Source organism: Rutidosis leptorrhynchoides, chromosome 2 (genome assembly GCF_046630445.1).
Source record: "Rutidosis leptorrhynchoides isolate AG116_Rl617_1_P2 chromosome 2, CSIRO_AGI_Rlap_v1, whole genome shotgun sequence".
In the NCBI taxonomy this organism is placed as follows: domain Eukaryota; kingdom Viridiplantae; phylum Streptophyta; class Magnoliopsida; order Asterales; family Asteraceae; genus Rutidosis; species Rutidosis leptorrhynchoides.
The window spans coordinates 640,611,747-640,683,835 of record NC_092334.1 but is presented as its reverse complement, the minus strand read 5'-3'; the positions used below and the strand labels follow the sequence as shown (position 1 = coordinate 640,683,835).

Genomic DNA, 72,089 nt, shown 5'->3' with positions numbered 1-72,089 from the left:
GAAGAGCTTGTTCGGGAGTTTCATTGCGTGGAATTCGGCGAGGAGGCATTGTTCCTTCAAGAAACAAGAATATCGTTGATTAGTATTCTCAATAATACCAATCTTGATATGGAATAAAGATAGAAAATTTTCCATGACTCGCCTGTAAGACCCAAATATTTCATAGTATACTTGTGTGAATAAGTGATTTAAGTTGTGGGGTTTACGTTGTATATAATTAAAGGGTAAAAGAAGTTGAACTGGGCATTTGGCGCGCCGCGCCATTTCGGGCTGACAGATTCTTCCTTCTTTTTAAATTAGATATTTTGGGGGCAATTTGGTAAAATCACTTTGGGGTCTGACTTTAAGGCCCCAAATCAGTTGTTGGAGTCTCCTTTACTCCATTTCCATCTACCTTATCACTTTCCATTAAATCCTAGAGAGAGAAGAAGTTCTAGAGTGAGAGAGCTCCATTAAAGGAAGAAGGAAGTTGAATCGGGTCTTAGTGCGAGTTCTAAAGTCGTTCATCTAGTCGCTAGCTACGTGGTGATTGTGTTGGTAAGTTATAAAACCTAATTTTTTACTTTAATTGTATTAAGGGTTAGGGTTTGGGTAGTTACAAGTGGTATCAGAGCATGGTCTAAGGGATTTAGGCGACTTGAGATAGGTGCCTAGACTTAGACTTTATTGTGTGTACGTGTTATGCGGGACTTGTAGGACTTTGGGTCTAATCGGGAATTGTTAGTACTTTGGTTTATGTGAACTAACCTTGTGCTAATGGTTTTGTGTTGTGTTTAGCAATCATCAAGCGAGATGGATGTAGTACTAGGAAATTAATGCGACGTGCTCGCGTAACAATGATTAGCTACCGTTGTTACGGGTGCAAATCGTGTCAAACAAGTAATATACGACGATTGTCGAGCAAGATGGAGTAGTGTGGTGTATATGTATATACTTATGTGTTAAGTCCTTTCGTTTCGTTGTTTAAATCTTTTCCGTTTTATAGAATGAAGATGAGAAATGGACACGACACCAATGACGGAAGTACGAGTGAGGACGTTGAGTTCACGGCCAAAGTTGAGGCCATCTTTAAACGACAAAAGGCGGAGTTCCTCGAGGATGTTAAGAAAATGTTTCTAGATACGATTGACGAGCAATTAGTCAATGTAGTCAAGGAGCAAGTGAAGGTCGTTCTTCAAGGGGATAATGTGGGGAGACGGGACTTCTTCTATAAGAATTTCAAGGACTCTCAACCTCCTACCTTCGATGGTGAACGGGACCCACTTAAGAGTGCCTGTTGGATCTCCGATATGGAGGGGGCTTTTCGTACGTGTGAATGCCCTCTTGATAAAAAGACGAGATATGGTTGTAGCATGTTAAGAGGTGATGCTAAATTGTGGTGGGACGCGAAGATCCTACTTTATAGCGAAGAACAGTGCATGGAGTTCACATGGGATGAATTCAAGGTGGAGTTTTTCGATGAATACCGAACTTCGGCCGATCTTACAAGGCTTAAGGATGAACTACGTTGCTTGAGGCAAGGGTCGATGGATTTGAACACTCTCAAATCCGTGTTTTTGTCCAAGACCCAATTTTGCCCGGAGTATGTCGGGAATGATAAAATGTTGAAAGAAGATTTCTATCGAATCTTGAATGATAACTATCAAGAGAAAATTAGTGTGAACGTGGTGAAGAGCTTTGATGAATTGTTCAATATGGCAAAGGGTTTTGAAGCGCTTATGTTGAGAAAGAGTAGTTTTACTTTTGGAAAGAGGAAGTTCGAGAATTCGAGTCAATCGAGCTTTTCCCACAAAAAGAACAAGAAGGGGTCCGAAAGCGTCGGAAGTGTGAAGAAGGGTGGTTCAAATACTTTTGCGCCTACTTGTTATAGTTGCGGGAAGTCAGGTCATTACGCCCGTGATTGTTTGACCAAGTCGGTCACGTGTTTTAATTGTGGGAAGGAGGGGCACAAGAGGCCGGAATGTCCCGATTTGAATAATGATCATGTCAAGAAGTTAGAAAAGGCGGCGGGTACGGCTAGGGGTCGCAACTATTTGATGACCAATGATGAAGCTAAATAATCGAACGAAGTTGTCTCAGGTACTTTCATGGTTAATTCTAATCCGGCAAGGATTCTCTTTGATAGTGGTGCAAATTTGTCGTTTGTGTCTCCTAAATTTGTGCCTAAACTTAATAAACCGTTAGCTAAGTTAAGTCGTCCGGTAGAAGTCAAAATAGCGGACGGCAAGACAGTGCTAGTGGTCGATGTGTGCAAAAATTGTGATGTTGTGTTTGGTGCCGAAAACTTTAAGATAGATCTCATTCCAATAACTTTGGGTGATTTTGATATTGTTGTGGGTATGGATTGGCTCGATCATAATAGAGCCGATATTGCATGCCATGAAAAATTTATTCGTGTGAAGACACCAAGTGGGGGAGAGTTAATTATTCACTGTGATAAGCGTAGAAGACTTGTGCCGATATGCACTTTTGCACGGGCACGTCGTCTCCTCGATAGTGGTGGCATGGCTTTTCTTGCCCATGTTGTTGATACTCGTGATGAGTCACCACCCATTCGTGAAATTCCAGTGGTTAGTGATTTCGAAGACATTTTTCCGGACGAGTTACCGGGTGTTTCGATGGAAAGACAAGTTGAATTTCGCATTGAGTTGGTTCCGGGGGCTACCCCCATTGCTAAAACTCCTTATCGTTTAGCACCGAAAGAAATGCAAGAGTTGTTAAATCAAACCCAAGAGTTACTTGAGAAGGGTTTTATTCGACCGAGTGCTTCGCCATGGGGCGCTCCGGTTTTATTCGTGAAAAAGAAGGATGGTAGTATGCGGATGTGCATCGATTACCGGGAGTTGAATAAAGTGACGATCAAGAATCGTTATCCTTTGCCTAGGATTGACGATTTGTTTGACCAACTCCAAGGTGCAACGTATTTCTCTAAAATCGACCTACGGTCCGGCTATCACCAAATGCGGGTCCGTGAGGAAGATATCGAGAAAACTGCTTTTCGAACGCGTTATGGGCATTTTGAGTTTGTGGTTATGCCTTTTGGTCTTACGAATGCACCGGCGGCATTCATGGACCTTATGAACCGAGTGTGCCAACCTATGTTGGACAAGTCGGTGATTGTGTTCATTGACTACATACTAGTCTACTCGAAAAGTATGAACGAACATGAACGTCATTTGCGTGAAGTATTGAAGACGTTAAGAAAGGAGAAGTTGTATGCCAAGTTCTCCAAATGTGAATTTTGGCTAAGGGAGGTTCAATTCCTTGGCCACATTGTGAACAGAGACGGTATTCAAGTAGATCCGGGGAAGATTGAGACGGAGGTTCAATTCCTCGGATTGGCCGGTTATTATCGTCGGTTTATCCAAGACTTTTCTAAGATTGCTTTTTCGTTGACGAAATTGACAAGGAAGAATGCGAGGTTTGTTTGGGAGAACGAGCAAGAAATTGCTTTTCAATTGTTAAAAGAAAAGTTGTGCCAAGCTCCGGTGTTAGTTTTGTCGGAAGGGGTGGAAGACATGACGGTTTATTGTGATGCTTCGTTAAATGGGCTCGGGTGTGTTCTAATGCAAAGAGGTAAAGTCATCGCTTATGCCTCTCGACAATTAAAGGAACACGAAACGAGATAACCGACTCATGATCTTGAGTTGGCGGCGGTTGTGCATGCGTTGAAAATTTGGCGCCACTACTTGTATGGTGTCAAGAGTACGATATATTCGGATCATAAGAGTTTGAAACATCTCTTTAATCAACGAGATTTGAATTATCGTCAACGTAGGTGGATGGATGTGGTGAAAGATTATGATTGTGAAATACTTTATCATCCGGGCAAGGCAAATGTGGTCGCGGATGCGTTAAGTCGAAAGAGTCATCACCCGGCGTTGCGATTGGGATTGTTACGTATGATTATTACTAACGATTTTCTTGAAAAACTTGGTGTGATTCAAATAGAGGCTTACGTTCATAACAAGCATGCGGAACGAATTGTGGGACAATCGGAATTCATTACTATGGGTTCACGTGGTTTGTTGTCTTTTCAAGGAAGAGTGTGGGTGCCGAAGATGGGTGATTATCGACAAGTGCTACTTGATGAAGCACATAAGTCAAAGTATTCCATTCATCCGGGCGCGACGAAAATGTTTCTTGACTTAAAGAAAGACTATTGGTGGCCGGGCATGAAACGTGATGTTGTAAAGTACGTTGAGCAATGCGTCACGTGTTTGCAAGTTAAGGCCGAGCACCAAAAGCCGTATGGTAAGTTACAACCGTTAGAAATCCCGAAGTGGAAATGGGAGCACATTACCATGGATTTCATCACAAAGTTACCTAAAACGGCGAGAACCCAATTTGACTCGATTTGGGTGATAGTTGATCGATTGACGAAAAGTGCTTTGTTTCTTCCCATTCGGGAAGCGATATCGTCGGAGACTTTGGCTAAGTTGTTAATCAAGGAAGTCATCTCTCGACACGGTGTTCCTATATCTATTATTTCGGATCGAGATAACCGTTTTACATCTCGGTTTTGGGAAAAATTTCATGAAGATATGGGTACGCAATTAAAGCTGAGCACGGCGTATCATCCTCAAACGGACGGTCAAACCGAACGTACGAATCAAACTTTGGAAGATATGTTACGGGCGTGCATTATTGATTTCGGTGGTAGTTGGGATGAGCATTTGCCCTTGGTGGAATTCTCGTACAATAATAGTTATCACACTAGTATTGGGATGCCACCTTACGAGATGCTTTATGGGTGGAGGTGTCGAACTCCGATTTGTTGGGGTGAAGTGGGACAAAAGGAAATCGGGAGCACCAATTTGGTTTTGGAAACAAATAGTAAGATTGTTACGATTCGAGAGCATTTGAAAAAGGCTCAAGATAGACAAAAGTCGTATGCCGACAAGCGTAGACGAATGATCAAATTTCAAGAAGGCGACATGGTAATGCTTAAGGTTTCGCCATGGAAGGGTATCATTCGATTTCGAAAACGGGGAATGTTAGCTCCTCGGTTTATTGGGCCATTCAAGGTTTTAGCTCGTGTTGGTGAAGTTGCATATCGATTGGAATTACCCGAAGAGCTTGCGGGGATTCATAACACGTTTCATGTTTCCCATCTCCGTAAGTGCCTTGCGGATGATTCTTCATGGATGCCATTAGACGAAATCGAGCTGAATAATAAGTTGGAGTATGTTGAAGAGCCGATTGCTATACTTGATAAGAAAGTGAAAATGTTGCGTAACAAGGAGGTGAGAACTTTTAAGGTTCAATGGAGTCGGAGTAAAGGTTCTGAGTTTACTTGGGAACCCGAAGAATTCGTGTTGGTTTATCTTCCCTCTTGTCATGTGGCGTGGATCGCGAGGACGCGCTCCGAATTAAGTAGGGGAGAGTTGTAAGACCCAAATATTTCATAGTATACTTGTGTGAATAAGTGATTCAAGTTGTGGGGTTTACGTTGTATATAATTAAAGGGCAAAAGAAGCTGAACTAGGCATTTGGTGCGCCGCGCGGCCTTATGGCGCGCCGCGCCATTTCGGGCTGACAGATTCTTCCTTCTTTTTAAATTAGATATTTTGGGGGCAATTTGGTAAAATCACTTTGGGGTCCGACTTTAAGGCCCCAAATCAGTTGTTGGAGTCTCCTTTACTCCATTTCCATCTACCTTATCACTTTCCATTAAATCCTAGAGAGAGAGGAAGTTCTAGAGTGAGAGAGCTCCATTAAAGGAAGAAGGAAGTTGAATCGGGTCTTAGTGCGAGTTCTAAAGTCGTTCATCTAGTCGCTGGCTACGTGGTATTTGTGTTGGTAAGTTATAAAACCTAATTTCTTACTTTAATTGTATTAAGGGTTAGGGTTTGGGTCGTTACATCGCCCTAAATTCTTTATGTTATAATGTCAGAACGTCCATATGAGTTACCGTAATATAATCCCGGAAATTATATTACCCTAATTCATATGTGCATTCGACATTACCTCATAAAGTCAAGGTGGCGTGTCAATCAAATTAAACTACGTGAGATTAAGATGAAATAAGAGATAGATACGAATAGAAGAGTTCGAGTATAAATGCACAAGTAGTCAAGTAATTCCTACTCCAAGTCTATATGCCAATTGTAGTCTAGACTCACTAATGTACCCTATGACTCGGGGTTGACACCAATGAACTCTAAATCCCTACAACCAATGCCCTGATGTGATGACCCGGAAATTTCCGACCAAATTTAAACTTGATCTTATAATTAATTCGACACGATGAGCAAAGTATGTAATGTTGAGTCTTAAAAATTTTTGAACTGTTTAGATGGATTCATTTGACCTTTGACTGTCTCCGACGATTCACAAACTATTATTTGAAAATAGATATGTATATATAAATAAGAAGGTATAAATAATTAAATGTATATAAATATTAATAAACTAATGTACACAATAATATATTAATTAATATTTGAAATATATATATATATATATATATATATATATATATATATATATATATATATATATATATATATATACGATTTCTATACATAATCATTAATATAGGTATAATGTAGTATATATTAAAATGTATGAAAATTTAATACTCAAAATAGTTATTATATATAACTATTAAATATTACGGGAGTAATAAATTGTAGTACTAATATATTTATTTTATTACAAGATAAAATTTAAATGTTATATTAATATTATTATTATTATTACTTTCACTATTATTATGTATATTAATAATAATAGTAATATCAGTATACTATTATTTTAATATAATACATATACATAGAATTGATAAATTTAGTTTTTATATCATTATTATTATAATTAATAATAAAATTATAATTTTAGCTATTATTATTATTATTATTATTATTACTAAAAGTTATTATTTTATTTAAAATTATCATTATAATGATTTTATTACTTTTATCATTATTATTAATAATATTAATATTATTTTTATATTAATAATATTATTATTATTTTTACTAATAATACTAAAAGTATTATTATTAGTAATATATTTATTAATTAAAAACATTAAAGTCAAGAAAATAAAATACGAATCTGTTAATTTCACAATCAACAGTAAATGAAATTTGTTTCTGTCGGATTAGTATATGTCTATTTCAATCATCGTTACCAGACAAAACTCGTATATTATAAATGATCTCTGCATCTTAATTAAGGAATGAAAACAGAAAATAAATAAATAAAGAGAAGCTCGCTCCCTCTGTTATTGTATCATTTAATCAAAAGCTTGAAGTCGAAAGAATTTCAAAAATGTAATAATGCAGAGTTGTTAGCAATAATCCATTCAAACTACCTGAAAAATGAATCGGAGCCATGGTTAAGAGAGAGTTCGAATTAGCGAGAGGTCTTGAGTTCAAGTCTATTCCGGGGCATTTCTTTTTAGAAATACTTTTGGAAGGTTCGTGAATCCAAGGCCAACCCTGCATTGTTCAGTTGTTTAATGTCGTTATATGAATTTTTACTACAAAATACATTAGGTGAGTTTCATTACTCCCTTTTTAAATGCTTTTGCAATATATATTTTTGGGACTGAGAATGCATGCGCTTTTATAAATATTGTAAGAAATAGACACAAGTAATCAAAACTACATTATATGGTTGAATGATCGAAATTGAATATGCCCCTTTTTATTAAGTCTGGTAATCTAGGAATTAGGGAACAGACACCCTAATTGACGCGAACTCTAAAGATAGATCTATTGGGCCCAACAAGCCCCATCCAAAGTACCGGATGCTTTAGTACTTCGAAATTTATATCATGTCCGAAGGAGGATCCCGGAATGATGGGAATATTCTTATATGCATATTGTGAATGTCGGTTACCAGGTGTTCAATCCATATGAATGATATTTTTGTCTCTATGCGTGGGACGTATGTTTATGAGAAATGGAAATATGAAATCTTGTGGTCTATTAAACTTATGAAATGTTTATTTATTTTAAACTAATGAACTCACCAACCTTTTGGTTGACACTTGAAAGCATGTTTATTCTCAGGTACGAAAGAAATCTTCCGCTGTGCATTTGCTCATTTTATAGATATTACTTGGAGTCATTCATGGCATATTTCAAAAGACGTTGCATTCGAGTCGTCGAGTTCATCAAGATTATTATCAAGTCAATTATAGTTGGATATATTATGAAATGGTATGCATGCCTGTCAACTTTCGATGTAATGAAAGATTGTCTTTTCAAAAACGAATGCAATGTTTGTAAAATGTATCATATAGAGGTCAAGTACCTCGCGATGTAATCAACTGTTGTGAATCGTTTATAATCGATATGGACTTCGTTCGGATGGATTAGGACGGGTCTTTACAGTTGGTATTAGAGCGGTAGTCTTAGCGAACCATGTCTGCATTAGTGTGTCTAACTGATAAGTCGTTAGGATGCATTATTGAGTCTGGACTTCGACCGTATCTGCATATCAAAAGTTTTGCTTATCATTTTGTGTCAAAAATTACCTGCTTATCATTCTTAGAGAATCACTTACTTATCATTCTTAGTCTAGACACGTTTTACCGCATTGACTGCATGAATAGTGTATAGACAAAATTCATATCTTAGCGTATCTGCTACTTCATATCTTAGCGTATCGGTTACTGTAACTTTGCCTGAAAACTTCCGTAGATTCCTCCGTAACTTATGGGATTTTAGTATTATATATGCATATGTAAATTATGTATTGCAGGGTACTAATCTACATCCTATAATCTATTTCTTATTGAAAATCCTTCATCTGATCGTACGAGATGAATCCTGCAACCAGTTCGAGTCCCACAGATTCCGATAGCTATTCCGATAGTTATTTTGACAGCTATTCCAACATAGATGTTCACCTAAGCTCCGAAAACAGCGTCATCTGCATGAATCAACCAATCAGCCATTGTTAATTCATCTGATGGGTTCGTAGTTGACTTAACTAATGGAAATGCGCAGAAGGCAATCCCTTCCACCAACTGAATTCACCTCTTGACAATGAACCTGAAGCGTTTACCAGCGAACCTGTTCGAGACACCATTTTCATTCCCATTTCCAGGGTAACTCGACAAGATCATATTCTATCCACAATTCTGAACCTTATTCATCCACTCGTTCCGACCAACAATCATCATGGAGTAATAAGTCAACGAACTTCGCTCTTGAATAATCAATTCGGAGAATATGGTGCAAAATGTACCAGCTTCAGCAACATCACCGACACAAATAGTACAATCAATAACAACACCAGTACCATCAACAATCCATGCTTCAATATTATCATATGTACTTTGAGTATGACCTTCGTTATACGTATCGTTCTACCTCATTTATCTTCGTTCGACATGGCGAATATGTAATCTCTAAAGTTTTAGAGATTATTTATTCTAGTTCCAACCGAAAAGCAAATGAGTTTAATATCATATTAACTCATTAAATCCATGAATACATCTGAAGAAAATATATATGTATATATGTTTTCATAAAAATTGTAATTGAAAATTCTCTTGTACAAACTGTTAATGGTGATAAATTTTAACGGGTAGGTAATACCCGAGGACTATTTAAATTTCACATTAATTAGTTACATTGTACGTTCTTCGAATCTGTTTCAACAAGTCATATACTATCCTACTTACATCCACCGATATACAAATCCGTTCACCACAGAATAACCATATTCATCCAATTACATATTTGGATTTTGATCTATTAGAAACCATCAAGTGGCATAACGAAGAAATAATGGTCACAATAAAAATTGATTAGAAATAGATTAATAAATAATATGAAATTCTATTAAGAATCCACGCTAACAAAATCCTAGCTAACTGTTCCTAGCTAACTGTTAATTCCGTATTACCATTTAATTATCACAATTTATTTATCGCAGTTTATTTATCGCAATTTATATTCTCGCAATTTTATTTATCGTCATTTAATTTCTGTTATTTACTTTACGCACTTTATTATTCGTCATTTAAATTTCTGTTATTTATTTTTACGCACTTTAAATATCGGGACATGTATACAAGGTTTTGACATATCATATCGACACATCTATATATATTATTTGGAATAACCATAGACACTCTATATGCAGTAATGATCGAGTTCTCTATATAGGGTTGAGGTTGATTCTATAATAATATATATACTTTGAGTTGTGATCGAGTCTGAGACATGTACACGGGTCACAATACGTATTAATTAATTCGAATATTATATATTAAATTATATATGAATTATTGGACTGTTTACTGTGTACTATCGACTGTGGACTACCAACTTTGGATAATTAAAATGAATTAAAATACTGATAATAACATATGAAACTAAATAATTCTTCAAGTTTGCCACTTGATTTCATCCTAAACTTCATTTATATCTTGACGATTACGATCTGCGTTCAGCCCTTTCATGATTCTTGAAAAACACCTCAATCGAGAGGATGAACCAACCTCACTACACCTACGGAAGAAAAGATTGATACATATAGTTATGCACCTGAAAACACTCGGAACCTGAGTAAACGTTTAAACCGTATTTGTACTAGCTCTTTTGGCATTGTTATTACCAAAAATAACATTGCAATTCCTTTTCAAAGTAGCGAATTTTGTCACAGCTCCAGCAAGTCAACTTCGACTTTTCAGTTGGACAAGCCTTATTATAATCTTGATTTATAAGCTTGCCTTTCGTCATCGTTACCGGGGAACTGTTTATATTCCACCACATTAACAGAAATTTGTCAGCAACTTCATTACTCATCGACTTAAGTTCTCTGAAGAATCATTATATTTGTTCGTTAAAACCCTATCATATACTTATCCGCATCTTGTAATGAGAACTGCCATACCAGTTACCGAGAATCAGCAAACAGTACTTTGAAAACTCATAGCATATCTACATCAACAGTTATATGTATAACTTTTATTTCTTCGAATTAAGATCTTTCATTCTGAAATTCTGAAAAGCATCCAGTTTATGAAACAATACATTGAACTTTGAAAAAAAAAACTTAATGAAGCAACAGAAACTGTAGATAACCGTAAACGACCATAATCATCGAAAGTTTGATGCTAAAGATTAGTATGTTGGAAAAGCTCAGAAAAGTTGGAACTGGAAAGCGGATTGAGCTAACCATAAAAGAAACCAAGGAGAAATACAAGTAACATACCCTAAATTCATAGAACCCAGATAAATCTAGATCCGTTGAAATCTTTAGAGAATATCTTGCTCCGAAGTCATGTTAAAATCTTGCGGAAAATCTTTCTCCATCAACCATCGAACTTAGAAATTCTAAAATATCATCATCAATATCTTCGATATTTCTGAGGATATTTTCATAAATATTCTCGTCCGAAATTATATACCTCTTCGTGCTTCCTGTGTATCATTATATTGGAAACATTCAATAGAAAATTTAGTACCGAAAAGCAGATTATGCGAAACTATGAAGAACGTCGTGGACAAATTGCAAAGAATAAGTTTGACTTCAAAGAATCCAAATGATTCTGTTTCTGATGAAATCTTTAGCGAATACCTTGCTTCCGAATCTAAACCTTTACGGATAAATCTTCTTCATCATCCATCGATATTAGAAATTCCAAGATATCATCGTATCTTTCATTATAAATATCCTTCATATTTTTGAAGATATTTTCATAGCTATTCTTACTTGAAATCATTAATCTCTTCGTGCTATCAGTGTTACATCATATAGAAACTGTTAGTTTCTATATTCTGTAAACTTTTGAGCTTAAAATATGAATGTTATTGAAGTAATGTTGGGAACTGATGCATGAGTTAGTATAATATAATGACACTTGATCAACGTGATTATATTACAGTAAGTCATGCTGAGTTTCTAATGAAACGTGATGATGGTTCACAGTAGATCATACCATCATCATGTGTCATGTTACATAATTTTTTCATTCTACTTAACTCCTAAACATATCAAAAAAATGTATTCTTGATGGTTCTATCTTCCGTGATGTTGATAAATTTGAAAATCAAATCGTGCTATCACGTTCCTTCCTGCCTAGAACATTATAATCATTCGAAACTCTATATCTACAAATTCTGGACTATTATTCTCTTGATGTAGAATCAGGACGAGAAAACAAAAGCATGAAGCTCCGAAAGAGAAAGGGGGTATAAATCGCAGCAAATAAAAGAGAGCCTTAACTGTGAATGATGATGATTATAGAAGACGGAAGCAGGAACTCTAAAATATAAGAGAAAAATATAAAGCCCAATAACAACACGGAGGTTACGAACCATGGATATTAATACGAATAGCAATATAAAGACACGGTAGAATTAAGAATAGTATCCCCCCAGGGTAAAAGTAAAAGTAAAAAAAAAAAATCTGGTGAAAGATTGAGAAGAAGAATGACAGATGTGAAGGTTAGGAAAGTATCAAGGATTAGAACTGGATTAAGCATTTTCACGATCTTTTGGATGTATGAACTAAGAAAGAAAGTATAAGAATGGTGAGGATAGTGGAACGGAAGAGTTTAATTTATAGTGAAAATATCAAACAAAGTAATCGAGGCAGATCATTGTATTTAATTATAGAGATCTTAATTTTCATAAATCCCAAAGAATCAAATCTTTTAGATTTTGAAGATTTTCTTTAAATCCCTTGAATTCCGGAATTCAACCGAGACAACGTCAAAAGCTATGACGAATCTTTACTTCTTTATTTCGCTCTTTTGTGGTAACTTCACTCGTACTCTTCGAGTAATTGAATTATCTTATCCATATTACTCAACAGTAATAAACTCTATTTATCAACTCATATTAGTCATGAAAACATTTTTATTGTTAGCCATGACCACCTCACTCAAATTTCGGGACGAAATTTCTTTAACGGGTAGGTACTGTGATGACCCGGAAATTTCCGACCAAATTTAAACTTGATCTTATAATTAATTCGACATGATGAGCAAAGTATGTAATGTTGAGTCTTAAAAATTTTTGAACTGTTTAGATGGATTCATTTGACCTTTGACTGTCTCCGACGATTCACGAACTATTATTTGAAAGTAGATATGTATATATAAATAAGAAGGTATAAATAATTAAATGTATATAAATATTAATAAACTAATGTATACAATAATATATTAATTAATATTTGAAATATATATATATATATATATATATATATATATATATATATATATATATATATATATATATATATATATATATATATATATATATATATATATATATATATATATATATATATATATATATATATATATATACGATTTCTATACATAATCATTAATATAGGTATAATGTAGTATATATTAAAATGTATGAAAATTTAATACTCAAAATAGTTATTATATATAACTATTAAATATTACAGGAGTAATAAATTGTAGTACTAATATATTTATTTTATTACAAGATAAAATATAAATGTTATACTAATATTATTATTATTATTACTTTCACTATTATTATGTATATTAATAATAATAGTAATATCAGTATACTATTATTTTAATATAATACATATACATAGAATTGATAAATTTAGTTTTTATATCATTATTATTATAATTAATAATAAAATTATAATTTTAGCTATTATTATTATTATTATTAATATTACTAAAAGTTATTATTTTATTTAAAATTATCATTATAATGATTTTATTACTTTTATCATTATTATTAATAATATTAATATTATTTTTATATTAATAATATTATTATTATTTTTACTAATAATACTAAAAGTATTATTATTAGTAATATATTTATTAATTAAAAACATTAAAGTCAAGAAAATAAAATACGAATCTGTTAATTTCACAATCAACTGTAAATGAAATTTATTTCTGTCGGATTAGTATATGTCTATTTCAATCATCGTTACCAGACAAAACTCGTATATTATAAATGATCTCTGCATCTTAATTAAGGAATGAAAACAGAAAATAAATAAATAAAGAGAAGCTCGCTCCCTCTGTTATTGTATCATTTAATCAAAAGCTTGAAGTCGAAAGAATTTCAAAAATGTAATAATGCAGAGTTGTTAGCAATAATCCATTCAAACTACCTGAAAAATGAATCGGAGCCATGGTTAAGAGAGAGTTCGAATTAGCGAGAGGTCTTGAGTTCAAGTCTATTCCGGGGCATTTCTTTTTAGAAATACTTTTGGAAGGTTCGTGAATCCAAGGCCAACCCTGCATTGTTCAGTTGTTTAATGTCGTTATATGTATTTTTACTACAAAATACATTAGGTGAGTTTCATTACTCCCTTTTTAAATGCTTTTGCAATATATATTTTTGGGACTGAGAATGCATGCGCTTTTATAAATATTTTACGAAATAGACACAAGTAATCAAAACTACATTATATGGTTGAATGATCGAAATCGAATATGCCCCTTTTTATTAAGTCTGGTAATCTAGGAATTAGGGAACAGACACCCTAATTGACGCGAACTCTAAAGATAGATCTATTGGGCCCAACAAGCCCCATCCAAAGTACCGGATGCTTTAGTACTTCGAAATTTATATCATGTCCGAAGGAGGATCCCGGAATGATGGGAATATTCTTATATGCATATTGTGAATGTCGGTTACCAGGTGTTCAATCCATATGAATGATATTTTTGTCTCTATGCATGGGACGTATGTTTATGAGAAATGGAAATATGAAATCTTGTGGTCTATTAAACTTATGAAATGTTTATTTATTTTAAACTAATGAACTCACCAACCTTTTGGTTGACACTTGAAAGCATGTTTATTCTCAGGTACGAAAGAAATCTTCCGCTGTGCATTTGCTCATTTTATAGATATTACTTGGAGTCATTCATGGCATATTTCAAAAGACGTTGCATTCGAGTCGTCGAGTTCATCAAGATTATTATCAAGTCAATTATAGTTGGATATATTATGAAATGGTATGCATGCCTGTCAACTTTCGATGTAATGAAAGATTGTATTTTTAAAAACGAATGCAATGTTTGTAAAATGTATCATATAGAGGTCAAGTACCTCGCGATGTAATCAACTGTTGTGAATCGTTTATAATCGATATGGACTTCGTATGGATGGATTAGGACGGGTCTTTACACCTGATACCATCTGTAGCGACCCGACAAAATCGTCATTGACGGCGCCATCTACTTAGGTCCCGTCAGGTGGTCATAAGTCTTTAAAACAACGTTTGACCAAAATATGTCGCATTCATTTCAAAAGTAAGGATGTTTCAAAGTTTACAAAGTAGTTCCACGACTAAACATGTTACAACGTTTTGAGTACAATTGAAACCTATGCGACACAATTTAAGTTAAGTAAAAACACACTCCATGTATGCATGTATACTCGACATCCAAGCAAGTATCAAAATAGTGTGCGGAAGCATGTATCACTTAGCGTTTAAGGACCTGAGAAAAACATATAGAAAACTGTCAACGAAAAACGTCGGTGAAATCATAGGTGTATTAGTAAACGTATGTATTTGAACCACAAGATTTAGTATAAGTTGATTATCCAAATCGTTTGCATTCTAAAGATGTTGTTTGTATCACGAGCACCCAATTATCAAGGCTTAACTGAATGTTACCTCTAAATCCATAGTGTTAGAACATACACTATACCGATAAAATTATATTTCATTCGCTAACGGTAGCGAACCGTCCGAATGAGGGTTCATCAAACCCGTATGGCCACACAACATAATTACTCGCTTACACTCTACAAGTGTAACTAATGATAATTGAATTGAGGATTTTTGTTCTAACTCGTACGTGGAATGTTTGTTTTCATACTTGTGTTCAATGTATAAAAGTATAAATCGTTTATGTTTTATCATCCCAAGTATAAGTATAAAAGAGTAAAAGTGGGACTATGATCTCACCTTGAGTGCAGGCATATAAATGTACTTCACAAGTAAACGTGTGCAAGAAACGAATGCTAGTCTTGACCTAAACAAATAGGTTGTATCAATATCGGTAAACACAGTCGATCAAAGTGTTCAATTAGTCCTATGGCTTGTTACGACTCAATTAATATAGCATGTGAGTCAAATTGTCAAGTTTCATGCAAGACACAAGTATAAAAGCACGTTAGAACACTTGCATAAGTATTCGGTTAGGTTTAAATAAAAGTCAACTTTGGTCAAGTCAAAGTCAACGAAAAAGTCAACACGATCGGGTCGGGTATCGGACAATTTTTCCGAGGTTTTAAATTATATATAAGCATGTTAGAACAAGTTACATGATAATCGAAGGTGCGTAGCATAGTTAGAATTTTTCGTGAAATGACCAAGCAAAGCATAATCTGGTAGTTCATTTGGACGGCGTCCAGATTGGTTGGACGGCGTCCACCTGTGAAGGGTTGGATGGCGTCCAAAGGGTTGGACGGCATCTAAACACCTTTACAGTTTGAAGTTGCTGAAATTTCACAAGTCTCGAACCAAAACTCAAACAAACACAATTTATGATCCGCAAATAATCAAAACATGTATCTTATATCGTTGAAAAGGTATTTTGACGAGGAAAACAACTAAGAACATTTCATCAATCAATTCAACATTTATAACAACCAAATCGGCATTAAATGTTCATTATTAATTACATTCAAGTTCATAAATGCACTTTGATGGGTCGGGAACTTACTACCTACATTCAATACGCCGTTTCGTAGGTAATTACACATACAATACAACTAAACACTTACAAACAATATTGTCAAGAATTTAATGCATCAAAAGTTTATAATTAAGTCTATCAAACCCTAAGCAAAATCACAAAATCAATAATCGTTGTTAGTGAAGCTTTCTTAATCAACCTACACATCAAAATGGAGCTAGTGATGCTAGTAACACATTTAATACATGAACTTTAATATAACAACAACATTTAATCATCCAAAACTCAAGATTAAACACACTCATGTCAAGTTCATGCTAGTTTCACCAAAACAACAAGATCGAGCATACGAATCATATATTCATATTAGACTCGAGCCATAGATACTAACTAACACTTTTATAAGTCAAAAACATCAAGAACATAAAATCTAGTGTTTTTATAAAGTTACCCAAATGAGATGATATTGGTATAGATTCGAAGAGGAAGATGCAAGGATTCCAAATATGTAATTTGTTTTGAAGAACGCTTGCTAGATTCAAAATGGATGATGATTCTTTGAGTTGGTGTTTGAGAGAATAAAGTGGAAGTAGTAAAAGAGAAGATGAATGAATGAGTGGAAGTGGTGAGCTGGTTGACTAGTTGACCTAGACACCACTTTGTCCACTTGACACGATTAGTCTCTCAAGTTTGAAGCGGGTGCGTGAATTACCTAAATGAAATATTTTAAAAACACGTATTAACAGAAAATGTTATAATTAAATAACGGACTTTAAATTAATTAAACGGAAAGTAAATAGAAAAAGACGGGATGTTACAGGTTAGTGGTTTACAGAGAGCTCCCAGGTAACTCGTTTGACAATTTATGAATTGAAGTTGTTTTTGGTTATTGGCCAAGCTGCCATCAATCTTTGACATGGTAGCTTGGTTTAATAAGTTGTTTTTCTGTGTTGTCATCTTAAGTTACCATCAATTTTGACATGGAAGCTTATTCTTGGTAAATGATTGAAGCTTAAAACGAGTGAATTGATCCTAGATCTTCACCGTAAGCTCTGATACCATGTTATTTAAGACAATTGAAGGCTGTAATAAGATATGTATTGATCAGTTTGATAAGAACTTGAATTGATACAATCATGTTACGTTTTTACATGTTCTATGAGTAAATTTATACACAAAACTCATAACAGCTATTTCTTAAAAAGGTTTGGCTCCATAAACACTTTTGGAACCCCTTTATTATTTGAGGAAAGATGCTGTTTTTATTCTGCTGCTTTAGCCGTTGAATAATCAGTTCAAAGATGCCATGTGACCCTCCAAATTGGGAAAGGATGAAGTGTCCATCTTCTGATCCTAAAGTCAAAATTACCTAGAATGGTAATTTTGACTATTGTTCCTTTTTGCTATTCTGTTCTAACAGATACAAGTATAACATGTGGTATTCTGTAGCTATTATTTAATATGATATATGTTGATGAACATTATTTATATTCTAAAAAAGGATGAGTATTTGACTTATAATAACATATAGATCCCTAACTTTGTTGGAATATACATGGTAACATCTCAATACTCCTCATTTTTGCCATTTTATAAAGTTCTTACAGGAGTAGCTTTGTTTAGTTGTATGCCTACAACGTTATCGAGTGGAGTTTGCTCTAACTCGGGGTTAGTTGAATGTTGTTGTAAACTTCTCCAATCACTACAATCTTGTTGATAGTGCTCAAAATGAACATATATTTAGTCGCGATATCAATCCTAAATAATAGGTTTTCATATGTAATTGTATTATATTTTCATTGTAATTGTACAAATAAATAAAAGTGAAAGATGGAGTGTGAAAATGAGAAACTAATCAAAAGACAAATTAAAAATGCTCATCGTACAAGTGATACTCCAAGAGATACAAGATCTTAATGCTCAAGTGAAAAAAAGTACATGTTAACAAGCCCAAAAGTACAAGGATTTTAAGCCTTTAAACAAGACCCATCAAAGATACAAGTTCAAGAACAAAGAGTACAAGTTATTGATGCATGCAAGATAAGAAATGGAAAATACAATGGAAGCCTAAAATTCATAATCATCAATTGGTGCAAGTCAACAAAGCTTAAGGTGCAAGCAAATGAAGCAGGAATTAAAGAAATCCATAAACTCGCGTTTACAAGCATATTAAAATCGGGATCAGGCCTAGTGTTTTCAAGCACATTGTTCCATGTTATTAAATAAATATTATAAAGTTGGAAAAGTGGTGATGGCTAGTATTGTTTAATCAAAAGCAGAGAAAATGGAGGAATTTTTAGGGAATTGGTGGGAACATGTGGTCAAGGCAATTATCACATACAGAGTATTTAAAAAAAGTATGGAATTAAAATACTCAAAAGGTTTTCTCTAATACAGAATTCAAGGGATCTTGGACTTAGGTGTTTTGAACTTACAGAGTATTAAAAGAGGAGACCAAGTTCCAAGAGTGAGGAGGTGGACTAACATTCTCACACACACACATACGATTTATATTCTATTTTTAATTCCCAAGTTTCAGATTGTGTACTGCAATATCAATTTGTACGGGTGTTGTAATTTGAAGTTTTCTACCGCGTTGAATTAATGGAAGCTAAGAACTTTTATGTAAGTTTTATTTATCCTTTTACCATGTCTAGTAACTAATTTGTTATTATGCTTATTTAACCAAAGTAGTTATGATGTTTGACTAAAAATAGGAAATGGATTAATCTAAATTTGTACAACGGTTAATATTTAAATAAAGAACGACCTTAAGAGTAATTGAGATTTTGACTATTAATGGGTGTGGTAAATAATTAAGTGACAACTTGTTAAATTACCATTACTTATAACTTGCTATATATAAATAATCACATATGTTGACCGGACATGGAAGACGGATTATTTATACATAGAGAGAGTTATTCATTGAAACGGACACGTGAATGGATTAATAATTAAAAGGCTAGTTAAAATTAAGGTGGGTTACATTCAGTGACAACTGGTGTAATTATTGACATACGTGACAACCGCGTCAAACCATCTAAATAGTAATTAGTTAGAATATTTGACTGTGGTTACAAGATAGAATGACGAGGACACTCGTATTTGATGCTTGTAATTATAGGACTGCGCTGGACAACTCCAGGTGGACATATTAAATATTCTACGGTTACAAAGGAAAATTAACCCAGGGTAAAAAGTAAAAAGTAAAAGTCAAACATCGTAACTACGGAAGTTAAATAAGCATAATCTCTTTTCATTGTATTTTCATCTTGTTTAGTTAAAGTTACTTTTATTTACCACAATAATTTTTATTTACTTTATTGCTACAATCTAGTTTAAATTTACTGTCTTGTTGTTTGATTAAAAAGAAAAGCCAAAAAGACAAACCGGTCGTTAAACGGTAAATCCCTCAAAGTTACTAAAATTACTATATATTACTAAATCTAACTTAGTTACTTAATTCACCTAGATAATCTAGTAAAGCACTCAATAAAAGTGTACATGGATTGACCTCCCGGACTTTACCTTAGCTATATTACTATAACATAGGTATACTTGCCTATTGTGTTTTAGTTTAATTTAGGTAATTTCCTGTAGTAAATAATATAAAACTGATAACCGTTTCGTACACCCCATCACATCAAGTTTTTGGCGCCGCTGCCGGGGACACTTTTAGTGTCTTAACGGGTTATTTTAGGAAATTAATTAGTTAAGTTAAATTGTGTAAAATATATTAACTTTAGGTAAGTTTAATTAGTAATTAGTAATTAGTAATTAGTAGTTAATATTAAAAAAACGGACGGAGTATATATAAATGTGTATAGATGTATGGTGACTGAATTTGATGAGTGTACTGTGAAGGATTTTTGTGTCTAGCCACTCTCTTGAATTATGTATACTTGTGATGTGACAGAGGCAAGAGTTGTCCACTTTCTTTCCCCATGTGTATGAACTAGGAAAAATAAATATTCCCTCCATCGATCAACATGCCCAACATCATTTTCCATTTACTTATTTTATTATTTTTATGATTAGATTTTTGTTACTTTTAATTAATTAGATATTTTTAACTAGAATAAAATATAGAAAAGTTGGTTAGACTTGTGTGGCTTTGGGTTGTTAAAAACAAGTTGTCACAATAATAGAGGAGTAATAGAGAAGTAGTCACAAGCTAGTTAATAAAGAGATTCCACCAAATTCAAAATCAGATACATTCTCCAATTACGGAGTAAAAAAAAAATTTGTGTTGGAACTAGTTTATTGGGAATAATTAATGTCAGGGAATATGTTGACTTGTTTGGATAGACAAGAATAAGATAAAAAAAAAATAAAAAATTCTCACAAATATATATACTCCCTTGGTCACCAGAGAAAAAGGGGGAGGGCAACACTTTTCACTAGTCCCCAAAATTGTCAGTCAACATCTCATAAAAAAAATACAATTCACGGACACCAATTCATCTCAAATTCCAAGTTCATTTTCTACTTTTATTAAAAAAAATGGCTGAACATGCACTCGGTTTCACACACCTCTAGTGTAGTAGTTAGATAAAGTTAGATAATTTTAAGACAAAGCGCACAAGTTTCTAAAAAAAAAAAGATAAAAATAAAATTACAAAAATACTATAGATTTAGAATTCCTTAGTTTTTAGTTTTTACATAGTATTAATTGCCTTAGTTTTAAGATTAGTTTCCTAGACAATTTTAAGTAATCTAGATTGTGCTCCTCACAGCCTATACTCATCACATTCTTACTAAAGAAATTCGATTATTTTTCTAAAACTCTATCAACAATTAGATAGATAGATACCGTTTTTTTTTTGTTTCGTAGTAATAGCTTGGCTATTCAGACGTGGGCAAAAGCAGAAAATTTTTATCTATTTATTTGAGAAATTGATAGAATTAGGAAAAATAGATACGGATAGGTAATGAATGTACAAATTGAAACAATCACCATTACGTTCACCACCCGTAACACGATCTAGGAGTCTAGCTAATCCCAATACGTTAAACTTTTCGTTAAGATCATCATCTAATCGTGTGTCCTCGCCAATTCAACTTTTCGAAAACCCGATTTTTGAACCAGAAGCAATCATTGAGCACCCAAAAGATATTCAAGGACAATTCGAAGGTCCTGAACCACAAATCATTCAACCAAAGGTTGTCGAGGAAGAAACCATTAAATCAGAATCCTCTAGTGATTCAGATTCAACAAATTCAATCATGGAAAATCAGGAACCTCTAAGTATGGAAGATCGAATGAGAGCTACACGCACTGGCCAAGGACATGTCATTACTCAACCAGACATTAATGCACCAGATTATGAAATCAAAGGACAAATCCCACATATGGTAACTAATCAATGCCAATTTAGTGGTACGCCAAAAGAAGATCCAAACGAACAACTTCGAACCTTTAATAGGATCTGTACTCTATTTAAAATCAGAGAAGTTGAGGATGAACAGATCTATCTCATGTTGTTTCCCTGGACTTTAAAGGGAGAAGCCAAAGATTGGTTAGAATCGTTACCTGAAGGAGCGATTGACACATGGGATGTTTTAGTTGAGAAATTTCTTAAACAATTCTTTCCGGCATCTAAAGCCGTGAGACTTCAAGGAGAAATTGTTACGTTCGAACAAAAGTCAAATGAAACATTATATGAGGCGTAGACAAGATTCGGAAAGTTGTTGAGAGGATGTCCTCAGCACGGTTTAGACACTTATCAAATAGTGCAAATATTCTACCAAGGATGCGACGTTGCTACACGAAAAGACATCGACACAGCAGCTGGTGGTTCCATTATGAAGAAAACCGCAACTGCAGCTCACAAAATTATTGATAACACAGTCTCCCACTCACATGAATGGCATCAAGAAAAAGATATTTTTCGTTCATCTAAAGCGGCTAGAGCCGATTCTAGCCATGACTTTGATTCCATTTCTGCAAAGTTAGATACTTTCGAGAGACGAATGAAAAAGATGAATAAAGATATTCACTCAATACGAATTAGTTGTGAGCAGTGTGGAGGACCACATTTGACAAAAGATTATTTCGGTGTTGAGCAAACAATGGAACAACGTGAGAATGTTTCCTACATGAACCAAAGGTCGGGAAATAATTATCAACCGCCAAGGAATAATTTCAACCGACCTTACAACACCCCATACAATCCAAATGGGCCCAACAATAACTCGTATAACCAACAAAGTCCTAGCAATCAGCAAAGACCCGGTTTTCTTAATAAGCCACCACAATCCGACGAGAAAAAGCCAAACCTAGAGGAAATGATGACAAAGCTCATGGAATCCCAAGCACAGTTTGTTGCATCTCAAAAACAAACTAATGAACAAAACTCGCAATCATTCAGACACCAACAAGCTTCTATCCAAAACTTGGAACAAGAAGTAAGTAACCTAACAAGGTTAATTGGTGAAAGAAAGCCAGGGAGTTTACCGAGCGACACGAATACCAACCCTCGAAATGAAGCAGCCAAAGCAATTACCACCCGAAGTGGTTTGACGCTTACGCAACCTGTTATACCAGTCATTTCCGATTATCATGTTCCATCACCACAACCAGAACCAGAGAAGGCGACTGAACCAGTAATTGAGTAAGCCAATGAACAACACGCTGATATCCCAGAAGGTTCAGTACGACCTAAACCATACGTTAAACCATATCAACCACCGCTTCCTTACCCAAGAAAACAAAGAAAATAATGACTCGAAGCCGAACAGTCAAAGTTTCTTGACATGTTCAAACAAATAAACGTCAATCTTCCTTTCATCGATGTAATTTCAGAAATGCCAAGATATGCGAAGTTTTTGAAAGACCTGATCACAAACAGAAAAAAAAATGGAAGAACTTTCAGCTGTCACAATGAATGATGCATGTTCGGCAGTATTATTGAACAAGATACCCGAAAAACTCTCCGACCCCGGAAGTTTCACAATTCCATGTTTAATGGGTAGTCTTGATTCAATAAGAGCATTAGCAGACTTAGGTGCTAGTATTAACTTAATGCCTTATTCATTATACGTTAAACTTGGCCTTGAAGAGTTAAAACCAACACGAATGAGCATACAACTAGCTGATCGATCAATCAAATATCCTAGAGGGATAATGGAGAATATGCTAGTTAAAGTTGGTACTTTAGTATTCCCAGCAGATTTTGTGATTCTGGATATAGAAGAAGATTCTCGAGTTCCTCTTATCTTAGGAAGACCATTCTTAAACACGGCTAGAGCCATAATAGAGGTGTTTGGTAAGAAATTAACCCTAAGTATAGATGATGAGAGTGTAACCTTTTCTGCTGATAAGGCCATGCAACAACCTCAATCTGCAGATGATGCGTGCTATTATATGCAAACTATAGATGAACATCAAGAATTGTTACAAGAATTTCCAGAATTACAAGGAACCGGCGAATGTTCTTTAGGAGAAGGAACGGAACCAATTGATGAAGCTGAATTATTAGCTACACTCATGGCTAATGAATACGAACCAACAACAGAAGAACTTCAAGTTCTAAAAGAGAAAGACAGATACAGGTACGAATCATCGATTGAAGAACCACCAACATTGGAATTAAAGCCACTTCCAAACCATTTGGAATACACATATTTGCATGGTGAATCTCAATTACCTGTAATCATCTCATCCTCCCTTTTTGAAAATGAAAAATCTCGATTGATTTCCGTGTTAAAAGCCCACAAACCAGCTATTGCATGGAAGATCCAAGATATCAAGGGTATAAGTCCTTCATATTATACACATAAAATTCTCATGGAAGATGATTTCAAACCTTGTGTGCAATGTCAACGAAGACTAAACCCTAACATGCAAGATGTGGTGAAGAAAGAGATAATTAAACTACTTGAAGCAGGTTTAATTTATCCCGTCTCTGATAGTCCATGGGTAAGCCCGGTGCAATGCGTACCTAAGAAAGGTGGCATTACCGTGATCACAAATGAAAAAGATGAGCTTATTCCTACTCGAACTGTAACTGGATGGCGTATTTGCATTGATTATAGAAAATTAAATGACGCCACCAGAAAAGATCATTTTCCCTTACCTTTCATCGATCAAATGTTGGAAAGGTTAGCAGGAAACAGTTACTATTGTTTCCTTGATGGTTTTTCAGGGTATTTTCAAATCCCAATCGCACCCGAAGACCAAGATAAAACCACCTTCACATGCCCATATGGCACTTTTGCGTACAAACGCATGCCATTCGGACTTTGCAATGCCCCTGCAACCTTTCAAAGGTGCATGATGACAATTTTCCATGATATGATAGAAGAATGCATGGAAGTTTTCATGGATGACTTTTCAGTCTTCGGTGACTCTTTTGAGTCGTGTCTTTCAAATCTTGAACGAATGCTTATTAGATGCGAGAAATCAAATATAGTGCTTAACTGTGAGAAATGTCATTTCATGGTTAAAGAAGGCATCGTTCTAGGTCATAAAATCTCAAGTGAAGGAATTGAAGTAGATAAAGCAAAAGTTGATGTAATTGCTAAACTTCCACATCCTACCAATGTCAAAGGAGTTAGGAGTTTTCTAGAGCATGCCAGTTTTTACCGACGATTCATTAAAGATTTTTCTAAAATTGCCACTCCAATGAACAAACTCCTCGAAAAATATAATTCATTTGTCTTCTCGGACGAATGTATTAAATCTTTCAACATTCTCAAAGAAAAGCACACCAATGCGCCAATCATGATAGCTCCAAACTGGGCCCTTCTATTTGAGCTCATGTGTGATGCAAGTGATTTTGCAATAAGAGCCGTTTTAGGTCAAAGGATAGAAAAATGACTTAAACCCATTTACTATGCTAGTAAGACTTTACAAGGAGCACAAACGAACTACACAACCACTGAAAAGGAACTCCTTGCTATACTTTTTTCTTTTGATAAATTTCGATCATATCTTGTTTTAGCAAAAACGGTTGTCTATACCGATCATTCTGCTCTTAAGTACTTGTTTTCAAAACAAGATGCTAAACCACGCTTAATTCGTTGGATCTTGCTCCTGCAATAGTTTGACATCGAAATCCGAGATAAAAAGGGAGCAAAAAATCTTGCCGCCGATCATCTTTCACGCCTTGAGAACCCTGAGCTAGACACTCTCGATGAATCCACGATACAGGATGACTTTCCTGATGAACATCTCATGAAGATTGAGATTGAAGAACCACCATGGTTCGCACCAATTGCGAACTATTTGGTATGTGGATTTCTTGAAAAGGGACTGTCGTATCAAAAACGAAAGAAATTCTTTAGCGACATTAAATACTACTTTTGGGAGGATCCACATCTGTTTAAAAATTGTCTCGATGGAGTAATACGCAGGTGCGTATTCGGGAATGAAGCTAGACAAATCTTACTCCATTGTCACACAGGACCTACAGGAGGGCATTACGGACCTCAACTCACGGGAAGAAAGGTCTACGAGGCTGGATTCTATTGGCCTTCTATTTTCAAGGATGCCCATCTTCTCTGTAAATCCTGTGATGCATGTCAAAAGGTAGGGAGAATAAGTCAACCCGATGAGATGCCACAAAATGTTATTCAAGTTTGCGAAGTTTTCGACATTTGGGGCATTGACTTCATGGGCCCTTTTCCAAAATCTCATAATAATCTCTACATACTCGTTGCTATTGATTATGTGTCTAAATGGGCGGAAGCGCAAGCTCTCCCAACAAATGATGCACGAGTTGTAGTCAACTTTTTGAAACGTCTTTTTGCACGGTTCGGCACACCGAAAGCTTTGATAAGTGATCGGGGTACACATTTTTGCAACGCTCAACTTGAGAAAGTTCTTAAAAGATATGGGGTAACTCATAAAATATCGACAGCTTATCATCCACAAACAAGTGGACAAGTTGAGAACACTAACCGAGCATTAAAACGTATTCTGGAGAAAACTGTAGGTGCAAATCCGAAGGAGTGGTCCATGAAATTGGAAGATGCTCTTTGGGCCTTTTGAACGGCCTATAAAACTTCAATTGGAACCACACCTTTTAGACTCATTTACGGAAAAGCATGTCATCTCCCGGTTGAGATGGAGCATAAAGCATTTTGGACTCTTAAGACATGCAATCTTGATTTGCATGAAGCAGGACGATTACGTTTAAACCAGCTGAACGAATTAGATGAGTTAAAGCATGATGCATATGAAAACTCACTCATCTACAAAGAAAAAACAAAGAAATGGCACGATAAACGTTTAAACAAAAAAATGTTACATGAAGGAGACCGTGTCCTTCTATTCAATTCTAGATTTAAACTATTTCCTGGAAAGTTAAAATCTAGATGGTCAGGACCGTTCATAGTTACAAGAGTTTTACCTTATGGAACGGTCGAATTAGTGGACTCAAATGATAAGCCATTCAAAGTAAATGGACACAGACTGAAACATTATTTTGATGGACCACGAGAGATTGAAAATGATCTTAATCATAAGTTTGACACCACAGCTAACTAAGTGTGGGGAGAGTCGAATGTTCCAAGAGAGAGAAAGATCTCGTGTTTGATATTCTGTTCTTGTTTAGTTTTTCAAGAATGAAATCCGATTGGTCTTTTCCTAGCAGACCCTAAAGAACTAGTCTTCTCCCCCCATTCTAAATTTTTACTTTTCTTTTGTGTGTTTTATTTTTGTTTCAACTTGTTTTCAGATGCATAAGTCGCGCACTTCGGTCGATCAAAACCATTCTCTTCTCATATACGCACTGATCTACACCTTACCAATTGATATGGTGTTGGAGATCAGGAAGAAAATGACTGCTATTAGAAAAGAGAAAAGGGCAAAACATAACAAAGTTAATTTCGCACAAGGTACATCTAAATCTGCTGCAAAACGAAGGGCAAAACAACTTGAAAAATGTTACAAGTGCGGAAAGTGGTCCCAACAAGGGAAATGCCCCAAGAATCAAACTTATTCTAATTTTGAGTTTGTAACTTTATGCCGAGAAGGGCCAGTCAAGTGTTTCCAAGAAAAATTACTAAACCCGAGAGGGTACTCATATGAAGCTATGGAAAATCAACTTGGTCGATTCGCTTTCGAAGCAATTCGCTCAGGTCATTTTCAAGATGATAATTCTGTGAGATTCTGAAATTCTCACAAGTGTGCGAGTGTGCAAGTGTGCAAGTTTGATGTGTGATTTATTTTAGTATGCTATTGTGTGATAAACAAGTATGTCTGTTTGAAAAGACAAATGTATTTGCAATTTAAGTTTGTTTGTTTGTTTAAATGCATTTAATCTTCGGCTTTCAAGTGATAAATCTTCTAATTTAAGTGTTTAAATTGGTAATCGGTAAAATTAGGTACCTAAAACTGAAATTACTGTTATCAAACAAAAGTTTAAATTTTAAATTAGGGAATATCGTTTATTGAGAAGATATAAATATCTTAAGTCAAATACTTAATATAACGATTTCAAAATATTCATGAGTGAAATTAAGTTCCTGCTGAAATCACGCTAGAACGGAAAATTTTGTTATTATTATTAAAGATAATTTGACTTAAGTGGGATAAAAATTTACTTTTAATTAATAACTTTAAAATGGCGATTGCTATAAATTGGTCGCGAGTTAAGATTAAGTGTTTACACTGAAATTACTTTACCCAAGGGTGGGGCGAGAATTTTGTTATCGCTATTTTATCCTTATTAATTTAAAGTATACCAAAAATAAATTTAATCCTTTTGTATGATTTTATTTTCTTTGTATCGACTTGAAATGATAATTATAATAATTTGTTTCAGGTAAGAATAGGTGATAAAACTGAAATTACCCTACCCAAGGACGGGGCGCAAATTTTATTATTATTATTACAAGTTTTAATTTTAAGTATTGTAAAATATTAATTAAAAAAAAATGTGTGTGTCTTTATGTGCATGTTTGTTTGTTTTGTTTGTTGTGTGAAAATAGTAAAACAGGGCATGTTCATAGACTGACAGTAAGTTCAGCAAAAGTAACTGATTTTTGACGAAACATGTGAAAAAGAGAAGATATTGGTAATAAAGAATAATTCAACTCCAAACAGCGCAAGTTAGGGCTTTCTGGCTCTAAGAGGTTTTAACTCCCTTTCTATACTATTTGCCCTCTTGAATTCTAATTTTTGTCTGATTTCATTGCAAATGAGGGCATTGCATGATCTCAAGTGTGGGGAGAGGTTATAATTCTCTCGGTTTATACACTTGGCTTATTCTTTAAATTTTGCAAAAAATTTAAAAATTTCTAGCTAAATAAATTCAAATCATGTTTATATATATTTATGAACGGTAAAATTAAGTAAAATTTACTGAAACTATCGTCACCTAAAATGGACATAAATTGAGAAACAACACAAATGTTGAATTTATTTAATAGAATAGAGGAGAATAAAAAGACAAAGAAAAAGCCAAGTGTGGGGAGATTTACCAATCTATTTATTTAAAATTGCATATCACATGTTTGTGCAAAGTTTTTTTTGCAGGTGCTTTTGTTGTAATCCACAAAGAACGATGATTAAACAGCATGACTGAAACCTGGACATGGGCCAATTGGAGAACTAAAAGGGCGATCTACATTATAAGGGATAGTGTTGCACCCAACTGACCCTTCGTACAAAATGTTTTTAAAAGATCAAAACGTGTTCATAAAATCTTATTTTTCTTAAGAAAAACATTAATCTTTTAATACACGAGGTCTTCAGGATGAATCAATTCCATCCTTAGAGGAAGTAAAGTCTTCCGAAAAAGAAACGCGCTTCTTGATTTAGGTCAAGAAGTTGTCGTCCAGACCGGCTGTAGAGTCTACGAAAAACCTTGTAAAGTTTTCTCGAAGATCAGCTGAAAATCCACGGACCTCGGCATCAAACAGGGTCGCCAAGTGGTCGGACTTATCCTAACCATGAGAGGATTTGTCTTGTAAAATGGGGAGGAAACCTTGCAAATCAGCAAGATAAGCCTGATGAACCAGATCCCCAGAAAGGATAATCTCCTTAAAGATCAAAAATCAGCATTTAAGCCTGATATTACTCAATCCTTGAGATTGACATTAAAGATTGAGAATTACAAACTCATGGAATTCGATGATATCTATACTCGAACTTGACCGAGAAAATGTTTTGAAAAAAATATAAAACCGATTTCTTTTCAAAGAACTTATTTTCAGTACGTTCATTACTGTTGAACGTAAAATCCTAGGAATTCACCGGAATTTATTAGGTCACCTGAACCAAATTGGGTGTCAACCGTACGAACGGTGGTTGCATAGCATGGTCGAAGACAGGACCTTGTGCCAGACCAAAAACTTCTAGGGTGATCTTTACTATTTCTCCTACAAAGGATAATAATCGTATCCGACACGATATTGACCATGATTTTATGCAATGTCTTAAAAGACATCGCCTTAACAGTTTCTTATCCATCGCTCTCCTTTGCAACCGAACGGTAGTTTGCCGTAAGGTAATATACAGAACAAGTAAACTGGATGTGTGCTTTCCAAACACAGGGTTAGCAGTGGGTACACAAAGCCAAAGTTTTAGCTTAAAATCAAAAGAAAATACGAAACCCACAACCCACAAAAATGTTTATTAAAACTTACACCGGTGATGGGTTAATCCGGAAAACGTGTCTAGTGTAAAAGCTAGCATGCATTTTCAAAATACAAAACGTTTTCATCAGGTTCCTATTTCCCTAAGGATCCAAATTTTTCTAAGTCACGTAAGACTTTAACTACGACCCTTAAGTTTCATTAACTTGGAACTTGCTCGTTGTTATGAATTGAATTGACGGAATTTGTATCGTGACGAGAAAAAGAAATCATCATCATTGTATATAGTGTGAAATAGAGTGAAAAATAAAAGAATAAATAGTGTGAAGTGTGATTTCCTATTATTTCAGAGTATTTTTAGTTCTGTATTGCTTGAGGACAAGCAATGTTCAAAGTGTGGAGATTTTGATATTGCTCAAAATGAAAATATATTTAGTCGCGAATCCTAAATAATAGGTTTTCATATTTAATTGTATTATATTTTCATTGTAATTGTACAAATAAATAAAAGTGAAAGATGGAGTGTGAAAATGAGAAACTAATCAAGTGACAATCAAAAACGCTCATCGTACAAGTGATACTCGAAGAGATACAAGATCTTAATGCTCAAGTGAAAAAAGGTACATGTTAACAAGCCCAAAAGTACAAGGATTTTAAGCCTTTGTACAAGACCCATCAAAGATACAAGTACATGAACAAAGAGTACAAGTTATTGATGCATGTAAGATAAGAAATGGAAAATACAATGGAAGCCTAAAATTCGTAAACATCAATTGGTGCAAGTCAACAAAGCTTAAGGTGCAAGCAAATGAAGCACGAATTAAAGAAATCCATGAACTCGCGTTTACAAGCATATTAAAATCGGGATCACGCCTAATGTTTTCAAGCACATTGTGCCATGTTATTAAATAAATATTATAAAGTTGGAAAAGTGGTGATGGCTAGTATTGTTTAATCAAAAGAAGAGAAAATGGAGGAATTTTAGGGAATTGGTGGGAACATGTGGTCAAGGCAATTATCACATACAGAGTATTTAAAAAAAGTATGGAATTAAAATACTCAAAAGGTTTTCTCCAATACAGAATTCAAGGGATCTTGGACCGAGGTGTTTTGAACTTACGGAGTATTAAAAGAGGAGACCAAGTTCCAAGAGTGAGGAGGTGGGCTAACATTCTCACACACACATACGATTTATATTCTATTTTTAATTCCCAAGTTTCAGATTGTGTACTGCAATATCAATTTATACGGGTGTTGTAATTTGTAGTTTTCTACCGCGTTGAATTAATGGAAGCTAAGAACTTTTGTGTAAGTTTTATTTATCCTTTTACCATGTCTAGTAACTAATTTGTTATTATGCTTATTTAACCAAAGTAGTTATGATGTTTGACTAAAAATAGGAAATGAGTTAATCTAAATTTGTACAACGGTTAATATTTAAATAAAGAACGACCTTAAGGGTAATTGAAATTTTAACTATTAATGGGTGTGGTAAATAATTAAGTGACAACTTGTTAAATTACCATTACTTATAACTTGCTATATATATAAATAATCACATACGTTGACCGGACACGGAAGACGGGTTATTTATACATAGAGAGAGTTATTCATTGAAACGGACACGTGAATGGATTAATAATTAAAAGGCTAGTTAAAATTAAGGTGGGTTACATTCAGTGACAACTGGTGTAATTATTGACATACGTGACAACCGCGTCAAACCATCTAAATAGTAATTAGTTAGAATATTTGACTGTGGTTACTAGATAGAATGACGAGGACACTCGCATTTGATGCTTGTAATTATAGGACTGCGCTGGACAACTCCAGGTGGACATATTAAATATTCTATGGTTACAAAGGAAAATTAACCCAGGGTAAAAAGTAAAAAGTAAAAGTCAAACATCGTAACTACGGAAGTTAAATAAGCATAATCTCTTTTCATTGTATTTTCATCTCGTTTAGTTAAAGTTACTTTTATTTACCGCAATAATTTTTATTTACTTTATTGCTACAATCTAGTTTAAATTTACTGCCTTGTTGTTTGATTAAAAAGAAAAGCCAAAAAGACAAACCAGTCGTTAAACGGTAAATCCCCCGAAGTTACTAAAATTACTATATATTACTAAATCTAACTTAGTTACTTAATTTACCTAGATAACCTAGTAAAGCACCCAATAAAAGTGTCCATGGATCGACCTCCCGAACTTTACCTTAGCTATATTACTATAAGAAACACATCACTTGTCATATAAAAGACCATTGAAAAGTTGATTTTGACCGGATTATGATAATTTTTGATGCAACTTGCTAGAGGAAATTCAGCCCTGGCTCTTGCAATGACCGTCATATCTAGTATAATAGGAATTTTTATTGTAAGTTCAAAAATACAAATCTACCGTTGTTTCCTACAACAGTTTAGATATTTCCGTACAAGTTTGAGGTAGCATAACATCACGTTGATTTCAAATCTTTAGATTGCTAGTAAGATATTAATTAACAGACTTGTATAAACCTCTTCTTTACATAAGTTTATATTTTTGTTTTATCTTCAACGGAAACTTCTTGTTAACAAGTATTTGCATTGAGGTCTACCAGTCATTGTCTTGTAGGTTCCGTTTTCTATATCAAGATTAATAGCTGGTGGGGCGGGTGCGTCTGTTCAGGCTGATCAAATTATTTAAAAGCCTTGTAGTCACACTTTTGTTGCCTCTGATTTTGGGAAAAGGTAGCACATGTTATAATATTAGGCTTTAATTGATAGTCAATTTTGTACAAATCATAGTCAATATTTGATACCTCTTGTATAGTATTTCTTTGTACTATAAATACCTATGTGTGCAAGCTAAAAAACTTGCACCCTCCAATATACTTACAAGAAGTATTTCTCTCATTTCTCTCATTAGTATTCTACTCCTTCATTACTAAGAATTTTGTAGTAAGTTTAGGCTACCAATGTTGTTATAAACAACTAAATTACAACACGTTATCAGAACGATTATCTCAACATTTATACTAAATATGGTTGGCTCTGCCACCTAACTAATATATGGTCGGTTATACCACCTAAATGATATATGGTTGACACTGTCGCCTAATTTACATTTACATTATCTAACATTTATTTATGTATACTAGCATTTACAATTATGTTATCTTACATTTATTTATGGGTAGATGCCGATATGATGTTGGACTGTTTTAATCATCTAATATTGTAATAGCAAGTATTTTGAGAAAGTTGATTCATAAGGTTTTATGTCATTAAAAGTACCTTTATTTTTATTGGGTTATGACCAGCTAATTGTTTCGGTAAATTCCTGTTAATTTTGTTTTTCTTCTTAAGATAACTCCAAAGGCAATTATTCCCAAACAGTGCCTCCCCTATAACTAGGTGTGACCACTGAGCCTACCTCAGATACTGATTTTACGGACCGCCTCTCAGAATCGTAGCCAACCCTAACCAGGGACCGCGAGGAGTAAGAGCCAATGCTTCGTCACAGGTAACATGCGAGAACCCCTTTACGATTAACCTGCTCAAAAACGGCATTAAACCAGCTCTTTGTTAGTTAACTCCACACCGCCATACTCGTCTAAAGTCACCTTCTTCTCCATCAACCACCAAACTGCCCCTTCTCCTTCTACACCCATACCACCATCGTCTCTTCAGATCTTCGTGCGTTATATGTTGAAATCGAGTCATGTGGGTTTATCTTCACCGATGATAGTAATATTTCATTACACATTATACCAATGAAGTAATCCAACATCATATTCATTTTGTGATAGTTTTTCTAAAATTGTTTGATTTTTTTAGTTCCGGAAAGATATGAAAGTTAGAGATGGAAATGGGTTGATGATAATAGATTTTTAAAATAATCAAATAGGTAGTATTGAAGTTTAACACGGAGTAATAGAATAGAACTAGCTGGCCAATTTTTCAAACTTTTTGGCCACATGGAAACGAGATGAATATTATACTCCGTATTTAATTTATTAATTGTTATTTTTAATAATATTTAGATTCAGAAAATCATGTTAATTAACTTTTGTTTTTAAAAAAGCTTATTGTCGACATTGATTGATTGAATACTTGTCGTTATTATCTAAATGGGTAAATTTGAATCGGCCCCACCCCCACAAAAAAATAAAAAAATCTAACTCAAATGTGACAAGTTTAACTTTCTTTCTTTCTTTCTTTTAATAATAAAAATACAAATAATATTTTTTCGTTTTTATTTTTAATGAAAGAAAAGGAAACGAGAATGAATATTTTGAAAACTTTGATTAAAGTAACTCTAAGCAATCTTAGGCCTAACTGATTCAAATTTTTTTATGATGCTTAACTTGTTATGTGTCACTCCTAAATAAATAAATAATTTTAGAACATAACACATATATATTTATTAGGTGTTATCTTTTATGTACTGTGAATTGTAACTTGTTTGTGGGTAATATGTTTTGATTATCTTGTTAAGATTTTGATATGAGTACTGCTAGAATACAAAATCAATCACATGGTGGAAATATATTGTATTGCAGATAGTGGTACCACACACACTATATTCAATTGAGATTTTATTAATTTAAAATCAACTGAAAGAAATATAAATACTGTATCAGGTCCTGGAAACTTGATAAAAGAAATGAGAAAAGCAAAAATTCATGTTACCAAATGGTACGAATTTTCTGATAAATAAAGCCTTGTTTTCTCCCAAAATCAAAGAGAAATTTGTTAAGTGTTTCTAATATATATCATAATGAATATGATTATCAAGTCAGTGACTACAGAAAATGAGAAATATTTAAGCATCACTGACAAGAATCGTGTAGTTGAAAAACTACTTAGACTTGATTCTGGATTACTTTATACACATATAAATGTACTAAAGTACATATGAATGAAAAGCGCATATGATTAAAAGCGCATATGATGAAAAGCGCACATGATGACAAGCGCACATGATGAAAAGCGCATATGATTAAAAAAAACATATGGTGATTAATGAAAAATCACATGGTGATTAATGAAGAACACATATGGTGATTAATGAAAAATCACATATGGCGATTAATGAAAAATCACATATGGTGATTAATGAAAAACACATATGGTGATTAATGAAAAGCGCATATGATGATTAATGAAAAGTATATTGTGAAAATAAATCACAAACGTTTCTTGAAAGAATTCAAGTGAGATATGTGGATAAATTCATCCATCATGTGGACCATTTAGATATTTCATGGTCCTAATAGATGCATCTAGTAGATTGTCTCATATTTGTCTATTATCAAGTCAAAATGTGGCATGTGCCTATAGGGATTGTTGTTGAACATCCTGTTGCTCATGTGCATACAAAAATTAGTTTAGCTGAATCATTAATTAAACGATTGCAACTAATAGCTAAACCATTAAAAATGAGTACATAACTCTCAGAATTTATATGGGAACATGCAAATTTACATGCTGCGACATTATTTCATATTAGACAAAATGCAAGTCATAAATATTCTCCCTTACAACTTGATTTTGGCCGAGAGCCAAATATCTCCCATTAGAACATTTGTTTGTGCAGTATATGTTCTAGTTGTACAACCACAACGCACTAAAATGGGTCCTCAAATGAGGATGGGGATATATATATTGAATATGAAACATCTTCAATTATAAGATATATTGAACCCATGACGGGTGATGTTTTTACAGCACGTTTTTCTGATTGTCATTTAAAAAAAAAAATTATTCCCTATATTAGGGGGGAGAAATGAAAAATAAAGAAAAAGATGCTTCATGATGTGAACATCAATTAAGGTATATAGAACTCGCACAAAAGAATGCGAAACGAAAGTTCAAAAATAATGCATATGCAAGAACTTGCAAATTAATTACTTTGTGCATTCAAAGATACAAAAAGAGTGACTAAATCATATATAATAGCAGAAAATGCTCTAGCTCGAATTGAAATTCCAAAAGTTTGCAATAATGTCACTCATGAGTCTTTGCCACATCTGAAACGTGGAAGACCAATTGGTTTCAAAGATAAAAATCCTCGAAAAGAAAAATCAGCTGATAATGAGGTAAAAGAAAGTGTTTAAGAAGAACCACAAATCAATATTCCTTCTGCAGAGGATATTGATAAATGTAAATACATAAATTGCGATAAATTATGCAATATTATGGAACCGAAACGAAATGAAAAATCTTGATGAGATATTTTCATATAATATTACAATGACATCATGAATAAAGATGGTGATCTGGAACCAAAATCTGTCATTGAATATCAAAATAGACATGATTGAATTCAATGAAAAGGAGCAATACGAGCTGAATTATAATCGCTCAATAAAAGAAAAGTTTTCGGATCAATCGTGATCACTTTTAAAGATGTGAAACCTATGGGATACAAATGAATTTTTTTTATTCGAAAAAGAAATGTGAAATAAAGTTACAAGGTATAAAGCTAGACTTGTAGCTCAAGGTTTTTCTCAAAAACTAATAATTGATTATGAGAAAACTTATTCTCCTGTTATGGATGCAATTACTTTTAGATACTTAATCAGCCTAGCAGTTTCTAAAAATTTAGAAATGCATCTCATGGATGTTATTACTACTTATTTAAATGAATCACTTGATAGTGATATATACATAAATATCCATGAAGGGTTTAAAGTATAAGAAGCATCTAATGTAAAACTCAAGGAAATGTATTTCATTAAATCACAAAGATTTTTATATGGGTTGATACAATCGGGACATGTGGTATAATCGATTAAATGACTACTTGATTAGAAAATGATATACATATAAACTTATTTGCACGTGTGTTTTTATCATAAAAACATGTCCGGATATGTGATCGTAGTTGTTTTTGTCAATTATCATAACATCATAGGGACAAATAACGAGATTAAATGAAGCCATTCTACTTTTAAAGAAAGAATTTGAAATAAAAGATCTCAGAAAAAAAAGGTATTATGTTGGTTTGCAAATTATGCATATACCTAATGACTTACTTGTACATCAAACAACATATACTGAAAAGATTTTAAAACATTTTAATATGGACAAGACAAAATCATTAAGTACTCATATGGTTGTTAGATCACCAAATATTGACACTGATCCATTTCGTCCTCTAAAGATCATGAAGATCTTCTTGGATCAGAAGTTTCTTATATTAGTAAAATTGGGGCTCTTATGTATCTTACAAATTGTACAAGACCTAAAATTTCTTTTGCAGTTAATTTGTTGGCAAGGTTCAGCTCAACTCCTACAAAAAGACACTGGAATGAGATCAAACACATATTTTCAATACCCTTGAGGAACTGCTGAAACGGTATTTGTTTGGTTATACAGATGCAGGTTATTAATCTGATCAACATAAAGTTAAATCTCAAAGTGGATATGTATTCCTAAATGGAGGTACCGCAATATCATGGCGTTCTCAAAAACAAACACTTGTTGCTACATCATCAAATCATGCCGAAGTGATTGCATTACATGAAGCTACTCGGGAATGTTTTTGGTTGAGATCAATGACACAACTCATTACTTATTCTTGTGGACTAGAACGCGATAAAAGTCCAACAACTATATATGAAGATAATGCAGCTTGCATAGCACAAATGAAATAAGGATATATCAAAAGTGACCAAACAAAACACATACCTCCTAGATTCTTCTCATACACTCAAGACCTCATTAAGGACAACAAGATTGAAATGAGATATGTTCAATCCATCAAAAACTCTACTGATCTTTTCACCAAAACACTTTCAACTGCTATTTTCAGAACGCATGTTCACAATATTGGCATGAGGCATGTTCAAAATATGTAACAGCTCAGTAATGTCTACTTGAGGGGGAGTCAACTATATGCTGCACTCTTTTTCTCTTAGATAAAGTTTTTATCACACTAGGTTTTTCTTTGGCCAAGGTTTTTAACGAGGCAGTAACTTATAGTTGATCTCCAACAAAACAAAATTGGTATCCAAAGGGGAGTGTTATAATATTAGGCTTTAATGAATAGTTAATTTTGTACAAATCATAGTCAATATTGGATACCTCTTGTATAGTATTTCTTTATACTATAAATACCCATGTATGCAAGCTAAAAAACTTGCACCCTCCAATATACTTACAAGAAGTATTTCTCTCATTAGTATTCTACTCCTTCATTACTAAGAATTTTGTAGTAAGTTTAGGCTACCAATATTGTTATAAACAACTAAATTATAACAGCACGCTATTTATTAAAGCTTTTATCCGATCCCATAAAGCTTTTATCCGATCCCATATATATCAATCAAAGATACATTTCATTAGTTATGTAGATTTCATTATGCCTTCGTAGAATGTAATGGGAGTTTGTGGTAAATATAAGAGATATGCTGTCTTTTTTATAGTAGGTTCTTTGGGAATCAATCCTTTAAAGGTAGCCTACTATTTTAGTTTCTATGTTTTTTTATTTTACCTGGGCTGTCAAAAATAAAAGCGTATCCATAGACCCTAGCAAGGAAAAAAAAAACTAAATCTCAGATTATATTTCTCTACCGAGTGTCTTGTTAGTTGCCCAAGTTTACATGATTGCAGGTGTTGCAGATTTTGCTGATAGCAATCCTAAGCTGTTATTACAAGTAAATGCAATATTATTAAGTTTGGTAAGATTACATATTGGCTTTGTTATTTATCGCTTTGAACTTCTACATGAGTTATTTAAGAACATAAAACTTAATGTGGTAGTGGTCTGCCTCTCTTAGCGAGAGGTCAGGAGTTCGACTCCTGTGGGGTGCAACATTGCACACAATGATGCCCTTTTACCCTTGAATTTCACCAAAGGTTGCCTTCCGCACATCGCGTTGCGGGGGCAGTGGGAGAGGGGGGTTTTTGTTAGGAATTTGGGACCTAACAAGACAGGTGATTTAAACCAATCAACAAACCCACGAACGACAAACGAATATTTAAAGCATAAGAACGATAAATAAAAGCATAAAACGACACAAGGATTTAACGCATTATATCCCAACTCCAAACGCGGAGAAGGGTTTAGTCTATGGGCGCAAACCAGAGATTTTTCTTTATTATTTTCGTGCACACATTGTACAGGTTACATGGGATTATATCTATAGTGTAAATTATATAAGACAATACGTGTCCTTGACTTCCTGGACAAGTTAGAACCTCACATTTGGTGATCTCCATGTCCCAGTACGTGACATCAATGTTTCACAATCAGCTCAAACTCTCGATCTTATATCTCACGTTTTGACAACTATTGTCACCAAATGTGACTCCAAGTCACCAAATGTGACTTGAAGGTGGTCCCACATTATTCGGTTTAATATTCCTTCACATATCCAACAGTTTTACCGCATATGCTCTCAGATTGGGCCGTGTTTCCTCCCATGCAACATTTGGGAGCGGGTTATGCAACTGCAGGAGATGAACGCGTGGGTGGTTAAGTCTCCCGTGTGATCTCGTACTGCTGTAAAAAAAAACATAAAACTTCATGTAATGTTGCACATTTTCTACTTTTTACTTCTTATTCCGGTTCCTTGAATACAAGTGAGTAGATCAAGGTCGCTGCTTTTAATGGTTAAGTCTGAAGCTTTGCTTGTAGCTGTTGTAATGGGAGCGTATGTTTCCCAAAGATAACTACTATTAATTATTATTTCTTCCAGGTGTTTGATTCTTGTAGAAAACATTGCCAGTGCTCGTAGCAATTGTGGAACAACTCGGTGGTACGTTTGGTGAATCTGGTTTGCTGGTCCTTCCATGTGTTGCGGCACATTTAAACAAGGTTTGGCAGAATAATATTCATTCCAAAATAGGATACCTAAGTGAACTTTTAGCCAAGTCATGCTATTTAGGATTTGGTTTCAGACTTTGTACTTGCATCTCATTTTGAATTTTTATTAAGAGGATTGTGAGCTTTTTCAACAAGAGGATTGGTTCAGCTATCGGCAGCAACAAGTCTTCATTGGTTCAATGGAAGCACCATTCAGTTCGATATATATCAATGATCAGAAACATGTGTATGAATTATGATTCTCATCATCTTTTTTCTTCAAGACTCGATTTACCAATTTTTTGGTATATGCATAACCTTTGCTACAAATAATTTTTTTCCATTAGGTAAAAAGAAAAAGGTTTCCCCCCTCAGGCTACTCGGGAGAAAATGAGTATTTTTCTCAGATGTAAACGACGTGCCAACGTGGTCTATGTTATATTGTGATCGTGACACTTTTTATGGACACCTAAGGTGTTATGCTGGTGAAGTTTGAACTTTAAAGCTCTTCAAAATTTTAATTAACATCTTACAAATTTAGACACTTGCATCATTTAAGAAATTCTAATTAACATCTAACAAACTTCACTTCAAAAATCTCGTATTAAGTGTGGGGTAACAATTTTTTTTTTTTTTTTTTTTTTGCGTATTACTAATTTTTTCAATAAACTTTAGTGCAGGTGCGTAAGTCATCATATTTTGCCTTAAAGCCTCCATATTTTATCAAAAACTTTCGTATTTTGTCCAAAAACTTTCATATTTTTTGCCAAAAACTTACATAGTTCGTCTCCGGTGAAAAAAAATTCTGATTCGGTTAGTGCTTTAGTGGTTACAAAAAGTTTGAGGTAACACTTATCGTTGTTATTTAAACATGAGTAGTGATATGTTATGTTAGTTGCTTTGAAATTGACTTTTTGTTTGATTGAATAGTGGAATGGGGTTGGTGAGGATGTGACATACTGACATTCACCCATTCACCCATTCTTGGGTAGACGAGTGGTTTATCAACTTTGAATGATTAAAAAAGATATTCTATTTATTTTGTTGATTTGTTCTCTCACACTAAACTAATATACAAGTCACCTCGTCTTCTATTTAGTTCTATACCTTTTTTCTAAAACACATGTATTAAAACAGTTGGTGTTGGTTTGGTATGTGTGTGTATATAATTCATGATTCATACTAAATCATTTTAATTCAAGTATATTTCTCTCAAATTCCGTCATAAATTTTCCAATGACGTCACAGACACACCACCCTTTGAATAAAATGCTCTTAAAACTTGGTATTGTAATTTTAATTGGATTGTTAGCATTGGCATTCCAAAACATAAGCCCACCGCCACCAAAACTTTGCGGTACACCGGATGGTCCTCCGGTGACCGGACCACGTGTCATCCTTAGAGACGGTAGACATCTGGCCTATAACGAATATGGTGTCTCCAGACATACAGCCAACTATAAGATTGTTTTTGTTCATGGCTTCAATTCGGGTCGGTTCGATGCATCAGTTTATCATCCGGTAATTACTTATAGATTTTATTTTGCTTAGTACTTTTTTACTTGCAAATTAACTCTAAAGAATAGAATGTATTAAACATATGATCAAAGAGATGCTCCGTATAAAGCATTACTTAAAACCTTTCTCAGGGAGTTTTAATCAGCAAAAAAATCACTCCGTCCTATAAAACATGTTATATTACCAATTACCATTACCAATATATAATATAATGGTAATGATAAAATATGTGAATTTATAACGAATTGTCGTCTCGCCATGCATGCTGCTAGTGATTTTGAATTTTTCAAACTTACTACGGAGTACTATGAGTTGGATCTCACCTTATACCACTTAAGTCAAGACTTCGGTGGTAAATCATGAGTAATTTTGCTCTGTGTATGCACTCTAATGAAATTATCACATTATTGTCTCCTATTATTTCTCTAGTTGCTTAAAAAATTGTTGTTGAATTTTGAACCGAAAATCTCTAGTTAGAATATTAGAACATCTATCGCTGTGCCATTTTGTCATGATTTGTGCTTCCTAAAATGGGACTACTATATTTATTTCATTTGTTTCAAAATAAATGTTCAGCTTAGTTTTATCCCCAAATAATGATTCATCCGCGAATATTAACCATTAAATACTCAATATGATTAAACTTTATTTACAATTTATCCTTTTTTGTTACTCTCAATTATCTATTGTTTATATCTTTTTTTGGGTAAAGTTATTGTTTATTGTTTATATGTTTCAAAATCCGGTAAAATTTGTCTTAAATATAAAGATAAAGTTTATCATGCATAATTTAAAGTTCAATAAAAATTCTTAAATGACACTTATTTGACACGTAAGGAGTAATAACATTTTACTGTGTAGTCTACTAATCACGATTATAATTTTGAACCATAAATAGATTACTAAAGTGGCGAGAAATAACATTATTTGTAGGAGTTATTTGAAGAACTTAAGATCTATATGGTAACGTTCGATAGACCGGGTCACGGAGAGAGTGACCCGGATCCAAAAAGAACAATAAAAAGTTTAGCTCTTGATATAGAAGAACTTGCTGATAAATTGGAACTTGGATCTAAATTTTATGTGATTGGATACTCCATGGGTCAACAAGGTAGTTGGGGCAGCCTCAAGTACATCCCTCATCGGTATGTTTTTCATAATGATACATTATAACAATTTTAGCGATGTTGTTGCATTTTGTATTCTGTTTTTAGATTATAACAAGATTAGATGCCCCTAAAATATTCAATAATACGTCATAATTCACCGGTACTTTAGCTTGAGTGCAATGAAGTGGTGATTATTATGATGCTTGAAAGACCCTATGAGTTCACGTTTTAAATTTCACGTTTATATTACTGGAAGTTATATTATTATTATTATTATACTCCATCCGTCTTACAATAAATGTCATGTTTGACTTTTGAAAGTCAATCTTCTAAATTTTGACTTCAAATAATTTATGGTTTTTCCTATATAATTTTTGATAAAAATTATATGAATAGATTGATTTTTTAATTGTGTTTTAATTGGTATAACTTTCTAACAATTATTTTATAACACAAAAAAATATATTTAAAGTCAAAGTTGATGGAAAAAAAACTCAAAATATCAAACCAGAACATTTATTTTGGGACGAATGAAGTATTAAATAATAAATGTTAACAAATAGTAGGAAAATCTGGTTTGGAATTCATTAAAGTATGGTAGGCTGTCTTCATAGTATAAGATAGGATGATGTAAAAGTATTCTAATGGGTTGTCTAGTGTACTGTTTTTGGTTCCCACAATATGTTGGACTTGATCAATTTAATTAATGTGATATTCTAACCATTCATTTATTTAATAATATAATCCATTTTGCTATATAAGAATAAGTTAAAACGTGTAAAAATATAGATGTCTAGGATAAAAGTAAGAAAGGTAAATCACCTAAAATTGACAAATTTCTGATTTCTTCAACTTTCTAGTAAATGGTAAACATTAAATATTACTCCAATGATTATTCAATCAAGTATAATACATTATTTTTTAGAAAAAACGTGTTGGGAAATATAAAAAGCTGAATAATAATGTAGAATGCAATATCTTTAGACTTTTTCAACACCTAATATGTTACCAGCACCAATCATTTACATATACTTTATTCATTGTGTTATCAAACCTCCCAAATATGGTCAATGTCATTTTTGTCCACCTACCCATATCAACAACTTTTTATCACCAAATACCATATCAAACATATGTAGCTAAACTTTATAGATATTCCAGTATAGATAAATAATACGGAGTACAATAATTGATCATAAGGAGATATGAAATCTCCATGAAAATGCACTTGAATTGGTCTTGTTACATTACCATAAACACTTACTATTAATCATTTCAACTTTGAATCTCAACCAAATAGAGGTTGGTGTTTGAACTTGAACCTGGAGATGTTTTGAGAATCACCACACGATATGTAGACTTTCAAACTACAATTTGAACTATTAATGTGTAGACATTTAGACCTAATTGGTCCTGTTTTGGGCTAAAAGATATATGAAAATTTCATATTGATATGATTTTTTTACCTAATAGGTTAAAAGGAGTGGCATTGATTGCTCCGGTTGTGAACTATTGGTGGTCTAGTTTTCCAACAAACGTATCATTTGAGGCCTACAAGTTACAGCCGTTGCAAGATCAATGGGCAGTTGGTGTGTCACACTACGTGCCGTGGCTAGTCTATTGGTGGAACACACAGAAATGGTTTCCTTGTTCAAGTGTTATAGCCGGAAAGCCAAATTTCTCAGCTTCAGACTGGGACCTCGTTGCCAAGTTTCGAGCTGAAGGCTCACCAGCAGCAGCAACAGCACAAAAGGTAAATGTATGATATTTGAGAAAATTGGCGAAAATTACAAGAATGGCAAAAAAATGAAGAAAAAAAAAAAAAAAAATAGATTTTAAAGAAACGGGTCGAGAGATCAAAAGCCAACCATTTTGTCTTTGAGTGATTAAAATTATAAAAATTATTATGTTTTGACTCGTTAACCAACTTGTGGAACAGGATTACGTAAGGCAACAAGGACTAGCAGAGTCGATTTTTAGGGACATGAGGGTCGGGTTTGGTAAATGGGAATTTGACCCAATGGAGATAAGGAACCCTTTCCCGAATAATGAGGGGAGCGTACATTTATGGCATGGGGATGAAGATGGGCTTGTACCTGTGAGTTTGCAAAGATACGTAGCGAAAAAGCTACCATGGATTCACTATCATGAACTACCTGGTGTTGGTCATTTGTTACCAAACTATGATGGTAAAAAAGAAGCCATTTTAAGGTCACTTTTGCTTGGGGAAGACTGATAGTTTTGGTATTTACTCATAAGTTACTTCATTCTTGTTTCTGTTTGATTATTTTGACCCGTATAGTAGTTTTCTTCGATATCATTGTAGCATTTCTGGACATAGATATAGAAAGTTGGTGTCACTTAATGTGCAAATTGTGCTCCATGTTTTAACATCGATGGACAAATATGGGTAAAAGTGTCGATTCGTGATATCCCAATATAGCCTTTTTGGCAAAATAACGAAAGCCGGAATACGTTTACGAATAGAAAACGTCTTTAACAAATGATACAACGAGGGAAACTCTGATGAGGCTTATACCTAGAAAGCGGCAAACATACAAACTAACTATACCGAGCCTCATCTTGAGCATACCAAAATAAAAACGGAATCAATTTGGGTTAAAATCTAACCGGACAAAAACTCAATGCTTTCAACAGACTAACAAAGTACCAAACTCAAAATGAAAGACATAGGAAACACGCACAAACGCTCAAATATCTTTGATAAAAACGTTGAAATCTTCCATCTCCGCGCCTTGAACCAATTTTTCTTCCTCTTTTTTTAATTTTTATTTTTAAGCGAATGTTTCTGGTTCAAACCTCACTAGTAGATATTTTTGTGATTGCAAAGAAAAAAGCCAAAATCAGTATTCGGATAAGCTACATACATCTGATAGCGTGGGGCGACGAACATGGCGAAAGAAGACTGCCTTTCCAAAGCCCTTCTCTTCTACACTCAAAGGGGCAATGCACCAGGCCAGCCACTGTGGTGGCGAACACGTTGTGCTGTAAGCTAAGCTGTTCACCTTGTAGACGGAGAAGATAAAGAAAGTGTGCCCTAAAATACTACTTATTTCTCTTTTAAAAGTAGCATGAATAGGAAAATATGATGATCCGGAAAATTTCGACTTATTTAAACCAATTCTCTATATGATTTAATATTTTCGGCATGATAAGCAATAAATTTTGACAAGTTTTAAAATTTTTGAAAATGATTTTTTATATAACGGTTGACCACCCTGTTTGTCCAACAATTCACGAACGTCATAACATGTATTATATACATATTTTAATAAATATAAGAGTTTTCGATATATACGGAATCATGCGAATAATATTTATATACGAAATGATTAAAAATTTACTATTAAACGATGCTGTTTCAAATTAAAAATTTTACGTATCAAGTCATTTTATTTTTATGATATAATTTTTGTATTTTTTTAAGAAACGAAGTTAAATTAATAATGTACAATTTGTAAAGCATAACGTACAACGTGTAGCTTAAATAGTTGAATTTAAATTAATTCATTTACTATTCACATGAAAACGACATGATAGAAATTATTAATTATAAGTTACATAGAATACCCCTGAAGTATTTAATAAATACGACTTTTTAAAATTTTAAATTCTTATTATATTATTATGTCGACACACTACAAAACAAGACAATATGAGCTGGAAAATCATTTCATGCGATCGCATGGTAAATGCCTAGGGAAGCCATGCGATCGCATGGCACCCTTGGGCTGGCCAACATTATAAAGCTCGACGAATTTGGTTTACAGCACACACACTTATCTATATCGATCTCTACTCTCTCTATATTTATATATATTATAATTATATTATTATTATTTATTATTATTATTATTATTATTATTATTATTATTATTATTATTATTATTATTATTATTATTATTATTATTATTATTATTATTATTATTATTATTATTATTATTATTATTATTATTATTAATCTTATTATTATTAGTAGTATATATACATAAAATACTACGACGAGGTCATGAGCGTGTCACTTTCAAAACGAGTTTTGAACGGGTTAAAGCTAATGAAATTATGGGTTATAGCTATGGAGGTTATGGGTATTGTTCGGGAGTATTGCTTCTAAGTCAAACCTAGTGTTTATCATCTCCGTTGCGTCTACGTACTTTCCTGCAATATTGAATCACAATATTGATACGTGAGCATTCATATCTTATCTTTTATATATTAATAGTGTATACATGTCTAGTGCTCGAGTATATATGTTTATGCATGCTAGTATGCTAAATTTCGTCGTTAAACAGTTTATGATGAATCACGAATTAAATACATATATTACTGATAAAAGGTATAAGATATGCATGTTTTTGGAAAGCTGTCGAAAAATCAATAACTTTTCATTTAGAAATCGCGAAATTTCGATGAACGAATTAAAAGATATGGGCAACTGAATTATGATCAACGTTAATTGGAATTGCTTTTGAATCTGAAATTAATATTTAAACAACTTGTTTATGAGATTGATAAATTGGAATTTTAGATATTACTAATCGAGTAAATGAATTTCTATATAAGGCACGTCTCGTTTTGTTGAACAATTGTCAAAATTGATTGTTTTATCATATTTTAAAGCTTTATAAAAACTATAGTTTAATTTTACAAGAATTGGAAAACTATGTGAAATGTTAAAATGTTTCGATTGCCATGATCATTCAACTATAGTATTGAGTCAGATTGACTTTTTGAAATGACTTTTGATAACTTTTGTATGTCGATCTCGAGCATTAGGATTGTGATACACTATGACCAGACCTAGCTTGATAAGACATTTATTGACCAACATATGTTCTCTAGGTTGAGATCTACGGTTAATTGGTATTCCGAGTTTCGGTCACGTTTCGGTGAACGACTTTATGTGCTCCTAAGGTGAGTTTCATTTGCTCCCTTTTTAATTGCTTTTGCAATATATATTTTGGGCTGAGAATACATGCACTTTATTTTAAACGAAATGGATACAAGTACATACTAAATTCTACACCGAGTTTGAACCGAAAATCCCTTAGCTTTGGTAACTAGTAACTGCCGGTTATAAGAACTGGTGGGCGCGAGTAGTTATATATGGATCCATAGGACTTGATATCCCCATCCGAGCTAGAGCACTAGCCTTTTAACGGACGTATGCTATTTGAGAAGCGTACACGTTGGTTTGCGTGTGTTATTAAGATGATTATACAAAGGGTACAAATTATATATACGTTAAGTTTAGTTACCAGGGTGCTCAATTTCGTAGAATATTTGATAAACGTTTCTGGATGAAACAACTGAAATCTTGTGATCCACCTTTATGTACAGATTATGCAAAACATTAAAACTATGAACTCACCAACCTTTGTGTTCACACTTGTTAGCATGTTTATTCTCAGGCTCCCTAGAAGTCTTCCGCTGTTTGCTTATATGTTAGACAAGCTATGTGCATGGAGTCTTACATGGCATGTTTTTCAAGGAAATATTGCATTCACCAAATCATCACCATGTATCTTATTTTGACTGCATTGTCAACGGAAGTACTATTGTAAACTATTATTTACGGTAATTGTCAATATGTAGAAATCATCAGATGTCGAAAACCTTTGATTTAAATATTCATTTATGGTGTGATTTTTCAAAAGAATGCAATGTTTACAAAACGTATCATATAGAGATCAAATACCTCGTTATGAAATCGATGAATGACGTGCTCGTCCATATGAATTTGGAGCGATCGTCACAGAAAACCTTATTTGTGACGACCCGAAAATTTCCGACTAAATTTAAACTTTATCTTTATATTATTCTGACACGATAAACAATGTTTGTTAAGTTAAATCTCAAGGATTTTAAACTATGTTTATACATTCATTTAAACCTCGACCAAATTCCAATGATTCACGAACCATTAAATGAACATATATGAATATGTATGTATATGTGTATATGTTATAAATTGAAAATGTCAACAAAGTATTTAAATGTATAATGCTTTATATGAACGTATTTGTTTCAATATGATTATCGACGAAATTAAAAAAATATATTAAATGATTGAATTATCAGAAACATTGAATTATGATTACAAGTCTCTGTTGAGAGGTCCACTATGATTTGAGAAAATCTATTCCTCTTAACGATATTCGGAATAATTTGTAAAGCTATTTATAAATAAAAATAAAAAGTGTCATTTACGAAAGTTAGACAAAAGCTAGTGGAGAATTAGTTTTCATAATATTCTATTAATCTATTTTCAAACGTACAAAAATATTTTCAGTTTAAAAAGAACTTTATTATTAAAACGTATATAACTTTTATAAATATCTAGAATCACTTTTGACAACTCATTACTTAACCAGTATAATAAATATAACGATATTTATATTTTATTTCATTAAATATATATAACGATTTAAATTAATATTATATATATTTATACGTGTATTATACATACATAGTTTTTATACTTTTACTATACTTTAACTTTAATAATTCACTTTAATAATTCATACTTTAATAATTCACTTTAATAATTCTTACTTTAATAATTCACTTTAATAATTCATACTTTAATAATTCACTTTAATAATTCATACTTTAATAATTCACTTTAATAATTCATACTTTAATAATTCACTTTAATAATTCAAAAATCTATTATAAATAGAATTCAATAGGTTTCATTATTTCATAGAAACTTGAAAATATATTTCTCTAAACTCTCTCAATCGATTTACATATATATATATATATATATATATATATATATATATATATATATATATATATATATATATATATATATATATGCTCTGTATTATTTCAAGATATTATTAGTATACATAAAATATTACGACGGAGTGATGTCCGAGTGATTTCAAAATAGTTTTTTTGAATGAGTCGAAGCTAAGGAAATTATGGGTTATAGCTATGGAGGTGATGGGTATGGTTCATGGGTATGCTCGTGAGGTCAATCTAGTGTTTATCATCTCCGTTGCGTCTACGTACTTTCCTGCCATATTGAATCTCAATATTTATACGTGAGCACTCATAACTTAACTTTTATATATCATTAGTGTATCCCTGACTAGTGCTCGAGTATATAGGATTATGCATGCTTGTACATTCGATATTGTCCTTAGATAGGTTTGTTGAATCCTAAATTAGATACATATGCTACTGAGATAGGGTATATGATATGCATGTCATTGGAAAGCTAGCAAAAATTTAGAACTTTTCATTTAGATATCGAATGGTTTCGATGAACGGATTTGAAGTTATAGTCAACTGAATTTTAGTATTATTGTTAAAATGATTATTATTACTATCGTCGTTATTATTTTAATAGAAATATCATTGTTATTATAAAATATCATTATTACTATTATGTTAGTATTATCATTTTATCATAATAACATTTTTAGTAAATATAAATATTGTTATTTTTTTATAGAATAATAATAATTATTATTACAAAATAATACAATTTTTACTTATTATTATTATGATCAATATTATTTTATCAAATAAATAGGGGATACACAGATATTTTTCACCACGCGTAATATAATTACATTAATAATACTTACCACTATAGTTTTACGATATTAAGTGAACTTTATAAATTTTACTACTTAAGATATATAAAAGTATATTTTATCATATATAAACGTTAATATAAATATTTATTAATAAATGACTTTTATTATTATAAAATCTAATAAATATATTTAAATATATAAAACGACTATAGTTAAGTTATATAATAAACACGTATAAATTTTAAAAGTCATTTTGGGTCAAGTTGACTTTTGTTGACTTTTGCATATTAGTCTCGAGCATTAGGATTGTGGTACACTATGACTTGACCAAAAATTGTTAGACAAATATTGACCAACATATAAATATATATAATTAATATAGGTTCGTGAATCCAGGTTCGTGAATCCGAGGCCAACCTTGCACTTGTTAAATGACGTTATATGTATTTTTACTACGAAATACAGTATGGTGAGTTTCATTTGCTCCCTTTTATATATATTTTTGGGACTGAGAATACATGCGCTGTTTTTATAAATGTTTTACGAAATAGGCACAAGTACTAAAACTAATTCTACGTGGGTTTAAACCAGAAATATACCCTTAGCTTGGTAACATTAAACTACTTGTCTATGTACGGTAGGCGCGAATCCTAAAGATAGATCTATTGGGCCTGACAAACCCCATCCTGACTATGGGATGCTTTAGTACTTCGAGGTTATTTTAAACACACCTGATCTGGTGTACTTCAGAGGGTCAAACATGAACGTTAAGGCTTGTTACCGGGTGCCTACAATTTATAGAATACTTTTATACACTTGCGAGTGTACATATATTTATAAACGGAAATCTTGTGGTCTATTAATATATTGAAATGATTGTTATGATAAACCTATGAACTCACCAACCTTTTGGTTGACACTTTAAAGCATGTTTATTCTCAGGTATTAAAGAAATCTTCCGCTGTGCATTAGCTCATTTTAAGGATATTACTTGGAGTCATTCAAGGCATATTTTGAAAGACGTTGCATTTGAGTCATTGATTTCATCAAGATTATTATTATGTCAATTATAGTTGGATGTATTATGAAATGGTGTACATGCCGTCAACTTTCGCTGTAAAGAAAGTTTGTCTTTTAAAAACGAATGCAATGTTTGTAAAATGTATCATATAGAGGTCAAATACCTCGCGATGTAATCAACTATTGTGAATCATTTATAATGTATATGAAAGGGTCCTTTCATTATTTGTTTCGTTACATCGATTTGTGAGGTTCTTTTATTCCAACACTTGCATGGACGAGAAGGATTAATAAGAATAAAATTACAATTACATTAAATTAAACTACGATAACATAAATGATAACATAAAATTAAACTACGATTACATAAAAATAAAAATACGATTAAACTAACTAAATACCGATTAATCGGTATAATATCCATCCTCACTACGATCGGTTAAGTGAGAGATATCGTCCCAATGTTTCGTATACAACACGACATTAGTCGATTTGATTATGGCGGTTCAGAGTAGCCAAACCCATTTATCATTATCCTCGAGCCACTCGAACACCTTCTTTTCTTCATTCAAATATGCAAAATGCGAAGCCTGGTCACAATCAACGGTTAGCCTTAGATGATCGAACAAATCGCTAAGTAAAGGCCGGTAACCGCCACATCAGAGGTATCGATCCTCCCACCGTCGTATTAGTCCATGTCATCGGAAAAAAATCTCCGTCGTGAACCTTGAACGTAACCGTGTTTGTGTGCACCATGATTGTGTAAAAATGGAGAGTAAAAAATGTATGTGTGAGAAAAAAATTGAGAGTGAAATGGTATGGTTTTGGTTAAGTGATGGTGTATATATATATATATATATATATATATATATATATATATATATATATATATATGAAATGGATTGGGAAAAAAGCCAACGGATCAATTTAAAAATAAAAAAATCGAAGTGGGCCCCACAAATACATCCGTTAGAAGCGTTGCAGGAGCCACTGGCGGAACCAGTGGCGGATTGCTGGTGATGGTGGTGTTCCGGTGGCGGGTAGTAACGGGTTGGGTGGTGAAAGCATTGCTAGTGGCCATATGTGCCTCTTCATTACTAGGAGTTAGATGTTGGAAATAAACAAAAAACGGTGTGCCTCTTCGTTACTAGACCAAACTTCGTTCAACTTTAGATATAGGAAAGGTAAAGGAGTGCATATTCACAAGGTTGACGGGATGACTTCTCGACCGGACGAAAGAAACAAAAAACGCTCTTCTCAAGCCGGTTGATCTCATTGTTTGGTGCTTGTTTTGTTTGTTTGTTTGTTTGTGTGACATTGTTACATCTGTTTTTATGTCCCTGTGGTTGACTGCTAGTTTAGATTTAATAGGTCAGTTTGTTTTGTATTTGATAATTGGTAACGTCTGGTTCAGTTCAACTTAGCATTTACTCTAGTTAGTTTGGTTTAGTTAGTTTACATTTTTTGAGCCCTTTAGTAGTAGTCCTGTTGATTGTATTGGTTTGGAGGTCTTTAGATGAATGCTCCTTTAATTTTAATAGTAATCGTTATTTTAGGAGAAGAAAAATTGTTGGAAATAAGACTTAGTTTTTGTTATAAATATTAAGTAGTCGACAACTTTTGTAGATACAACCAAAAACATGTGAATTACATTTGGATAAATTGTGAAGCTGTACATGACTTTATGTAGTATAAATATCAGACGAATGTAAGCATATCGATACACCATTCTTGAAATATAGAATATTTTGCTCTCTTCTTTATTCTTCTATAATATCATTATTAATAATATATTGTCAAGAATCAAGCCTTAAAAGGTAGTTATAAACTCCTAAACTCATAACACGTTATCAGCACGAAGTGCTCCGTATAATCAAGGTTTATCTAAGCAAGCACAAGTCACTAATCAAGGTTAGAAATTCTTTAACGATATCTTCTATTATTTATTAGTAAGGTAGATATTATTATCATCATAGGTAAAATTATATTTCTGTAACCTAACTTTTATTAACTTCACTAATATTTAAATTTATGTTATTTAAGTTATATATGGTCGGTTATACCGCCTGTATTATATTTATGTAATCTAACTTTTATTAACTTCACTAACATTTATATTTATGTTATTTAAGTTATATATGGTCGGTTATACTGCCTGAATTATATTTCTGTAATCTAACTCTTATTAACTTCACTAACATTTATATTTATGTTATTTAAGTTATATATGGTCGGTTATACCACCTGAATTATATTTCTGTAATCTAACTCTTATTAACTTCACTAACATTTATATTTATGTTATCTAACATTTATGATTACTTATGCAATTAATCATTATTTATTTCATGCATACTAATGTTTATTCTTATTATTTATTATTTATGCATAATATGTTTATTCTCTTAATCTTCGTATTTATACTAAACGTATTTATACTAAATGTATTTATAGTAATCGTATTTGTACTAATAATTTTTTTTATTAAAAATTATTATTAATACAACGAGTACATAACAGTTGTTAACGTCAACTAACGACGTTACAACTGTAGTGACCCGAACTTTTCCCTGTTTATATATATTAATTGAGATTGATATTTACATGATTAAATATTTCCAACATGGTAAGCAATCAAACTTGTTAAGACTTGATTAATTGAAATATGTTTCATATAGACAATTGACCACCCAAGTTGACCGGTGATTCACGAACGTTAAAACTTGTAAAAACTATATGATGACATATATATGGATATATATATAGTTAACATGATACTATGATAAGTAAACATATCATTAAGTATATTAACAATGAACTACATATGTAAAAACAAGACTACTAACTTAATGATTTTTTAAACGAGACATATATGTAACGATTATCGTTGTAAAGACATTTAATGTATATATATCATATTAAGAGATATTCATACATGATAATATCATGATAATATAATAATTTAAAATCTAATTTGATATTATAAACATTGGGTTAACAACATTTAACAAGATCGTTAACCTAAAGGTTTCAAAACAACACTTACATGTAACGACTAACGATGACTTAACGACTCAGTTAAAATGTATATACATGTAGTGTTTTAATATGTATTTATACACTTTTGAAAGACTTCAATACACTTATCAAAATACTTCTACTTAACAAAAATGCTTACAATTACATCCTCGTTCAGTTTCATCAACAATTCTACTCGTATGCACCCGTATTCGTACTCGTACAATACACAGCTTTTAGATGTATGTACTATTGGTATATACACTCCAATGATCAGCTCTTAGCAGCCCATGTGAGTCACCTAACACATGTGGGAACCATCATTTGGCAACTAGCATGAAATATCTCATAAAATTACAAAAATATGAGTAATCATTCATGACTTATTTACATGAAAACAAAATTACATATCCTTTATATCTAATCCATACACCAACGACCAAAAACACCTACAAACACTTTCATTCTTCAATTTTCTTCATCTAATTGATCTCTCTCAAGTTCTATCTTCAAGTTCTAAGTGTTCTTCATATATTCTACAAGTTCTAGTTACATAAAATCAAGAATACTTTCAAGTTTGCTAGCTCACTTCCAATCTTGTAAGGTGATCATCCAACCTCAAGAAATCTTTGTTTCTTACAGTAGGTTATCATTCTAATACAAGGTAATAATCATATTCAAACTTTGGTTCAATTTCTATAACTATAACAATCTTATTTCAAGTGATGATCTTACTTGAACTTGTTTTCGTGTCATGATTCTGCTTCAAGAACTTCGAGCCATCCAAGGATCCGTTGAAGCTAGATCCATTTTTCTCTTTTCCAGTAGGTTTATCCAAGGAACTTAAGGTAGTAATGATGTTCATAACATCATTCGATTCATACATATAAAGCTATCTTATTCGAAGGTTTAAACTTGTAATCACTAGAACATAGTTTAGTTAATTCTAAACTTGTTCGCAAACAAAAGTTAATCCTTCTAACTTGACTTTTAAAATCAACTAAACACATGTTCTATATCTATATGATATGCTAACTTAATGATTTAAAACCTGGAGACACAAAAAACACCGTAAAACCGGATTTACGCCGTCGTAGTAACACCGCAGGCTGTTTTGGGTTAGTTAATTAAAAACTATGATAAACTTTGATTTAAAAGTTGTTATTCTGAGAAAATGATTTTTATTATGAATATGAAACTATATCCAAAAATTATAGTTAAACTCAAAGTGGAAGTATGTTTTCTAAAATGGTCATCTAGACGTCGTTCTTTCGACTGAAATGACTACCTTTACAAAAACGACTAGTAACTTATGTTTCTGACTATAAACCTATACTTTTTCTGTTTAGATTCATAAAATAGAGTTCAATATGAAGCCATATCAATTTGATTCACTCAAAACGGATTTAAAATGAAGAAGTTATGGGTAAAACAAGATTGGATAATTTTTCTCATTTTAGCTACGTGAAAATTGGTAACAAATCTATACCAACCATAAATTAATCAACTTGTATTGTATATTATGTAATCTTGAGATACCATAGACACGTATACAATGTTTCGACCTATCATGTCGACACATCTATATATATTTCGGAACAACCATAGACACTCTATATGTGAATGTTGGAGTTAGCTATACAGGGTTGAGGTTGATTCCAAAATATATATAGTTTGAGTTGTGATCAATACTGAGATACGTATACACTGGGTCGTGGATTGATTCAAGATAATATTTATCGATTTATTTCTGTACATCTAACTGTGGACAACTAGTTGTAGGTTACTAACGAGGACAGCTGACTTAATAAACTTAAAACATCAAAATATATTAAAAGTGTTGTAAATATATTTTGAACATACTTTGATATATATGTATATATTGTTATAGGTTCGTGAATCAACCAGTGGCCAAGTCTTACTTCCCGACGAAGTAAAAATCTGTGAAAGTGAGTTATAGTCCCACTTTTAAAATCTAATATTTTTGGGATGAGAATACATGCAGGTTTTATAAATGATTTACAAAATAGACACAAGTACGTGAAACTACATTCTATGGTTGAATTATCGAAATCGAATATGCCCCTTTTTATTAAGTCTGGTAATCTAAGAATTAGGGAACAGACACCCTAATTGACGCGAATCCTAAAGATAGATCTATTGGGCCCAACAAGCCCCATCCAAAGTACCGGATGCTTTAGTACTTCGAAATTTATATCATATCCAAAGGGTGTCCCGGAATGATGGGGATATTCTTATATATGCATCTTGTTAATGTCGGTTACCAGGTGTTCACCATATGAATGATTTTTATCTCTATGTATGGGATGTGTATTGAAATATGAAATCTTGTGGTCTATTATTATGATTTGATATATATAGGTTAAACCTATAACTCACCAACATTTTTGTTGACGTTTTAAGCATGTTTATTCTCAGGTGATTATTAAGAGCTTCCGTTGTCGCATACTTAAATAAGGACGAGATTTGGAGTCCATGCTTGTATGATATTGTGTAAAAACTGCATTCAAGAAACTTATTTTGTTGTAACATATTTGTATTGTAAAACATTATGTAATGGTCGTGTGTAAACAGGATATTTTAGATTATCATTATTTGATAATCTACGTAAAGCTTTTTAAACCTTTATTGATGAAATAAAGGTTATGGTTTGTTTTAAAATGAATGCAGTCTTTGAAAAACGTCTCATATAGAGGTCAAAACCTCGCAACGAAATCAATTAATATGGAACGTTTTTAATCAATAAGAAAGGGACATTTCAGTTGGTATCCGAGCGTTGGTCTTAGAGAACCAGAATTTTGCATTAGTGTGTCTTATCGAGTTTGTTAGGATGCATTAGTGAGTCTGGACTTCGACCGTGTTTACTTGAAAAATGATTGCTTAACAAATTTTGTTGGAAACTATATATTTTTAACATGTGAATATTATGTGATATATTAATCTCTTAACGCGTTTGATATTATGTGATAGATGTCTACCTCTAGAACAAGTCCCATTGACTCACCTAATAATAATGAAGAGTCAAATATAAATTGGAATGATTCGTGGACTGATTCACAAGTTCCCGAAGAGGAACCGGAAGAAGAGTCGGAACCGGAAGAAGAGTCGGAACCAGAAGAAGAATTGGAACCGGAAGAAGAATCGGAACCGGATGAAGAAATAGAACCGGTGGGGGAAATAATAAAACGGTTAAGTAAAAGAAAATCCTAAACCAACCGACCAAGGTTAATTATGGTCAATGGTGTTTCCGCTAAGGAAGCAAAATATTGGGAGGATTACCAATTCTCCGATGAATCGGATTCTGACGAGAATTCCGATGATGTTATAGAAATTACCCCAACTGAATTTAAAAAGGCAAAAGAAAATAATAAGGGAAAGGGCATAAAAATAGAGAAATCTAATTCCAACCCCGATGAACTTTATATGTATCGTCAACCCCCGAAGTCCTTAAGTTGTAACAATGACCCGGGAACCTCTAAACCACCAGGTTTTTCTAAACCAATGTGGAAAACGACGGCTCGTATTAGGGGAACATCATATATCCCTAGAAACTTGACAAAACGATCCAAAACCGAAGAAGAAGAAACAAGCGAGTGATAGTTGTATTCGTGTGGTGTAATATATGTAATATAGTGTGCTTATGCTTTATGATATATGTAAAAATTGCGTGTATTAATAAGTATTTTTTTTATGAATCTAACTCTTGTCTATTTTACAGTATAAAAACACAAAATGGATAGACAACCCATTATTTTAAGAGACCTACCCAGAGACATGATTGATGAAATCTTGTCTAGAGTCGGTCAGAATTCTTCGGCACAACTATTTAAGGCAAGATCAGTTTGTAAGACATTCGAAGAACGTTCCAAGAATGCCTTGGTTTATAAAAGGCTTTCGTTCGAAAGATGGGGGATATCACATTGGGAAATCCATAAGTTACGATGTGTTTACTTTGACGCATATATTGCGGGGAACCCAAATGCTATTTTACGCAATGGGTTAAGAAATTATTTTGACTTAATATATCCGAATATTGGACTTCGTGATTTAGAAAAAGCGGCTAACATGCAACATAAAGAAGCATGTTATGCTTACGGATTAGTAATGTTCGCTTCTCACCAAAGTGAGAACAAGAACATCGGCCTACAACTATTAAACAAAACGTTCCCACAAGTGACGGAGTCGGTAATTGGGGTAAGAAATGAGGTTTTTAGATTGTTACGGGACTGTTGGACATTACGTAACCCTCATCCCTTTGACGACGTTACAACACGCTGTCTTATTAACGGCCATAACGGTTATGTTCCACAAGACCAAGGATGGGAAGTAGTCCTAGTAAAACCAGAATGCATGACTTGTTTCTGGACGTATGAATTACGTGTCTTTATTGCCTTTGCTGAATGACTTGTGTACTAGCTAGAATTATCTTCACAACTATCTTGTATCAAAGTTATTGTGTGCTATATTTCATGCTTTATGTAAAATAAGCGGTATTGTAAGTTTGTAAAATATTGTATAAAAGTTTGAACGCGAAATATTGTTATAATCAGTTTTTCATATAGAATTGTAGTAGTTGAATTGTATATTAGCTACTAAGTATGAACTTAACGGGTAGGTACTACCCGAATTTAAACTTATAAAACGCTAATATGAAGAAAAAGCTTTTATAAATGAGTTCATATTATGCTACGAAATACTATTAACTACTCTTAATATTCTGTATGATTAACTTGTTCCACTTGACTATTTTGAAGGAAATGGCACCGACTACTCGACACACCTTGAATATGAATGAAGAGGAATTCCGTACTTTTCTAGCTTCAAACATAGCCGCAGTACAGGCTGCGCTACATACCAACAATAACCTTGGATCTAGCAGTACAGGAAATCGTGTAGGATGCACCTACAAAGAATTCACTGCCTGCAAACCTTTGGAATTTGATGGAACCGAAGGACCGATCGGATTGAAACGGTGGACCGAGAAGGTCGAATCGGTGTTTGCCATAAGTAAGTGTACTGAAGAGGACAAAGTAAAGTACGCTACGCATACCTTCACAGGTTCTGCGTTAACATGGTGGAATACCTATCTAGGGCAAGTGGGACAAGACGATGCGTACGCACTACCGTGGTCAGCATTCAAGCACTTGATGAACGAGAAGTACCGTCCCAGAACCGAGGTCAATAAGCTCAAGACAGAACTTAGAGGGTTACGAACCCAAGGATTTGATATTACCACGTACGAAAGACGATTCACAGAATTGTGCCTATTGTGTCCGGGAGCATTCGAAGATGAGGAAGAGAAGATCGACGCGTTTGTGAAAGGATTACCGGAAAGAATCCAAGAAGATATAAGTTCACACGAGCCCGCCTCCATACAACAGGCATGTAGAATGGCTCACAAACTAGTGAACCAGATTGAAGAAAGAATTAAAGAACAGACTGCTGAAGAGGCCAATGTGAAGCAAGTCAAAAGAAAGTGGGAGGAAAACGGTGATAAGAATCACCAATACAACAACAACAGCAATTACAACAATAATCGCAACAATTATCCCAACAATCGCAACATCAATCGCAACTACAACAAATGGCCCAACAACAACAACAACAACAACAACAACAACAACAACAACAACAACAACAGCAACTACAACAATCATCCCAACAACAATAATAACCGCAACAACAACAACAATCAGAAGCAGCTATGCCAAAGGTGTGAAAAGTATCACTCGGGGTTCTGCACCAAATTTTGCAACAAGTGTAAAAGAAACGATCATAACGCGGTGAAGTGTGAGGTCTACGGACCAGGGGTTAATAGAACGAAAGGAACAAATGGTGTCGGAACGAGTAATGGTGGAGCAAGTAGTGTCGGAGTAAGTTATGCCAATGTAGTTTGTTATAAATGTGGAAAACCGGGCCACATTATTAGAAATTGCCCGAACCAGGAGAACACGAATGGACAAGGCCGCGGAAGAGTTTTCAATATTAATGCGGCAGAGGCACAGGAAGACCCGGAGCTTGTTACGGGTACGCTTTTTATTGACAATAAATCTGCTTACGTTTTATTTGATTCGGGTGCGGATAGAAGCTATATGAGTAGAGATTTTTGTGCTAAATTAAGTTGTCCATTGACGCCTTTGGATAGTAAATTTTTACTCGAATTAGCAAATGGTAAATTAATTTCAGCAGATAATATATGTCGGAATCGAGAAATTAAACTGGTTAGCGAAACATTTAAGATTGATTTGATTCCAGTAGAGTTATGGAGTTTTGATGTGATAATCGGTATGGACTGGTTGAAAGAAGTGAAAGCAGAGATCGTTTGTTACAAAAATGCAATTCGCATTATACGAGAAAAAGGAAAACCCTTAATGGTGTACGGAGAAAAGGGCAACACGAAGCTACATCTTATTAGTAATTTGAAGGCACAAAAACTAATAAGAAAAGGTTGCTATGCTGTTCTAGCACACGTCGAGAAAGTATAAACTGAAGAAAAGAGCATCAATGATGTTCCCATTGCAAAAGAATTTCCCGATGTATTTCTGAAAGAATTACCGGGATTACCCCCACATCGATCCGTTGAATTTCAAATAGATCTTGTACCAGGAGCTGCACCAATAGCTCGTGCTCCTTACAGACTCACACCCAGCGAGATGAAAGAACTGCAAAGCCAATTACAAGAACTTTTGGAGCGTGGTTTCATTCGACCAAGCACATCACCGTGGGGAGCTCCTGTTTTGTTTGTCAAGAAGAAAGATGGTACATTCAGGTTGTGTATCGACTACCGAGAGTTGAACAAACTTACCATCAAGAACCGCTACCCACTACCGAGAATCGACGACTTATTTGATCAACTACAAGGCTTTTCTGTTTATTCAAAGATTGACTTACGTTCCGGGTATCATCAAATGCGGGTGAAAGAAGATGATATTCCAAAGACTGCTTTCAGAACACGTTACGGTCATTACGAGTTTATGGTCATGCTGTTTGGTTTAACTAATGCACCAGCTGTGTTCATGGACCTTATGAACCGAGTGTGTGGACCATACCTTGACAAGTTTGTCATTGTTTTCATTGATGACATACTTATTTACTCAAAGAATGACCAAGAACACGGTGAACATTTGAGAAAGGTGTTAGAAGTATTGAGGAAGGAAGAATTGTACGCTAAGTTTTCAAAGTGTGCATTTTGGTTGGAAGAAGTTCAATTCCTCGGTCACATAGTGAACAAAGAAGGTATTAAGGTGGATCCGGCAAAGATAGAAACTGTTGAAAAGTGGGAAACCCCGAAAACTCCGAAACACATACGCCAGTTTTTAGGACTAGCTGGTTACTACAGAAGGTTCATCCAAGACTTTTCCAGAATAGCAAAACCCTTGACGGCATTAACGCATAAAGGGAAGAAATTTGAATGGAATGATGAACAAGAGAAAGCGTTTCAGTTATTGAAGAAAACGCTAACTACGACACCTATATTGTCATTGCCTGAAGGGAATGATGATTTTGTGATTTATTGTGACGCATCAAAGCAAGGTCTCGGTTGTGTATTAATGCAACGAACGAAGGTGATTGCTTATGCGTCTAGACAATTGAAGATTCACGAACAAAATTATATGACGCATGATTTGGAATTAGGCGCGGTTGTTTTTACATTAAAGACTTGGAGGCACTACTTATATGGGGTCAAAAATATTATATATACCGACCACAAAAGTCTTCAACACATATTTAATCAGAAACAACTGAATATGAGGCAGCGTAGGTGGATTGAATTATTGAATGATTACGACTTTGAGATTCGTTACCACCCGGGGAAGGCAAATGTGGTAGCTGATGCCTTGAGCAGGAAGGACAGAGAACCCATTCGAGTAAAATCTATGAATATAATGATTCATAATAACCTTACTATTCAAATAAAGGAGGCGCAACAAGGAGTTTTAAAAGAGGAAAATTTAAAGGATGAAATACCCAAAGGATCGGAGAAGCATCTTAATATTCGGGAAGACAGAACCCGGTATAGGGCTGAAAGGATTTGGGTACCAAAATTTGGAGATATGAGAGAAATGGTACTTAGAGAAGCTCATAAAACCAGATACTCAATACATCCTGGAACGGGGAAGATGTACAAGGATCTCAAGAAACATTTTTGGTGGCCGGGTATGAAAGCCGATGTTGCTAAATATGTAGGAGAATGTTTGACGTGTTCTAAGGTCAAAGCTGAGCATCAGAAACCATCAGGTCTACTTCAACAACCCGAAATCCCAGAATGGAAATGGGAAAACATTACCATGGATTTCATCACTAAATTGCCAAAGACTGCAAGTGGTTTTGATACTATTTGGGTAATAGTTGATCGTCTCACCAAATCAGCACACTTCCTGACAATAAGAGAAGATGAGAAGATGGAGAAGTTAGCACGACTGTATTTGAAGAAAGTCGTCTCCATACATGGAATACCAATCTCTATTATCTCTGATAGGGATGGCAGATTTATTTCAAGATTCTGGCAGACATTACAGCAAGCATTAGGAACTCGTCTAGACATGAGTACTGCCTATCATCCACAAACTGATGGGCAGAGCGAAAGGACGATACAAACGCTTGAAGACATGCTACGAGCATGTGTTATTGATTTCGGAAACAGTTGGGATCGACATCTACCGTTAGCAGAATTTTCCTACAACAACAGCTACCATTCAAGTATTGAGATGGCACCGTTTGAAGCACTTTATGGTAGAAAGTGCAGGTCTCTGATTTGTTAGAGTGAAGTGGGGGATAGACAGATTACGGGTCCGGAGATTATACAAGAAACTACCGAGAAGATCATCCAAATTCAACAACGGTTGAAAACCGCCCAAAGTCGACAAAAGAGCTACGCTGACATTAAAAGAAAAGATATAGAATTTGAAATTGGAGAGATGGTCATGCTTAAAGTTGCACCTTGGAAAGGCGTTGTTCGATTTGGTAAACGAGGGAAATTAAATCCAAGGTATATTGGACCATTCAAGATTATTGAGCGTGTCGGACCAGTAGCTTACCGACTTGAGTTACCTCAATAACTCGCGGCTGTACATAACACTTTCCACGTCTCGAATTTGAAGAAATGTTTTGCTAAAGAAGATCTCACTATTCCGTTAGATGAAATCCAAATCAACGAAAAACTTCAATTCATCGAAGAACCCGTCGAAATAATGGATCGTGAGGTTAAAAGACTTAAGCAAAACAAGATACCAATTGTTAAGGTTCGATGGAATGCTCGCAGAGGACCCGAGTTTACCTGGGAGCGTGAAGATCAGATGAAGAAGAAATACCTGCATCTATTTCCAGAAGATTCGTCAACACCTTCAACAGCTTAAAATTTCGGGACGAAATTTATTTAACGGGTAGGTACTGTAGTGACACGAACTTTTCCCTGTTTATATATATTAATTGAGATTGATATTTACATGATTAAATGTTTCCAACATGGTAAGAAATCAAACTTGTTAAGACTTGATTAATTGAAATATGTTTCATATAGACAATTGACCACCCAAGTTGACCGGTGATTCACGAACGTTAAAACTTGTAAAAACTATATGATGACATATATATGGATATATATATATAGTTAACATGATACTATGATAAGTAAACATATCATTAAGTATATTAACAATGAACTACATATGTAAAAACAAGACTACTAACTTAATGATTTTTTAAACGAGACATATATGTAACGATTATCGTTGTAAAGACATTTAATGTATATATATCATATTAAGAGATATTCATACATGATAATATCATGATAATATAATAATTTAAAATCTCATTTTATATTATAAACATTGGGTTAACAACATTTAACAAGATCGTTAACCTAAAGGTTTCAAAACAACACTTACATGTAACGACTAACGATGACTTAACGACTCAGTTAAAATGTATATACATGTAGTGTTTTAATATGTATTTATACACTTTTGAAAGACTTCAATACACTTATCAAAATACTTCTACTTAACAAAAATGCTTACAATTACATCCTCGTTCAGTTTCATCAACAATTCTACTCGTATGCACCCGTATTCGTACTCGTACAATACACAGCTTTTAGATGTATGTACTATTGGTATATACACTCCAATGATCAGCTCTTAGCAGCCCATGTGAGTCACCTAACACATGTGGGAACCATCATTTGGCAACTAGCATGAAATATCTCATAAAATTACAAAAATATGAGTAATCATTCATGACTTATTTACATGAAAACAAAATTACATATCCTTTATATCTAATCCATACACCAACGACCAAAAACACCTACAAACACTTTCATTCTTCAATTTTCTTCATCTAATTGATCTCTCTCAAGTTCTATCTTCAAGTTCTAAGTGTTCTTCATATATTCTACAAGTTCTAGTTACATAAAATCAAGAATACTTTCAAGTTTGCTAGCTCACTTCCAATCTTGTAAGGTGATCATCCAACCTCAAGAAATCTTTGTTTCTTACAGTAGGTTATCATTCTAATACAAGGTAATAATCATATTCAAACTTTGGTTCAATTTCTATAACTATAACAATCTTATTTCAAGTGATGATCTTACTTGAACTTGTTTTCGTGTCATGATTCTGCTTCAAGAACTTCGAGCCATCCAAGGATCCGTTGAAGCTAGATCTATTTTTCTCTTTTCCAGTAGGTTTATCCAAGGAATTTAAGGTAGTAATGATGTTCATAACATCATTCGATTCATACATATAAAGCTATCTTATTCGAAGGTTTAAACTTGTAATCACTAGAACATAGTTTAGTTAATTCTAAACTTGTTCGCAAACAAAAGTTAATCCTTCTAACTTGACTTTTAAAATCAACTAAACACATGTTCTATATATATATGATATGCTAACTTAATGATTTAAAACCTGGAGACACGAAAAACACCGTAAAACTGGATTTACGCCGTCGTAGTAACACCGCAGGCTGTTTTGGGTTAGTTAATTAAAAACTATGATAAACTTTGATTTAAAAGTTGTTATTCTGAGAAAATGATTTTTATTATGAATATGAAACTATATCCAAAAATTATAGTTAAACTCAAAGTGGAAGTATGTTTTCTAAAATGGTCATGCAGACGTCGTTCTTTCGACTGAAATGACTACCTTCACAAAAACGACTTGTAACTTATGTTTCTGACTATAAACCTATACTTTTTCTGTTTAGATTCATAAAATAGAGTTCAATATGAAACCATATCAATTTTATTCACTCAAAACGGATTTAAAATGAAGAAGTTATGGGTAAAACAAGATTGGATAATTTTTCTCATTTTAGCTACGTGAAAATTGGTAACAAATCTATTCCAACCATAACTTAATCAACTTGTATTGTATATTATGTAATCTTGAGATACCATAGACACGTATACAATGTTTCGACCTATCATGTCGATACATCTATATATATTTCGGAACAACCATAGACTCTCTATATGTGAATGTTGGAGTTAGCTATACAGGGTTGAGGTTGATTCCAAAATATATATAGTTTGAGTTGTGATCAATACTGAGATACGTATACACTGGGTCGTGGATTGATTCAAGATAATATTTATCGATTTATTTCTGTACATCTAACTGTGGACAACTAGTTGTAGGTTACTAACTAGGACAGCTGACTTAATAAACTTAAAACATCAAAATATATTAAAAGTGTTGTAAATATATTTTGAACATACTTTGATATATATGTATATATTGTTATAGGTTCGTGAATCAACCAGTGGCCAAGTCTTACTTCCCGACGAAGTAAAAATCTATGAAAGTGAGTTATAGTCCCACTTTTAAAATCTAATATTTTTGGGATGAGAATACATGCAGGTTTTATAAATGATTTACAAAATAGACACAAGTACGTGAAACTACATTCTATGGTTGAATTATCGAAATCGAATATGCCCCTTTTTATTAAGTCTGGTAATCTAAGAATTAGGGAACAGACACCCTAATTGACGCGAATCCTAAAGATAGATCTATTGGGCCCAACAAGCCCCATCCAAAGTACCGGATGCTTTAGTACTTCGAAATTTATATCATATCCGAAGGGTGTCCCGGAATGATGGGGATATTCTTATATATGCATCTTGTTAATGTCGGTTACCAGGTGTTCACCATATGAATGATTTTTATCTCTATGTATGGGATGTGTATTGAAATATGAAATCTTGTGGTCTATTATTATGATTTGATATATATAGGTTAAACCTATAACTCACCAACATTTTTGTTGACATTTTAAGCATGTTTATTCTCAGGTGATTATTAAGAGTTTCCGTTGTCGCATACTTAAATAAGGACGAGATTTGGAGTCCATGCTTGTATGATATTGTGTAAAAACTGCATTCAAGAAACTTATTTTGTTGTAACATATTTGTATTGTAAACCATTATGTAATGGTCGTGTGTAAACAGGATATTTTAGATTATCATTATTTGATAATCTACGTAAAGCTTTTTAAACCTTTATTGATGAAATAAAGGTTATGGTTTGTTTTAAAATGAATGCAGTCTTTGAAAAACGTCTCATATAGAGGTCAAAACCTCGCAACGAAATCAATTAATATGGAACGTTTTTAATCAATAAGAACGGGACATTTCAACAACGGTCATATATACATAACGGTTGTTAACGTCAACTGACGACGTTACAATGACTATATTTTTTAAATATAAAATAAACATCTCCGTTTTCACATTTTCACAAATCAATCTTCATTTTCTCAGATTACCACTCTCAAAAAGTTTTTTTGTAGAGATGATTCACACGTGATTCACACAAGGATGATTTTTTTCTTTTGTATTGGTCATACTAACTATTATCATTATTGCTAATATACCACCGGGTGAACCTATATTCTATCCTGCTCTTGTTGTTTTATCATTTGTAATCATGCCATTATTCTGTTGTTTGCTACTTATGAATTTAAAATGATTCTAATTTCATTTTATTATTTGTCTATGAATATAAGTTGATTATGATTATGATTTATGTTGTTCATCTTTTTGATAATAGAAAATGTCTAATTTGAAAATGCTTAAATTTGCTCTTTTAGAATCAAGTGGGAACAACTACTTAACATGGGTTATGAATGTAGAAAAACATCTCAAATCAATCGGTATTTTAGAAAACCTGAATGAAAATAACAATTGTTCCGAACAAGAGAAAGCAATAGCAAGTATTTTTCTTAGCAAACATATTGACGAGTCCTTAGAATCTACATATTATATGATCGAAGATCCAAGTGTATTATGGAAAACACTCAAAGATAGATACGATATTAATTATCAAGAAATAACGGTGATCCATGAAAGAATAAAATTGGAGATGTTAGTCGACGCTCTTATAAGAATCCCGGAGATTCTTATTAATGATCTGGTAATGTGGATCATCAGTGTAACACCCCACTTTCGTAACCGAAAATGGATGTCACGTTAACGATAATCAATAACATTAAAATTCATTTATTTCAAGTATCTAATAAGAAACGATACATTAATTGTCTTCAAATAAACGAAACTGAAAGTGCGTAACAGAATTTATATAATAACGATATTAATAATGAAAGAAATCTTGAACAAACTTTTCCGGCTTCGTCTATTTCCTTATAGCTCTGTTCCTTATGTTCCTTGATAACCTGCCGCATGGAAATAAAAATGCGGCTGAGCGAAAGGCTCAGTGTCCGGATACAAATAAAAGAAAATATATATGTTTTGTAAAATAATTTTTTTAAGTAACAAAAAAGAAAGTTGGCGATGAACTGAACAAGAACAAATATCTATCAATGAGATTCAAACGAATCTAGAGTTAATGGGATTCTTACAAATCCATAGTCAATGGGATCCATACGAATCCAGAATCAATGGGGTACGACAATCCGAGCTCAATACAATACAATGAGCACATGGACTGCAGATCCAAGTGTACCAACAATGGTGAAGAAGGCGTTGGGCACTACACCTTCATTCACAACAATATGATCCAATATAATAACTATGGTTAACCAATACGCCTCCTAAAAATCCCATCACACCACAATGAGGAGACGCCAAAACAAATCACACCGTTACGGAAGTGTCATGTCACTGGTGCCACAATGACATGCCTATGGTACCTCCATAGGTAGTTACGCTCGCATACCCAGAATAGAATAAATAATGCTAAACAAATAAATAGTAACAATGAAGGTAACAAAACGAAGTCAACGATCAAAGGCCAAGAAACAAATGCAATGAAAGTCGATATAATCAATAGGAGGTCAATAACGTACATAGTTCGATATTTATGATGATAACAATAACTTAGCAAAACAATATTTTATTAGCGTTAGAAAACCATAGTAGTTTTAGATCTAGTAATTGTTTTACTCCATACAAAGCATTATATGAAACAAAGATTTAGTAAAAGACCAAATATTTATACCAATTAATCTCCAGTAGACAACATGAACCCAAGATGAGAAATATGGATGCCCTGCTGGTCTTGATTTGTAGTGACCCGAACTTTTCCATGTTTATATATATATATATATATATATATATATATATATATATATATATATATATATATATATATATATATATATTAAATGAAATTGTTATTTACATGATTAAGTGTTTCTAACATGTTAAGCAATCAAACTTGTTAAGACTTGATTAATTGAAATAGGTTTCATATAGACAATTGACCACCCAAGTTGACCGGTGATTCACGAACGTTAAAACTTGTAAAAACTATACGATGACATATATGGTTATATATATAGTTAACATGATTTTATTATAAGTATGTATCTCATTAGGTATTTTAACAATGAGTTATATACATAAAAATGAGACTATTAATTTAAGAAACTCGAAAACGATATATATAACGATTATCGTTATAACAACGTCTTACTAGGTACATATGAATCATATTAAGATATTGATACACTTTGTTAATTATGTTAAATGATAAGTAAATATATTATTAAGTGTATTAACAATGAAATACATATGTAAAAATAAGACTACTAACTTAATGATTTCGAAACGAGACATATATGTAACGATTATCGTTGTAACGACATTTAACTGTATATATATATCATACTAAGATATATTATATATCATAATATCATGATAATATAACAATTTAACATCTCATTTGTTATAATAAATAATGGGTTAACAACATTCAACAAGATAGTTAACCTAAAGGTTTCAAAACAACATTTACATGTAACGACGAACGATGACTTAACGACTCAGTTAAAATGTATATACATGTAGTGTTTTAATATGTATTCATACACTTTTGAAAGACTTCAAGACACTTATCAAAATACTTCTACTTAACAAAAATGCTTACAATTACATCCTCGTTCAGTTTCATCAACAATTCTACTCGTATGCACACGTATTCGTACTCGTACAATACACAGCTTTTAGATGTATGTACTATTGGTATATACACTCCAATGATCAGCTCTTAGCAGCCCATGTGAGTCACCTAACACATGTGGGAACCATCATTTGGCAACTAGCATAAAATATCTCATAAAATTACAAAAATATGAGTAATCATTCATGACTTATTTACATGAAAACAAAATTACATATCCTTTATATCTAATCCATACACCAACTACCAAAAACACCTACAAACACTTTCATTCTTCAATTTTCTTCATCTAATTGATCTCTCTCAAGTTCTATCTTCAAGTTCTAAGTGTTCTTTATAAATTCCAAAAGTTCTAGTTTCATAAAATCAAGAATACTTCCAAGATTGCAAGTTTACTTCCAAGTTTTCTAAATCCATTCTAAGTAATCATCCAAGATCAAGAAACCTTTATCACTTACAGTAGGTTATCTTTCTAATACAAGGTAATAATCATATTCAAACTTTAATTCAATTTCTATAACTATAACAATCTTATTTCGAGTGGAAATCTTGCTTGAAATTGTTTTCGTGTCATGATTCTGCTTCAAGAACTTTCAAGCCATCCAAGGATCCTTTGAAGCTAGATCTATTTTTTTCATTTCCAGTAGATTTATCCAAGGAACTTGAGGTAGTAATGATGTTCATAACATCATTCTCTTCATACATATAAAGCTATCTTATTCGAAGGTTTAAACTTGTAATCACTAGAACAGAGTTTAGTTAATTCTAAACTTGTTCGCAAATAAAAGTTAATCCTTCTAACTTGACTTTTAAAATCAACTAAACACATGTTCTATATCTATATTATATGCTAACTTAATGATTTAAAACCTGGAAACACGAAAAACACCGTAAAACCGGATTTACGCCGTCGTAGTAACACCGCGGGCTGTTTTGGGTTACTTAATTAAAAACTATGATAAAATTTGATTTAAAAATTGTTATTCTGGGAAAATGATTTTTATTATGAACATGAAACTATATCCAAAAATTATGGTTAAACTCAAAGTGGAAGTATGTTTTCTAAAATGGTCATCTAGACGTCGTTCTTTCGACTGAAATGACTACCTTTACAAAAACGACTTGTAACTTATTTTTCCGACTATAAACCTATAATTTTTCTGTTTAGATTCATAAAATAGAGTTCAATATGAAACCATAGCAATTTGATTCACTCAAAAATGATTTAAAATGAAGAAGTTATGGGTAAAAGAAGATTGGATAATTTTTCTCATTTTAGCTACGTGAAAATTGGTAACAAATCTATTCCAACCATAACTTAACCAACTTGTATTGTATATATTATGTAATCTTGAGATACCATAGACACGTATACAATGTTTCGACCTATCATGTCGACACATCTATATATATTTCGGAACAACCATAGACACTATATATGTGAATGTTGGAGTTAGCTATACAGGGTTGAGGTTGATTCCAAAATATATATAGTCTGAGTTGTGATCAATACTGAGATACGTATACACTGGGTCGTGGATTGATTCAAGATAATATTTATCGATTTATTTATGTACATCTAACTGTGGACAACTAGTTGTAGGTTACTAACGAGGACAGCTGACTTAATAAACTTAAAACATCAAAATATATTAAAAGTGTTGTAAATATATTTTGAACATACTTTGATATATATGTATATATTGTTATAGGTTCGTGAATCAACCAGTGGCCAAGTCTTACTTGTCGACGAAGTAAAAATCTGTGAAAGTGAGTTATAGTCCCACTTTTAAAATCTAATATTTTTGGGATGAGAATACATGCAGGTTTTATAAATGATTTACAAAATAGACACAAGTACGTGAAACTACATTCTATGGTTGAATTATCGAAATCGAATATGCCCCTTTTTATTAAGTCTGGTAATCTAAGAATTAGGGAACAGACACCCTAATTGACGCGAATCCTAAAGATAGATCTATTGGGCCTAACAAACCCCATCCAAAGTACCGGATGCTTTAGTACTTCGAAATTTATATCATATCCGAAGGGTGTCCCGGAATGATGGGGATATTCTTGTATATGCATCTTGTTAATGTCGGTTACCAGGTGTTCACCATATGAATGATTTTTATCTCTATGTATGGGATGTGTATTGAAATATAAAATCTTGTGGTCTATTGTTACGATTTGATATATATAGGTTAAACCTACAACTCACCAACATTTTTGTTGACGTTTAAAGCATGTTTATTCTCAGGTGAATACTAAGAGCTTCCGCTGTTGCATACTAAAATAAGGACAAGATTTGGAGTCCATGTTTGTATGATATTGTGTAAAAACTGCATTCAAGAAACTGATTTCGATGTAACATATTTGTATTGTAAACCATTATGTAATGGTCGTGTGTAAAC

The 72,089-nt window shown here is 33.2% G+C and overlaps 1 protein-coding gene across 1 annotated transcript; it reads left to right on the top strand.

Moving 5' to 3' along the window:
- Positions 1–41,087: 41,087 nt before the first annotated feature.
- On the top strand, positions 41,088–45,046 carry LOC139893714 (uncharacterized). Its single transcript, XM_071876889.1, has 4 exons — positions 41,088–41,505; positions 42,436–42,647; positions 44,085–44,364; positions 44,551–45,046. The coding sequence occupies exons 1-4, from the start codon at positions 41,221–41,223 to the stop codon at positions 44,845–44,847; spliced, it is 1,074 nt and encodes a 357-aa protein (XP_071732990.1). The 5' UTR covers positions 41,088–41,220; the 3' UTR covers positions 44,848–45,046.
- The last annotated feature ends 27,043 nt before the right edge of the window (positions 45,047–72,089 follow it).

Excerpts from the sequence above, each read along its gene's own strand:
- LOC139893714 (XM_071876889.1), top strand. The coding sequence starts at position 41,221 with ATGACGTCACAGACACACCACCCTTTGAATAAAATGCTCTTAAAACTT. Across the intron at positions 41,506-42,435 it reads ATGCATCAGTTTATCATCCG|GAGTTATTTGAAGAACTTAA; the intron begins GTAATTACTTAT and ends CATTATTTGTAG. Across the intron at positions 44,365-44,550 it reads CAGCAGCAACAGCACAAAAG|GATTACGTAAGGCAACAAGG; the intron begins GTAAATGTATGA and ends CTTGTGGAACAG.